The 70,083-nt window shown below is 51.6% G+C and overlaps 2 protein-coding genes across 2 annotated transcripts; one reads left to right on the top strand and one right to left on the bottom strand.

The window, feature by feature from the left end:
• The first annotated feature begins 19,350 nt into the window (after positions 1-19,350).
• TMPRSS4 (transmembrane serine protease 4) lies at positions 19,351-38,020 on the top strand. The gene is made up of 12 exons (XM_069468882.1): positions 19,351-19,426; positions 22,440-22,553; positions 25,355-25,507; positions 26,568-26,697; positions 29,447-29,548; positions 30,504-30,544; positions 32,342-32,501; positions 33,544-33,710; positions 35,106-35,204; positions 35,431-35,573; positions 36,985-37,134; positions 37,552-38,020. Exons 1-12 carry the CDS (start codon positions 19,411-19,413, stop codon positions 37,561-37,563), a joined length of 1,287 nt encoding a protein of 428 aa, XP_069324983.1. The 5' UTR covers positions 19,351-19,410; the 3' UTR covers positions 37,564-38,020.
• A 12,954-nt stretch (positions 38,021-50,974) lies between these two features.
• On the bottom strand, positions 50,975-67,624 carry SCN4B (sodium voltage-gated channel beta subunit 4). Its single transcript, XM_069470462.1, has 5 exons — positions 67,536-67,624; positions 59,473-59,636; positions 58,215-58,443; positions 55,611-55,740; positions 50,975-51,635 (listed from the first exon to the last, which is right to left on the bottom strand). The coding sequence occupies exons 1-5, from the start codon at positions 67,594-67,596 to the stop codon at positions 51,542-51,544; spliced, it is 678 nt and encodes a 225-aa protein (XP_069326563.1). The 5' UTR covers positions 67,597-67,624; the 3' UTR covers positions 50,975-51,541.
• Between the last annotated feature and the right edge of the window lie 2,459 nt (positions 67,625-70,083).

Below are 70,083 nucleotides of genomic sequence, written 5' to 3'. Positions count from 1 at the left end.
GAGAGAAGGAGAGAAGGAGAGAGGGAGGTAGGGAGGAAGGAAGGAAGAGAAGAGGACAGTGAAGGATGGAAAAGGTTTTCCAAACCCGCAAAGTGTTTTCTTTCTGTCTTGACCATGGTTTTCAGCTTGGTACGATTTGCGGATGCATCCCATCTCCTTCAGTGGACTGTGCGGTGTGCGCGTTCAAGGCCGGTGCTTCTCTCCTAATCCCCAGTTCTCTAGCACCAGGTCAATAAACACACATCTTATGCAATGAGCGGGGAGTAACAGCTCCATTCACCACGACTCTCTCTTAAGTACAGGAACTTCACATGGATTATCTCACTTAATCCTCATAACAACCTTATGAAGTCAGAACTACTATTACCCCCACTTTACAGATGAGGACAAGGCACTCAGGAGGATTAGGTAAAATGCCCGCAGTCACACTAATAATTAGCGGTTGAGATTAGGACGCAGGACTCCAGCTACTAGAGCTCATGCTCCTGACCAAGGAAGCTCCAGGTTTTATGAGGCCTGAGCTTACACATTTTGAGGTGCCTTGTTTAAGGAGTATAACAAAGAAATCTCCAGAAAAATTTACAGACATGTGGCTGCGTGAACACGTTGCTGGGACTTTTCCCAGGGCCCAGAGGAGCCACGTAAGTGAGGGGCAGTGTGGCTTCCTTGGCTTCATGGTAACCACCTCTGATCCTGACACATGCCGGAAACAGAAGAGGAAGGGGAAGAAGGAAGAGGAAAAATTGTTAGAAAAAGAGATGAAAAGATAAAAGGGGAGTGAAAAGAAAAAGAGGAGCAAAAACAAAGGGAGAGTCTAAAGAGATAGGTGGGAAAGGGACAGGGCAGAGGGACCTGAGGCTTCCTCTGGAAGGACGGATGTCTGGCCTTGACATGGCCCCTGGCGCCTGGCGGTAGTGGGGCTCTACTCTCTCCGAGCCACTGTGCCCCCACCTGTAAACCTTGCAGCCCCCTACCCTGGGCATCACAGCAGCCCTGCCCAGTCCTGCCCACCCGCCTTCTCCCCAGGCCTCTCCGCAAGCTCCCAGACCCAGCTGAGAGCTGGAGCCAGGAGAGTTGAGTCATTGTCCCTCCAACCAGCCACACCCACCAGCCTTCTTGCCCAGGCAGCTACCTCTTTCCTGGTTCATCACTTGAGCGCCAGGAAATGCAAACCAGTGAGCCAGACATTTCACCTGGCACATGCAGGAGTCACGAAGCCTCGGCTCAGGGTGGCCCACTGACCTCTCACTGCCCCACTGCCAGGGCCCTGCTTAAAAGGGATCTGCCTGCCTGCATCTTCACAGCCCTGTCCCCTGAGGTCACTTGTTCTGGGATCACAGGCTCTTGCCTCTGCCCCAAACTTCCAATTCCAAAGGCCACCACCCAGAGTGGGGAAAGACTAGGGCCCTGTTGGCTCCAGGGGCCCACCAGGACAGCCTCAGATCTCTGCTACTCAGACACAAGCCCAAGGCCACACCCCACTGATCAGCCAAGATTTGGCCAACAATCAGTCAAACCTACCTGGTATTCCTCCCCCTGTGCAGGAGGGTCCTCCATGGGGTCCTCCATGGACCATGGACCCAGGGCTTTCAGACATTTGTGTTCCATTCAGTCTGTGCACATGGCTGGCAGAGATAGGGGAACCAGGTTCCAGCCCCAATTCTGCCAAAAACTACTTCATCTCCATGAGCTATAGTTTCCTCAACTGTCAAAGGGGAACAAAATATTCCTCATGGGGTGGCTGTGAGACTGAAGGAGATGCCACACAGACGTGTCTAACCTGGGCTGGTCTCCTGGGAAGGCCAGGACCGAGAAATGGAAGAAGATATGGATTGGTCTGGAATCAGACGCTAATATACTATGTGAGCTTGGGTAATTGACTTTGCCTTTCTGGAATTTAGTTTCTGGAATGGACCGAACAGTTACCCAAGTCGCTCCCGGGTCTACAGTCTGTGGTTCCAAGGTTACACCTTGCACACCCCCTAGCCAGGGGGCAGCTCCAGCCGTCAGGATGTGGTGGGACGTAATTCAGAAATGACCCTGTGGAAGAGGAGACTCAGGCCCCAGCCATGGCACCAACAGTGATTTTCAAATATTTAACGAGGCAGGGGGCAGGGTCAAGAGCGGTTGGAAGGGACACTGGCTGGTATGCGGCATGTTAATTAGCCCTGTGCAGGGCAGCTTCCCTTCTGATACCCAGGGAAAGCAGGTGTATCTCACCTCCCCTTCTCCACGGACTTCCCAATCCTGTTACTCCACGCGTGGCAGCGACCCGTTCTACTGAGCAGCAAATCCTGTCATCCAACCCCCAGCCTCCTACAACTTCCCACAACCCCAAGGAAAAGCATCCACACAATGAGAAGTCACGCAGCTGGGGTAGGGGGGTGGAGGGGGACTTCTGACATCACCCTCAACCACCACCCGGTTGGGTGGAAGTCACTCAGGCGGGAAGGCGTTTATGACATCTTAGGTGTGTCACCTGTTCTAAGGCCAAAGGGCCCATGAATGACTCCAGGTGTCCCAGCCCCTAAGGCGGGTGTCAGGTTACAAGACACATAATCATTCCAGTTTGGCAACTTTACCTGTAGGGTTGTTTTAATCGACCCACCCCACAGTTCCCAAATCACTCCTGGAATACAGCGGTGGGAGGCAGCCGGCTTGCTAAGGGGACAGGGATGCTGGACATGAGGGACCAAGGCCTGCCCTGCACTTAGGCCTCTTCCAGCCAGTGCTGAGCAGGGATTTCTGACCTGCTGGCCAGGTGTGGGGAGGCCTCCGCCTGACTTGGGTCGCCAGTCTCAGCTCCAGGCTGCAGGGAAACATGGAAGATCTCAGAGCCAGCATGGTGAGTGTGGGGGCCCTCTGCTCCCGAGACCGGAGGGAGGGTGGGTTTCCCTATAAAGGGCCCTTGAAGCAGCCTGAGAAGTCATCAGCCGAGAATTTTGCGACTCCTTCCAGAGGTCATAGCTGAATCACCCCCCCACCCCTCCCCTTACATGTCTTATACACACCTGCCCTCTTCTCACCCCCACTGCCAGCGGTCCACGGCCCAGCCCACCCAGGAAACTGGGGCGCAGAGGCCAGGGCTGTCCTTTCTGATGGTTCCCCCCCCACCCCAAATGCTGCATGCTCTTCTGCCCAGGGTCTCCAGGCCTGTTGGCTAGAGGTCGGCACTATTTTTCCAAGGGCAAGTGGCTGTTTTGATGCCACTATGTCCCTCTGCCACTCCCCGTGGAAACTGACTCCTTTTCTTTTTAAAGAAAATGCTGCGGAGATGCCCCAGAACGATCTAGGGTGTTTGTAGAAATCTTATGCTTGGTCTCTCTTCATGCTCTCACCCTCTGTCCTCCTCCTCTGAACACCTAGAGTGTCTTCACTCTCTTGGGGCAAAGAGAATTGACTCTGTCTTTCAAGGAGGGTGACTGAGGACCAGGGAGGGGAACAGACAATAGCTGGGTCTGAGGTGGAACCCAGGGTGTCTTCATTCTCCAGCCCTTGGCCAAGACGCAGCAATTTCCCAGCAACCAAAGGGAAAGAGGGGGAAAGAAGGGAAGGAGGAGGACGTGACCTGTGGGGGCCCCTCAGATGGCTGTCTGCTGACTCCCAGCTGCAGCCTCTCCCACGACACTCTTCCAAAAAGTCTGGCAAGAGCTAGCTCAGGGCCGGGCGCGGTGGCTCACGCCTGTAATCCTAGCACTCTGGGAGGCCGAGGCGGGTGGATTGCTCGAGGTCAGGAGTTCGAGACCAGCCTGAGCAAGAGTGAGACCCCGTCTCTACTAAAAATAGGAAGAAATTATATGGACAACTAAAATATATATACAAAAAATTAGCCGGGCATGGTGGCGCATGCCTGTAGTCCCAGCTACTCGGGAGGCTGAGGCAGTAGGATCGCTTGAGCCCAGGAGTTTGAGGTTGCTGTGAGCTAGACTGACGCCACGGCACTCACTCTAGCCCGGGCAACAGAGTGAGACTCTGTCTCAAAAAAAAAAAAAAAAAAAAAAAAAAAAAGAGCTAGCTCAGTGCCAGGGTAGTTGAGGGTCTGAAAGGGTTTGCCTGCTTTCTGCTGGAATTGAGCCAGGATCAAAGCGCCAGCTTCCTGCTTTCCCGTCCAAGGAGGTGCCCTAGAAGCTCAGCCTGTGTGTAGAGAAGCCCCATCCCCTGGGGCTGCGGGAGAGGGGAGGAGAGCAGCGGTGCAGCCTGCCCAGCTGAGCTGCTTCTGGGTGGCACTGAGGAGCCCTGGACTGCCTCCTGGGGGAGCAACAGAAAAGGGAGTAGTTTCTAGGGCAGATTACTGCAGCATGAACTGTAGAATCAAAAAGCTAAAAAGGGCCAGGTGCGGTGGCATGCACCTGTAGTACCAGCTACTTGGGAGGCCAAGGCAGAAGGATCGCTTGAGCCCAAGAGTTCAAGGCTACAGTGAGCTATAGCTATGATGACGGCACTGCACTCCAGCCTGGGCAACAGAGCAAGACCCTGTCTCAAAACAAACAAACAAACAAAAAAAGAGACTAAGAGGCTGGCTCCCTTATTAGCTGTGCTGTCTTGAGACTTCAATCTTTCTAAGACTCATTTTTCTCCAGAAATGGGAATGCACACACAGGGTAAGTGCAGAGACTGAATGGGCTAATATAGTAAATAGATGCTGGAAACCATGACACCCTGTACAAACATAAAAAATCATGACTAAAGATGGATCCACTTTCCTCATGGATGGCACACCCGACACTGACCCTTTGCCACCCAGGGAAGGAGCTGGCCATTGCCATATGAGTGAGAGAGGGCAGGTGGGCCTCAAAGGCAAGGCAGCAGCATGGCCAGTCTCCAGGGTAGGATCCAGGGAGCCTCTGGCCCCCAAGCTAGCCATGAAACCACCTGTACCTAATTACCCTGTCATTGCCCTCTAATGAGGCCAGGACAACCATAGCTCCCAGCCCTAGGGAGAGAATGGGACATTCTCTGCCCCTCCCTGCTTCCTTCCATATCCACAGGCCCCTCCCTGTGACAAGGTCAGAGTCCCTCATGGTGCTGCTTCTGCACAATGGTTCTCCCTGGAACCCCTTAGACTGGGTATGCCCAGGGACAGCTGAAGCCAGGGACAGCCCGAGCAGAGATCGGAGCCCAAACTCTGTCTCCAAGGGAAATGTGTCCCTTGATATCTACTCTGTATCAGAGGCCTGGAGGAAAATCAGGGACCCTGTGGCTGGCCATCCTGGCCTTGACTCATTACTGCCCTGGAGGCCCCAAACACACCAGGAGCCACAAGGAAGGCATTGACACCTGAGGTTAGCCTGCCCCTTCTAGCCCCTTCTAGCCACTCTAGGGGCAGCAGTCCTCCCTACCGAGTCCTCTGTTCCTTGCCAGCCTGGTACAGACTCAGGGGCTTGCCTGGGCTTGTCTGGGACTCAGGAATGTGGCAGTCACCCTGAGGGCAGCGGGGGTCTGGGAGCGCTGCAGGGTCCACCCCAGACTGGGGCATGGAGCCCAGCTGCCCACTCAGCCCCAGTGGTGGCCTCCAGGGCTCAAATAGAGAGCTGGGCAGTGGAAAGCCCCTATGGGGCAAGATGAGCAAAGGGGGGGGTGCTTGCCCAGCTGTTCTCCTGCACCTGTCACCACCTGAGTGAGGGGACGTGGTGTCGCTGTAACCCCCAAAGAAGCTCCAGCCAGCCAACTACCATTTGATCAGCTCCTGCCACTGGCCAGCCTCTAAATGGGGCTGGGGGGATGCATTGCCTAGGTTCCACCATGGAGATGCTCAGAAAGTACAGTGTGACAAGTATAATACCAGCGGTGATGACAAGGTACCTCTGGAGCCAAGAAGGCAGTAGATCTCTCTACGGGGGTCAGGGAGATGTCCCAGAAGAGACAATATTGGCACTGGGCTTTGAAGGATGAGCAGGCTCTCTCCAGGCAGAGAAGGTGGGGAGGGTGCTCCAGACAGAGGGAACTGCATGGGAACAGCAAGAGAGTGGGAGTGTGGGGACAAGGGGGTCACGTGCCGTGGCTGGAGCGAGGGGCACAGGTAGCAGAGAGAGGACAGTCTGAGGTCTGGTCCCCGTGGGTGGTCTGGCAGGCCCCTCCCCTGAACTCGGGTTCAGGGTCCCCACCGTGCCCTGGAGCTCAGCGGGGCTGGGCTGAGCCACCTCCTGGGCACAGGCCACCCTCCCCCAGCAGGCAGGGCAGCAGGAGTCCAGCTCTGTGTATTCATCCCACAGAAAGGCGGCATGCCTCACCCGTGCCGGGCACTAGGGACTCGCTGGCTGGGGAGAGAAAGCAATCTGAATCCTGCTCTCGTGGAGCTCGGACTCTAGAAGGGGTGGAGGGTGGGGAGGGAGGGATATTATCCAGTGATCACACAAACTCACGTTTAACAACTGAGATATGTGCTGTGACGCAACACAGGAAGCTGAGAGGCCTATACAGGGCACAGGGCCTTGCTGGAGGGGGTCAGAGGAGCTGAGGCTAAATCAAAGCAGAAGTAGCGTCTCCCAGGGCTCTTCCCTCCAGATCTTGGGGGTCGAACTCTGTGCCTGGGTGCTGACCTGGAGAAGGGGTTTGGAAGTCAGGCTTCCCATGTGCCCCCCAGGCCTCTCTCCTCCTCTCTGCCTTCCTTCAGTGCAGCTGAGAGTCCGGCTGTCACTGCAACAAACACCCTTCCCTCCCCAGCCAAGCTCCGTGACAAAGCCTGAGAGATCTGAGGAGCTGAATGTGAGAAATGAGGAGAGAGGAAGTGTGAAAAGGGAGAGATGAAAAAAACAGACCAAAAACGGGGCTCAGGAACTCTCAGAAAGCCCCAGAACCAACCCAAGACAGCAGGAGACAAATGCTCTCGGGCTTAAAAACTGTCATGGCCTCAGATTTCCCAGACCCCTCTTCTGCCCTCAGTCTGCTTAGCGAAAACATCGGCCTCAGAAAAACACTTCCAGTCCCCAAGCAATGAGTCCCCAAGATGTGAACTCCCCCAAACCTAAAATGCATTCCTCTGCCATATTTTTTATAAACCTTTTGCCACCAGACTGGAAGCTTCATGAGGACAGTGTCTACGTCTTTTCTGTCTTTCGGTCCCAAACCGAGAACAAGGCCTGGCATGAGACAGGCACTTGGTAAATGCTTGTGAACGAATGAATGACAGATAAGCGTTTGAAGACAGAATCCCCTAGAAGCAGTTTCTGATTTATCTGACCCTGAAAACAAGGTTCACGCCAAGTTCCATTGGAAAACATGACTGATTCTGCCCGAGGTGTCACCAAGGTGTTTTCGTCCCAGACGGGGCCAGGTGTGAGGGGGGCATGAGCCTGAGCCTGCCTGGAACCCCCAGTGACAGGGAACGGGGAGAGTCAGAGCACAGCCGACGTGGCAATCCCCCTGCGACACGTCTAACTCCACCTCCCGGCCCGTGTTCTGACCAACCATCGTGACAGTAAACAGCCCTCCTGCCCCCCGGCGTGCAGAGCAGCTCCCAGCTTCCTGGCATAATCCACACGCAGCCAGAAACTCCCACGGGGCAGCAGATGCAAAGAACACTTGAGGAAGAGCATGAGCGACTGAGATGGCCCCTGCCCGGAGGTGGCAGTGGTGTCTTCCGTCACAAAGTATCCTGCACACCAGTCTGGCTGAGCTTTGCCGGCTGGGGTGGTTGAGCGATAGATGTGTTAGGCTTTTCCTGCGATCTCAGTCTCCTCTCTGCAATCTGCAGGCACTCACTCACCCATTCATTCACTCACTCAGCACGTGTTCCCTGAACATCCTCTACACGCTAGGTCCCGGCCAGATACTGCAGAAGATTCAGGGAAGAACGTGTGACATCCAGGCCCTCAGTTCCGCGTGCCGCGCAGACGGACAGGGGCAGGTGAACCGCTTTTCCCTCACCCCAGGCAGAGCAGGACACTGGCTCACCCGCTGGGGTCTACAAGAAGGGGGCGATGACAGCTGAGGTCAGCCACACCGCTCCGCCTTGAGTCACATTCCGACTCTCTGAGACCTTGTAATCCTCATTCTACAGACCAGGAAATCAAGGCTCAAAGAGGGTAGTGATCTGAAAAGGGTCACTCAGCCAAGAACAAAGGGACAACCAGTGTCTGTAACTATCTTAGACTTTCAAGAAGACTAAGATAAAGATTCATACCTAATGCTGCTCAAAAAAAAAAAAAAAAAAAAAAAAAGTTACCAGGAGAACATTAAGGACAGAAAATTGACCTAAAGAGAGACTATTGTGAGCAAATCAGGCCAGGACTGGTCTCATCCGTGGCGGGAGACAAGAGAAGTTTCAGGCTAAATGCAAACTCTTCAGAAAGAACCTTAAGGTCTTCTAGGCAAGTGGTTTCCCCACGTACACTGTGGCCACAGAGCCCTTTGCCCCACTGAAGTCTAATGCAGACCCCTCCCCCCAGCACAGAGAAAGAAACAGAGCGCAGTGTTTGAAAGGACCCAGCCCTCACCCCCTCACCCAGGCCTCCCCCTCCCTCCCCTGGCTGCACTGCAAAGGGGGCGCAGCCGAATCCCCCAGGAGTGCACACGGCCCTTATCCGGCCCTCCTCTTGGCTGCTGCAGAAACCTCCTTCACAATCCAATCCAGCTTCTATTCACACACCTTCTGTTTCTAGAAGCTCTGGTTGCTTAAAACAAGCCTCCCTTTGCCAAGAGAAAGGGCTCTCTGTGACTTCCAACATTCCTCCTTTGTGTGGTCCTTTGCCTTGTCCTCGAGATGTCATACACATTTTAAAGGACCATGTTCATGACCCTTTGATCCTCGATTCTCTGCCCTGCAGAGTTCACACAGTTTACATGACATCCCTTCGGGTCCCCTAACTGTCCTGGTCACACTGCCCGGATGCACTTAGTCCATAGAGTCCCCTCCTCAAGTCAGGCCCCTTGGCCTATGAAATCACAGATTAGCCACCATTTGTTCAGCTCCCTTTACATGTATGCCAGGCCCTCTACGAAGCTCTTTCCCATTAATAATGAATAATTGTTGAGTATCTACTACATCATGCACTTGCCAGGTTCTATTTTAATATTGTTATTAATAATTAACAAAAAATAATAGAATATATGCTCCATAGCACACGAACTTTGCCTCTTGCTCACTGCTGTATCTCCAGCCCCTAGAAAGGTACCTCACTGAATGGATACAGTGTTACTGCTGTTATCATTATTATTATTACAGCTAACAATCATCTCACTCTTGCTACGCACCAGGCAGTGTGCTAATGCTAAGCATATTTTGGGCTCATTAGGAAGAAGACTTATTGAATCTCACTCCCTCTCTCTCTTTCACACACACAAAATTGAGGATTTCAGTGGTTAAATAACTTGCCTAAGGCCTCAGGCCTGTGAGCAGCAGATGTAGGATGAAGACTCCGGCTTCAGGATTCCAAGGCCTGTGCTCCTTCCACTGTAAACACAGCCTGTTCTAGGAAATGGCATCCCAGCAAGGAAGAACTTGACAAAGCACTCACAGAGTTATGTGAGTGGGCAGAGAAGTGGGAAAGGAACTCCAGGTTACGCAACCACAAAGTAATAGATGCAGAGAAGTCACTGAGGTGTGATTAAAGCACTATTTATAGGATTGTGAGTTCAGAGTACACAGGAAAGAGATCTAGGAGATCTTTGCCAGGAGTGCGAGGCTGGTTATCACCGGAGCATCCAGAACAGATGCGAACGCTCAGTGCTGCCCTTGTACGGAACCTCGGTGCAGATCCCCCTGGAACACCGTGTGGAGTTCTCCTCCCCAGGCCTCTAGGGTAACTGGACCTGAGGGCACTGATTTCTACCCACTGAACTCCTCTATATGTCAAGCACCAAGGCAGGCACATCACATGCATCATCTCATTTAATCCTCACCAACAACCCTATGAAGTAGATCATCTTCTCCCCATTTTGCAGATGAGGAAACTGAGTCTCAGAACAATTCATTAACTTGCCCAGGACCACACGGCTGAGAGGCAGAGCTGGATTCAGGACGGTGCACCTGACTCAGGGCTCAGGAAGTGCAGGAGCAGGGGACACCCTCCTGACCAAGGCCGCTGAGACCCTCAAACCGCAAGGACCAGCCGAGGGGAACCACGAGCAAGTCTGTAAAATCGGGAGTGCGCTTGCGAAGGCGCGTTGTACCTAGCGGGGGGCACCTTACAGAACCTTCCTCACTATCACCTTGTGCAGTCAGTTTGATCATAACCTGCATTCCAAAGGAATAAACTAGGCCCAGCAGATGTTAGGTGATTGCCCAAAGCTGCACCACACGTATAGAGGAGTCAGACCTCCTAACACCAAAGTTCCTTTCCCCTCCCCACCGTTTGCCTCCCCCTTAAAGTTTAAAGGACAATCCAGGATAAGCAAAAGGGCATACCATTTCCCAAAGACAGTCTAAACTCTGTGGAATTCTTATAAACATCAGGCTGCATCTTGGGTGGCAGCTCCTCAGTTCAGGTCAATTGCAACATTAGAGAAACCGTCTAAGCTTTAACTCCATCAGCCCTTCCCCACGGCAACCCCCTGAGGGTCTCTGTTAGGCTGGAAGTCTGAACTGCGTGCCCTGGCCCCTGCTGGCTCTCTGGAGTCCCCTTCAGCCATTGCCCAGGCATTGCCCTCAGGGGTGCAAAGATGATGGCACCGTCCTTTTAATCAGACCCTCCTGGGGAGGGACGGTGGGCCCAGATGGACCCACCACCCTGAGGCAGAAGGAAAGCTAAACCAAGTAGAATTGCTAAGAACTCAGAAAGGCTGGGGAGAAGGGATTGCTTCCCCTGCAACCACGAGAAGGTTCTCACAGGGCTTTGTAAGAGCTGCAGTTGGCAGCAGGATCACCTGGAAGCAAGGCCCTCCCGTGGGTGCAGGGCTTCTGACGAATTCCATGCAACGGGCATGTGCTAATACCTCACTCCTACCCTTCCCGTTGCCTCTGGGGAGAGAGAGCATGACTGCTGCACCTCAGTTTCTCCATTTGTGACACAGGGATAGTTACACCTTCACCCTCTCCCCGGGGCCTACCTGGAGTTACGAGCTGTGTGGTAACCCAAAGGCTGATTCTTAAATGGCAGGAGCTGAACGGCAGGCTGGTGGCAGGATGATGGCAGGTCACCTGACACCTCTCGTCTGCCCCAGGCCCTGCCCTGGAGCCATTATGTGCTGGGATGGGGGTAAGGTGCTCTGCTCAAATTGCCAACAGGTCAGCACCTATGTGGCTTAGAACAAGGCAAAATGGTTTCTAATGTAGCAGCTGAGGCTGAAGTTAGCCCTAAAGGAAAATGTGCCGCTGCAAGGTCACCTGAACACAAGGCAGCGAGTGTGAGAATGTTCCGGAATCTCCTTCGTGGGAGAGCTTGGATACCCCCCTGCGCGTGGCAGGGGACGGGGGCGGGCCTGCCTGGAGACGGGGTGACAGGTCAGAGGAGGCTTGGAAGCAGGCGTGATGAGTCATCTCTGCGGACCTCCCATGCACTCTGGGCTGCATTTCACAGCCAGGCTCATGGCTAGAAACTCACCCTCCTGCCCTGCCGGTGATTGTCCAGCCCTCCGCGTCCCCTCTCCTCACCTTACCTGTCATGGCTGAGGCATCCAACAGAGACAGTCCTGACTCCAGCCCCGCAAAGGCATCAGACTGCCTGTCCCCACTGCAGGTGGAGAGGACACAGCTGCTTACAGTTGGGCTGGGGGAGGAGTGCAGGGTCAGGGGTCAGAGCACCCTCCTCAGAGGAGCCCCCAAGCCCTTGAGCCAGCTGTGGCCGAGCCCTGCTCTATAAGCTGACTGTGAGCTGCCTCTGGAAACCCAGAGAACTTTCCCCACCCCCTCCCTTGGGTTTTCCCCCACCGCTTGTCACTGGCCTCGGCAACCTAGCTGCTACCTGCCAGAGCCTCAGAGGACCTGTTTATCCCATCACCTAGCAACAGCAGCACCGCTGGCTCTAGGCTTTCCCTGCGCGACCTCAGGAAGCCAGGGCCTTGGCCCCACGGGAGCCTGAAGCTGCCACAGATGGGAGCAGGGCCAGAAATCCCCCTTTTAGGTGCCCCTACTTTCCTCCCTCCATCCACACCCCGGTCAGTCTGGCTCTGCCCCTACTGACTTCTTTCCAGGGCCAGGAAATGCAGAATCAGAATTGCAGAGAGGAGGAGAGGAACGAGGTCCCAGGGGTAGGCCGCTGGGCAGGGAAAGCAGAGGGAGGAGCTGGCCTGTCTCCTCTTCTTCCCTCGTTATTAGCCTGGTGAGCACTTGTCCGTTTCATTGTGAGGTTATTAACCCTTTTATCCCATCTCTGAAAGACAGTTCCCAATTACCCAAAGGGACCTTAAGGTTCACAGACGTTGAAGGGCGTGCCCAAGGCCACTCAGCAAGTCAGAAGACAAGGCAAGGCGAGAACTCACACTCCCCGGGCCGGTTCCTTGTGGCTTCTCTGAAGCACACTTAATCTTCACTCCATTTCAAATGAAAGCTGCCTTGGGTCTGGGCTCCTCATCTCTCAGCTGGAAGGGCAACAGGACCCTAAGTGTCCATTTGCCATTTGGGGCTGAGCTAAGCTCAACCAGGAGTTTCTGCAAGATCTAAAACAGTGTGTGGGATCAGAGGGGCTAAGGGAAGGAGAAGGAGGTGAGAAAGGCAGAAACCTAATGGAAGAGAGGGAAGGAGAAATGCTACTGTCAGTAAAACCCCTCCCAGGTACAAAGCCCTGCAGCTGGCCGTTTTCCCAGTATGTTCTCTGAGGGAGGTCTCTTACGCCCATTCATGGGCGACTTGCAGAGCCAGGGACTGCACAGAGGTTGCTCTGCCTTCAGACCGAGGCAGGACTGGGGAGACGCTGGAGCAGTCTCTGCATGCTGACTGCGTGCTAATCACATGTGACAGGACCACATTGCAGGAGAGTAGACATTCAAAAGGACGCGGCACAGCTAATGACGCTTACCCAGATGGGTTCCTGAAACTGTGGGGAAGTGAAAACGGCGGTCCACTGAGCCCAGAAACCTGGCCCCCAGAGTTGGATGTGTTACTTACTTGCTCTGAAGCCACAGAAGTATATGAGCCATGGTTTCCTCTTCTGTGAAATGGGGATCATTTCTCAGGGTTGTTCCAAGAATTAAATGGGATAGCATTTATGAAAGAAGGATATTGTAAGCTGTATAACAATACTCAACTGCAATAGTCAGTGATTCTGTCTTCACATTTTGGTCTTAGATTAATGTCTCTCCTGCCAGTGACCAACTGACCAGCAGGAAAAGAAGGTTTTCTGAGCTAATCAGGCAATGGCAGGTGTTTTTCAGCTATGGAACATCCGCCCACTTCTACCACCCCACCTCACCCCCTATGCCCTCTGGCTTGGATCCTCCTGGGCCCTGGGGCCCTGAGCATTTCAGCCCTTCCACTGTACTCCAGATGGCAGGAGCTTCCTTCCCAGATGAGCCCCGGGTCGGACACCAGCTGGGCCGGACCCATGCGTCAGGGCTCTGTGGCAGACTGAGTCAGCAGAGCAGCCACACCTGCCCCAGCCAACGGCCCAAACAAAAAGGCAATGGCCAATGCCTGCGCTTGGGCTGGGCTGGGCCTGGGCTGCGGCAGTTGTGGCCAGGGGCTGAGTTCAAGTTGGGGTTAAACAAAGACATCTCCAGCAAAGCAGAAGGAAGCACAGTTAGTCTATGGTGGCCTCACAACTTCCCTCTTCCCTCTACTAACTCCAGGGCAAGGCACTTCTGTCTGGCCTCAGCTTTCTCATCTGAAGATGAGGAAGTTGCCTGGCATGGTCTCTAGAGACCCTTCTAGCTTTTGCATCCTGTGATCATGGCAGGGACCCCACCACAGTGATGGGGGCCAATTGGATCTCTGAATTCTAGCTGGCACCCCATTTGCTCCTTTCCTCAGCTCAGGATTGCTTCTAGGCTGAGAGAGGATGCAGCTGGCCATAAGTCCCTGTTTCTCTCCTGCTCAGGAATGTCATTGACATTGATGGTCCCCAATAGCCACTCACAGGCCTAAAATGTGCCAGCCTCCCTGCCTGTGAGCCCGGATAACCATGGCCTTCAGCAGCTCCCCTTCCCAGAAGTTTAACAACCCATCATGTCCGAACTGTCTGTGTCAGAGATGTTTGCCAAAGAGCATCAAGGAAAGCCAGAGAATGAGCCACTGAATGGAAGAACCCAGGCAGCATGACAGTAAGGGTAGATCCTGGTGGGGACAAGAGTTTGACTTCCTCAAAGCACTCAGCATAGCCAGGTGACAGCTTTTATAATTTTCTCTTTGAACCTTGGGTGCACAGCATTGAATGAATCATAATCTTTATTCATGACACTTTTCCCTAGTGGTCCCTGCAGGGCCCATTTGTAACTTACTAGCAAATTAGTTGGTTTTAACCATGTAGTAAAACATAGCTTCCATAAACCCACCACCCCAGCGAAAGCTAGGACCTAACCATAACCTGCATCAAACCATGAGATCCCCCAGCCGCCTCATCACACACACCCCCACGTTCCTGCTGAGGTAGGTGGGCACATCCCTTTTGTTTATTAATTCAACAAATATTGACTGCACGTCTCTGACAGGCTGGAACTGTGCTAGAAGCCCCCTGCCACAGTCAGCGTCACCCTGAACCCCATGTCCATCATTCCCTTTCTGCTTTATGAAAAAGATTCTGTACTGTACGTAATCTTTTGGGACTTACTTTTTCCCTTAATATTAATTTAATTGCCAAAGTCATCCATATTATTTTGTGTCACTGTAGTTCGTTCGTTTTGACTGCAGCATAATATTCCATTGTGTGACTATACCACAGTCAGCTTCTTAAAAGCTGGCCCGAGATTGCGTCCTAAAACTGAGCCATGTTCATTACTTCTTTCATTCAACAAGTCTTTATGCACTGTCATGCATTGTAGGAGACATCGGGGGTGTGGTGATTAACACGACAGTCACAGTCCCTGTCATTCTAGCTTACAGTTTTGATTCGGTATATTGTTTTCTTTCTCTCTTTTGTTTTCAAACAGGTGTGGAATTTGTTCCACAATCACTCCTCAGTGGATCGCAAGTGAAAACATATTGGCCACTGTTGGGTGCTGGGGTCTCTTCAGCTCAGGGGTGAGGAATCCAAGGCCCCAGAGAGTGCAGACTCCAAGCCTCCTTTGTTCCCTCTCTGCCTCAGCTTCTAGCACAATTCTGGGCCCATCAGAGGTGTGCAGTCAATATTTGTCGATTTAATAACAAACAAAAGAAACTTGCCCTACCTACCAAAACAAACGCAGGCGTGCACGCACAAGTAGACTCAGTGGGAAAGAGTGAATGGACAGGAAAGGGCTGGCTGGATGCTCTTAGTGTCCCTCCAGCCAGGCCCTCCCCCAGCCTCCCACAGCTCAACAAACACCCTCTCACCTGCTCAACTAAAACCCAAGTGCACCCAGTTCGTGGGCGAGGCCCATTGCATGTGTCTTCCAAGGATACAGGTGGCGTCTCTCTACCACCAGCCTCCTTCTGTCTGCTCATGTCCTCCCATTGCTCCTGCCATGCCAGTCTCTATTCTGTTCCTCCACCCCCCAAGCTTGTTCTTGCCTGCTTGGCTCCTTCTTGTCATTCAAGTCCCAGTTCAGGTGTCACCTCCCCAGAGAGGCTCTCTCTAAACACCCAGATCCCTTCCCTCCACCTCCCACTCTTGGTCTCCATCCAGGCACTGTCTCCTCTCGCCCATTACTCTCCGCATAGCACCCACCACTCTCTTTTCTCTTCTGGTTTACCTGTTTATGGCCCATCCTCCCCCTCCGCAGGCCCTCCCCTCTCCCCTGAAGTGCGAACTTCTAGCGGGCAGGCCTTCAGCTGTCTTGTTTGGGCACCACTCCCATTCTTATGGGATTATTTCTTAATTGTCCTTGGCTCCTCCTGGAGTAGTGCCTGGTCCGATGTAGACACTCCATAAACATTTGTTTAGTTTAATAATTAACCATTTAATGCTACCCATCCTGGTTTTCAGACAACTGGCATCAATCCTTCCCATGCTTGCCTTGACTGAGTTAGATGAAAGGACTTTGTAAACTGTTTCATGCCCATCGTGTGTGAACCACTGCTGGTATTATGATCACCTGACTCCAGGCACCACGGTGCAGAGCCACCTGATTCGTTCTCATCTTTGGCCTGGAAACAGTCCCTTCCCTCCAGCCCTGGTGACGGGGGAGGAGAGACAGCCAAGAACCAGACACAGTGCAGAGCCCAGAGTTCAGCCCAGTTCACTGTCATTCACTGAGTCTTTATTTGGTCCAAGCACCATGCTAAACACCAAGGGGACAAAGCCAATGAGAGAGAGTGGCTAATACTATTATTGCTTGTCAACTAAAAATAAAATTTTAAATTAAAAAAAAAAAAGAAGAAATCAACCAAAAAATAAAGAGAGAAGGAAAACAGTGGCTGCCCATGGAGAGAAGTGTTGTGATAAAGACCCTCACCAAGTGCTGCGGAAGGTCAGGGGATGGGAGGGCGGAGGGAAGGGCACGCCGTTGTGAGCCTGGCACCTCCCACCAGGTAGCTCATGCAACCTCACAGGAGCTCTTGGAAGGAGGTGATATTTTTCCTTCTTTACAGAGGATAAACCTGAAGCTCAGAGAGGTTAAGGACCTTGCCTGACAGCACGCAGTTGATAGGAGGCAGGGCCTATATTTCAACTGAGCCCCTGCAGACTCCAGAGCCTCCACCGGGACACCCATTCCCCAGTGTCATCGAAGGACAAGGCTGGGCACATCCCTCCAGCGGATGCAGGCTTGTGTTTGGGAGGAAAGGGAGGAGTTCACCCTCCCGATTGCTGTGTCCACAGTGCTTAGCCGTGGGAGCAGGCAGCACCCCAGGACCCCTCATATCTAATCTAGGACACCCACCCAGGGGTTAGAAGAGGTCCTCTCACTCCCAAGGGGGACTGGAAAAATTCCCGGCTGGAAATGCTCCTCCCCCAGCCACCACCACGGCCCGTGATGACCTCAGAACAACAGGGCAGGCACGTCCCTGGGTGGAGACCGAGGCCATGGGCAGAGCTGCTACTCACCCAGCCCAGGGACTCCAGATCCCCTGTTAGACTGGGAAAGGGAAGAAGGAGAAGGAAGGTTTCTGGGAGGCCCGACAGAGTGAGGGAGGGGTTCAGAGAGCATGAACCTGTACAGCGTGCTCCCTTTAACCTTTCCCAGGCAGGAAGCCTTTGTGTCAGTGGCTCCCGCGTGTGCCTCTATGTGGCTGTGTGTGCACTGAGTGCACTCGTGAAGTGGTGTCAGCAAGCAGAAGTGCCTTTGTGTATATTTGTGTGCGTGTGTCCATGGTGACCTAAGACGACACTCAGAAGTACCATAGTGTTCTGCTAGGTTTTTGTTGTTTGTTTTATTAGGTATAGCATACATGCAGTAAAGCAATCAAATCTAAAGTCTACCACCCAGTGAATCTTCACACATATAAACACCCATGTAACCAACACCTAGAACAGATCTAGAAGTTTTCCAGCATTCCAGAAGGCTCTGCTGTGCCCCTTTCAATAACTGCCCCACCTCCCTAGTGGTAACCACTGTTCTGGCTCCTATCACTATAGACTAATTTTACCTTTCAAACGGTATATAAATGGAATCATATAGAGGTGTGCATTCTGGTATCTGGTTTGTTTCCTTCATCATATCTTCAAAATTCATCCCTGTCATTGTATCTAGCACTAGTTTACTCTTGTCTATTGCTGAGTTATATTCCATTATATGAATATACCACAATTTATTTATATACTCCACTAGTGATTGACATTTGGGTTTTTCCAGTGCTTAGTTATAATGAATGAAGTGACTATGACCATTCATGTATAGGGTTTTTGCTAGGCATATGCACTTCTTTCACTTAGCTATATCCTGGGGAAGAACTGCTAGGCCATAGAACAATAGAATAGTCATATGTTTAACATTAGTAGATTTAGCCAAACCATTTTCCAAAATATTTGTACCAATTTGCACTCCCACCAACAATGTGTGAGAGTTCTAGTTGCTCTACATCCTTATCAACACTTAGTATCGTCAGTCTTTTTAATTTTAGCCATTCTGGTGTTTATGTAGAGATATTTCACTGTGGTTTGAATTTGGATTTGCCAGGTAAGATATAATATTAGGCATCTTTTGGCACTCATTTAGCCCCTTGGGTATCCTCTTTTGTGAAGTGTCCAAATTTTTACAGAAATATAATATCTATAAGAATAGACAAATTTTTGTCAAAAACAGACAGTAAAGCAGAATCATCTTGAGGAATTCGGAGATACACACAACCACCCAGCAACCAGTTGTTTCTACAATTGCTAACTAGTTGTTATAATTAATAAACTAGTTGAACCAGGTCAAATAGGTGCCAAAACCTAAATTTTTCATTTTGAACCAATTGTGTGGATATCACAGAGCCTCCCAACTGAGATTCAGCAGGGAAAAGGGAATACAGACAAGAACCAAGAAGCTCCCCTAGGCTGCCAGCCCCAGCCCGAGAGGTCCCCTTGATCAGCTCACTGACTGTTTCTCCTTCAATTCCAGGATCCCGGCAGTGATCAACCCTTGAACGGCCGTGGTAAGCACAGGTCCTGCTTTCCTTTGTCCACCTCAGCCTCTGAGTTCCAGTTACCAAGTAGGTCCTAAGCCACTCTTGCATGGCCCTCGCCAACACCACCAAGTGCTAAGTGCTGCGGGTGACACCCACCCACACTCATCCACCCATCATTCAACAAACATATTAGGGAACTGCAAGTCCTAGGCTTCATTCTAGAAGTAGGAGGCCTGGTCTCTGGGGAAACAGAACCAACAATCCTAAAACTCCAAGAGCAATGATTCTCCAGTTCACTCATTCAGTTACTCATTCTTGTATTCATTCAATCAGACTGTAAGTGTCTGCCATGTGCCTGCCATGTGCCAGGCCCTGGGCTGGATGCTGGGCTATCACGGTAAGTAAGACACCCAAAGTCCCTGCCCTCATGAAGTTCATGGTCTGACCATGCTGCCAAGGAACAAGCCAGACAAAGGCATTTTCACTGGTAGAAAAGAAAATAGCAATGTTTGCTTAATATACAAGAGAAAAATAAGTTAATAAATAGAATGATCCCAAATTTCAGGGTTTTTTCCTTCTATTATGTTTTCTTAAACCATTGATGTCCACTCCTGATAGTCAGCTGGATCATCAAAACAAATGAGCAAGAAAAAATTAATATGAACACATCAATAAGAAAACGGCCAAACCCGCTTACTTTGACAGCTTATTTATTTCTGAGTTCAGGGTCACTAGTTAGTAATGATCACACGTGAGGTAATCTTCAACAAGTAAAATGGTGCAGACTTTGCACTTTAGAATTTAATATACCAATAGGCCATGGTGTCCCCAGAGAACACCAGGGTTCCAAGTGCTCCACCACCTGAGTAAGCCTGAGAACCACCGAACCAGAAAACAAGCTGAATTTGGCACCGATGCCTGGCGTAAAAGGTGCTCGGGAGGGAAACATCAGTGCTGCTCGTGTGGGTAGGGTTAGTGCCATGGGTCAGGCCCTGTAGGATGAGAAAGCTGTCACAAAACAGGGGCGGGGGGCAATGAAGGTGTCCGTGGTGGAGGGAAGAGCCGGAGCTCTTCAGACTCAGAGGTAAGAACTAATACGGGTTGTTGGAGGACCAGGGAGGGAACCTACTACGCAGAGCTGGGGCTTGGGGAGGACTCACGATGGAAGTCCATATGGCTAAGAGCATGGCCAGATTACACTGGCTTTGAAAGCCTAGAGGAGAGTGTAGTCCAGAGGTAGGAATCATGGGAAGCCCTTGTAGGCTCTTGAGCACGAAGCGACAGGAAGAAGGCAACTTCAGGAAGCTCTGTCTAGCAGCAGGGGGAGGACAGGCTGGAGGCAGAAACAACGCAGCCAGGGAGGCTGTGCAGAGCTCAGTGGGTTCCTTAACTTAAACTAGGTGTGAAAACCCTTCCCCTCCTGATGGGGGAAGCAGATCCTCCCTGAGAACTTCCCGGAGGCAGAGCCATGGGGCCCTGGACACAGGGACTCCGGGCTCCCAATAGGTCATTCACTCCCCAAGAAAACAAATCAATCTCATGTCCTCCGAGGTAGGTGCTCAATAAATAAATCATGCATGAATGAACAAAATGTCACCACAGCCATGGCCCCAGGGAAGAGTACAATTCTGAACACTAGCTGCTGAAACTTTAAAGGCAATAGAAGCTAACATTATTGATAAACCATTTTGTGCCAGGTCCTAATAGTTTACAGGCAATACCACTTCCAGTCCACGTTCTCAGTGCCTGGCCTCTGCGTCTGAGGTTAAAACTCTCTTTTGGGGAAATGCTAAGTCTCCTAAGCTTTCCCTTATCAACAGATTCATTAATATCAGCATTTATTGAGCACCAGTCTATGGCAGGATGCCATTCTCTGCTTTTGAAGAGCTGAGGAAAGGAATAGAGACAGACACGTGACTAGCCATCATTCGAGGTACAATAAAATGAGACCCACAAGAAAGATGGAAGGGATGTGCTTAAGAGGACAGAGGCAAGAGCAATTCATTTGTTCCGTCTGCAAATAGTGATTGGGTGCCTGCTAGGGGCCAGGCACTGTCCTAGGCACCAGGGACTCAGCTGTGAACAAAACAGACAAAAAGTCCTATCTTCTTGGAGCCTTCTTCATTCAGGGAGGGGTGGGAGAAGAAAGAAAATACACAAAATACATAAAATATAGAGGTTGTTAGAGATCATGAGCGCTTTGGAAAAAAAGAAAGCAAGGAAAGAGGATGGCAAGCGTTGGAAGATTGCATTTTAAATAGGAAGGTCAAGGAAGGGCTTGCTCAGGTGACAGTGAGGACAGACTGGGAGGAGGGGAGGGAGAAAGCCAAGTGCAGATGAGGGACAGAAGAGCCGGCCTGTTTCTCCCCAGGGTTTCCAAGTGTCACCACAATTCCTGCCCAGCTCTTCCTGCGGAGAAGTCCCCATGGCACCGCCTCAGCTTATTGCCCACATGGAGTGGGGACTGCGGAGAACCTACTTCTGATACTTACCGAGAATTTAACCTTTCAAAGCCTGTCCCATGTCCCATCCCCGGATGACCACGTGCGATGGACAGCGTGGTCATTATTACCTCTGTTTTAGGCGGCAAGAGGCTCCTCCCTGGTCTCCCTACCCCCAGACTCTTTGTTCCAATCCGTGTCCTCGCTGATGAAAGATATTACCTTTCTAAAATTAATTTAGGCCGGGCGTGGTGGCTCACGCCTGTAATCCTAGCACTCTGGGAGGCCGAGGCGGGTGGATCGCTGGAGGTCAGGAGTCCGAGACCAGCCTGAGCAACAGCGAGATCCTGCCTCTACTAAAAAAAAAAAAAAAAAATAGAAAGAAATTTGCTGGACAACTAAAATATATATAGAAAAAATGAGCCGGGCATGGTGGCACGTGCCTGTAGTCTCAGCTACTCGGGAGGCTGAGACAGGAGGATCACTTGAGCTCAGGAGTTTGAGGTTGCTGTGAGCTAGGCTGACACCACGGCACTCACTCTAGCCAGGGCAACAGAGCGAGACTTTGTCTCAGGAAAAAAAAAAAAAAAAGATAAAATTAATTTGATCCTGTCTCTCCGCTGCATGAAAACGTCCGAAGGCCCCTCACTGCCTTCAGGATAAAATCCAGGCTCCGTAGCGAGGTGTTCAGGAGTCTCCACAGACGGACTCCACCAGCCCGGCCTCCCAGCATGCTTTGCTCCCTGGCATTCCGGGCCCCTCTGCCTGCATTTAAGTGTTACATCCTTTTGTGTGTGTGTGTGCCTATCTGATCACAAGCTTCCATAGTGCTACATCCTGAGGAAGCTCTTGCCAGTTCACTTCTGACGGTGTCTCCATCATAGCTCGTATCCTCTTCCACCTGGAGGAACCGCCGTCTGTATTCCTGTTGCCTCCTCCCTCCGACTGTGATCTCCTTAAAGACAAGAACTTGGCTGGGAACTCGCTGTTCTTGGGATTGAAGTGGGGATGAGGCTGTTGGGCTGCATTCACTCCTTCACAAGTATTTAAGCTTCTACAAAGCACTGGAGGCCCCGGTCCTCCTGGAGCTTATAGTTTAATCAAAAGAGAAGTCAGGAGGTCAGGAAAAGGAGAAGTGACGAACAGTGAATGGGTGCACGCTGAAGTGTGTGCCCGAGGGGCTCAGACCTCTCCCAGGGCAGGACAGGGGGCAACACCCTAGAACAGGCTCAGGCAGGACACAGGGGAGGTGGCCTGGGCTGGCAGCTCCTTTCAAGGGTGCTTGTGAGAGACGGGTGAGCGGGGTAAGTGAGAGAAGGTGGGGAGAACATGTGCTGATGGAGCTGAGCCTCGTCTGCAGGAATAACCCCCCCCAGCATGAACTAAATCTGTCCCCAAGGCATTCCTGCCGCAGGCCAGAGGGTGGGAGGCTGTGGGCCATGGCCAGGGAGTCCCCAAGTGCTGACTGAGTGCTCTTCCCCTTGCCTCATGTCTGCTTGCAGATGCCGCCTGCCTGGGCAAACCCCGTACCCGTCTGGAGACCTTCAAGAAGGTGGGGATCCCCATCATCGCGACACTGGTGGGCCTCATGGCCATCGTCATTGTGGCTGTCCTCAGTAAGTGACAGCCCCTGTCCAACTTTCATCTCCTAAGTAAATGCAATGTCCCCCCGCCCTTGCCCCCTCAGTAAGTGGCAGCCCCCCCCCGACCTTTACCCCCTCAGCAAGTGGCAGCCCCCATCCACACCCTCCACCCTCCCACCCCACAGTCATGGGCATAAAGCTTTGCAGGAAAAAAACACACATATCCACACGGATCCACCCCCTGCTTTGAAGGGAGCTTTCTTCTAAGAGAGAAAGAGGGAGATGAACTCAGCCCCCACCTGTCCCAGATGGCTTCTAGCCCAGATGCGCACAGTGGCATATGTTACAAACCCACGCAGCAGTTTGCAGGGGCGGCCACGCCCCCTGCCTCCTTCCCGTCTTCTGCTGATTGACAGCTGAGAGGATCTGAGCGGCCCCACTGACTGGAGGAACAGGGGACGTTTCTGCTATGGGCAGGGAGGGAGGGGAGGCACCAGACCACCCAGGCAGACGCACACCTCCCCACCTTCAGCCAGTCTTCATCATGGCCAGTGCCCCAGACCCGGTGTGATTGTGAGCAGGTCACTCTGCCTCAGGCCCTCATCTGCAGTAAAGATTAAACTGAATGAGCAGTGCTGTGGGTCCCCTTGGCTCCTACGTCCTGTGGCTGAGTCATTGCCTTTATTAGCACCACAGTCACAGTGGGCTACTGACCACAGCTTTCACAGCAGGGAGTGGGGCACAGGGCGCCAGAGTAAGAATCAGGCCACCTGGGACAGATCCTGGCTCTGCTGCTTGCTGCTGGGGTGACCTTGAGTAAGTCCTTCAACCTCTCTTAACCTCAGTCTTCTCACCTGTAAAATGTCCTGCCTCCTTCAGAGCACTTTCACCAGTGAGATAGTGTACATAAAGGATCTGGACAAAAACCAGGTTTTGCAAAAGAGTGTGTCATCAGGCAGCATGCAGAGATGTGACCCAGCACACACATTTGCTAACTGGGACAGGGCTGTCAGGAGCTTGCTCTTGCAACTGTGGTGGCATTTCCACCGGCAGGAGCCATTGCCTCATTGGAGGACACTCAGAGAGCCTCTGATCCAACCCCTCACTCTATACAAGCACTGAGGCTCAGGGAGGAGGCATGGCAGTCAGGGACAGGGCTGAGACAGGACCCCTGTCCCCTGATTGAGCAAGTCCGTTTCCATCTCATGGCAGTGGAAATGCAGATCCACAACATAAACGCCACTCAAATCCCTGAGAGCCCTGGACGGTGTGAGCCGCAGGTAACCCCAAATCATTTCTTCTTGACCTTGGCTTGCCCAGCGTGCCGGTGGTTTTGCAGCAGCAGCAGACTTGCCATCCTGTGTTATTCAGACTCAGATTAAAGTGAGCTTGCTTTCTCCGAGCATATGCCCTGCCACAGTGGAGAGAGACGGGGCCAAATGCATCCAGGGTAAGCCAGGCAGGCACTAAAGCATAATTTAGAGTTGGGTGCTCCCTGTCCCAGACAGCCCTGCATGACCCCCGTGCCCTGAGGCCCCCAGATTCTGTAATCAGAGGTGGTAACCCAATCCTTCCTCCTGGGCTAGGCCCCTCAATCTTTGTCTTTGGGGTCTCAACTGGTGACACTGTCTCCCAGCTTTGTCCCAAGTGGATGGGGCGACTCTGCCTTACCCTGGCTCCTGATCGCAAACAAAACTCCAAATATCTAGGTAACATTTGACCTGCTCCTTCTTCCTTGCTTCACTCAAACCAGGAGCATGGGAGCTGGCAGATCACATCTTGAGCTCCTTTGGGGAGATAGGCAGACCCTGGCTGTACCATATAAACATCGTGTGCCCTTGAGAAATGAACCCTGACTCTAATTCTCAGTTTCCCCATTTGTGAAGTGAGTTAACAACAACATCTGTCTCCTAAGGCTGCTGTCAGGATTGCATGAGGAAATGTAGGGCAAGCTCCCAACACAGTGACAGGTGAGGACCATCATTACATTTGTGGCCACCACTCTTAGGACCAGCCAGGGGTGATATGGGATTAGAGAGGGGAACGTCAGGGCAACAGGCGTTCAATTAGGAAGGAGGAGTTCCTTCCTGCCAGGGGTGCTCAGCTGTGAGTCTTCACCAAGGAGAAGTTCCGAAGTATCTGTTCTCGGAGGGTTTAAAAACACTCACTGAGTCCCCACCAGCCCGAGATGGCAAAGCTGCAACAGAATTTGAAGGCAGCTGGCAGAATCTAAAGATAGCAGGCAGGAAAACAAAACAAAGCACCAAGTCCGAATGGGGCTTTCATCCAGATAAAAGCACCACACTCTAGAACTATGCTTGATAATTATGACTGTCACAACTATCAGCTCGCTACATGTTGTCAACAGCCCTGTGAGGTAGGTATTATCATCCCATTGTACAGATGAGCAAACTGAGGACTGGGAAGGGGAAGTGATTGCACAGTAGGTGCCAGAGCCAGGACTCAGGTTTGGGTCTTTGGACTCCAGGTCCCCTGTTCTGTCTCCGCCTCTGTTCCTAGAGGGCACTGACCACCAGTTGGGGGTAAGAGGCCGGTGGGGCCTGTTTCTAAATTTCTCCCCCACACATTATCTCTCTCGACTCCTCTGCCGTCTCGCAGGCATGGGACCGGCGTTATTACCCCCACTTTACAGAAAGGACGCGGAGGCTCAGGACTGAGTCTAGCTACTGCCAAGTGGCAGAACAGAGCCTGGATCCCACACCTGCCCGTCTCCAAGCCCAGCACTATCTTCAGGAAAGCACAGCCTCTCCCTGCCCTGGGCTGCCTGCTTCACTCTCAGCCCTCTCTGCCCCCTCCCTGCACTTGCCTTCCAGTCAAGGAGATTCTGGAGAAATATTACTTCTTCTGCGGGCAGCCCCTCAGCTTCATCCCAAGGGTGCAGATGTGTAACGGGGAGCCAGACTGTGCCTCAGGGGAGGACGAGAAGCACTGTGTCGAGAACATCCCTGAAGGGCCGAAAGTGTCTGGTGAGTCCGGGGGCTGAGGGACAAGAGAAGGGGACACAGCAGGAAGCCCACGCAGGCCCCGTGGTGCGCTGTAGAGCACGTGTCAACTTGCTTGTCAGTTTCCAACCCTGTTGTACAAGGTTCTTGCTGTCAGGAAGGACCATGCCTGGTCACCTTTAGATCCCAGTCCCTAACACATAGCAAGCAGTAACTATCTGATGATCAAATGTGGCCAGAGGGGACAGGAAGGTGTAACTGAGCTGCCCCAATCCCTGCTGTGCCTGGGTGGATTTGAGGCAGAGGGCTAGATTGGATGATCTTTGGCAGTTCCTCCTTTCTATGAGATCTGCTATTTCAAGGAGCGTAGAAAAGAGACCAAACAGCCATTTAACCAGCTGTTCATTCGTGCTTATTGTAACATGCTATGTAACAGGACCGAGCCAGGTCCTGCAGAGAATACAAGGTGTTTTGAGCATAAACACCATGTTCTTTCTTGGACTGGACTAGCCCAGCCTGATCCACCTGGTACTTGGGCTCTAAAGAGAAAAAGCCCAGGAGATGGGTGACGGGGCTTTCGAGGGGCAGGGCTGAATGACTTCCTGTGTATTTTGCTCTTTCATTATCGGAAGTCAAATGCCTGTGAACACCTGCCATCTACTGACTGCGGCACTTCTCATGCCCCCTCCCCTCTGACTTTACACGGAGAAGGACCTAGGTTCCCTCTCTGAGAAGTTTCCCCAGGTGGGGCAAGTCGTGTGGACCGTGGTTAGGTGACCATGTCCTTCATCATCAAGACTGATAGCTGTAAGACAAAGGGGAGCGCTATTATTCAATGTGCCAGGGCAACAGGTCAAAATGGAGACTGACCCCAGAACATTTGGTCACCCTAGATACCGTCAAAACAAGGCTCAAAACAGACAAAGCCAAAGGAAGGAACTTCCCTTGATGTTGAAAGGGTTGGTGCTCCGTGGTGCCCCCAGTTCTGGGTTGGGGAAGCTGGGGCTGGGGTCATGATGAGTTCTGAGAGGGATGAGCCAAATGTGCCCCACCCTCCAGTTGACCCAGGTTCATGTCCTCCCAGTTCGCCTCTCCAAGGACAGATCCACCCTGCAAGTGCTGGATCGGGCCACAGGGAACTGGTCCTCTGCTTGTTTCGACAGCTTCACAGAAGCTCTGGCCAAGACAGCCTGTAGGCAGATGGGCTATAGCAGGTACCCAGCCCAAGCCTCTGGAGGCTATCACCTTACCCCTGTGACCTCTTCTGTCCTTTCTTCCTCCCTCTTTCCTCCTCTTCCTCCCTTCCTCCTTCTTTCCTAAAACTACAGTCATTGGAGCCAGACGGAACTTTTGGATCCCAGTGCTTTCATTACAAGCAACATGAAGTTAAATTTCCGAAGCCTCAGTTTTCTCAACAGTTACTTAGGGAGCCAGGCATGGTGGCGCACACCTGTAGTCCCAGCTGCTCTCGAGGCTGAGGTGGGAGGATCGCTTGAGCCCAGGAGTTCGAGGCTGCAGTGATATATGATCACGTCACTGTACTCCAGCCTGAACAATAGAGCAAGTCCCTGTCTCTAAAAAGAAAATAAGTTAATTAGGGAAAGTAATTTCATAGGATGATTATGGGGTGCCAGTGAGAGAATGTATGAGGTCCCCTCCAATACACACACGCACACATACACACATACACAGAGTTCTAGCTTCTATGCAGTCTTTTCCTTGCCTTTATCCTCAATCCTCACGCCTTCATCCTGACTCTGCAGTTGTTCCTTTCCAGTAAAACAAAGCCTAATTTTCTTATCGAAAGTCCTGTGGGTTACAGTTTAGTTTAAGGGAGGCTGATTTCGTTGGGGCCCCATCATCAGCAAGCCCAGCTCTCTCAGCAAATTTCAAACGCAGTTCCAAATCTGGAGTGGATGAAAAGGTATATAATTATAATAAGAGTAATTAGCATTATGGATATTTATATTCATTTGATCTTGGCAGACAACCAAAAAGGTAGTTATTAATATTATACCTACTTTATAAATAGACTCAGAGAAGGCAAGTAACTTGCTTGGGTAGGTGCTGGGAGGTAGAGGACTAGAATTTCTGCCTAAGATCCCTAATTCCTGGGCATCAGAAGTTCTAGTGCCTCTTTCTCCAGGTGGGGTAATGCCCTCTTCTCATGGATCTTCGTCTATAAAGGAAAGGGAGATAAGACAGTTAGGCCCTCAGAGAGCCTAACCGGAGAGGATGGAAAAGAACCCATGTATTCAGTTGCAGAGTGGGATGACCTATCCCTGGCAGGCCCCAAACTATTTCAAGATTCTAAGAAACTGGACCCAGAGACGAGGCAGAAACTATAACTACTAGGCAGGCATCACCAATCGATCAAAGACCTGTCTCCCAGTGATCCCTAATGCAGCCTCAAGGTCCTTCTTCAATAAATGCTCCAGGCAGCCATTACAAATCGATCAGACCTATTTGCCCTCTGCTCTGCTTATCAAGCTTCTGCTGCTCTCGACCCTCCATGGGATGCAACTCCTAGTACTCTCTAGGAAGGACACCCTGCCACCTTCATTTTAAAAAGAGCGGGAGAAGGCACACCCCGCACCTGCTGTTCTTCTCTCCTGCGGCCAGCCCCTCCTCCCCACAGTAGTCCAGTCAACTGCTGCGTCAGCTGTACCTAGTGCTGCAGGATGAGGCTTGATTATGAAACCTGGGTGTCTCCAGGAGTTCTTAAGGTGGTAGGCTCCTGGAATTTCTGTCCTTGCGGAGCTCACTAAGGCACCTAACCACCTGGCTCCAGTGCTCTACAAAATCAAAGTTCATCAGAATCCTTCATCAGGATGTAATTGGTAAAGAAAGGTTAACTTTCCTGGTAATGACTGTTTCCACCATATCCCTCTTCTAGGTCTCACATTTCTCTACTTTCTTTACTCCCCCTGGACTGGATGTCCTTCTTATTCTAGGACCACAAAACCAAGGTGGGTGGATCCTAGGGATCATCTGGTCCACCCATCATTTTACAGAGGAGGAAACTGAGGCTTGAAGAGACCCAGAGAAGGAATGTGACCTGCTCAGTGTCACACATCAAACTAATGTCGGAGCTAGGACAAGAATCTAGGTCTTGAGGGCTCCTAAAACAGACTCTGATCCTCCCAGGTCCAGGAGCTGGGTCCACCCCGGTAATGCCAGCATTCCTGCCTGAGAATGTGCCATTCAGCCAGTGCCATGGATTGACCCAACCCTCCATGCAGAGCTTGTACTAGCACGTACTAGCATGGTTGGGGAAGAAGAAAAAGATTTGGAAGAGGCAGATTTAGTAAAGGAATAATCAGAGAGATGGGCTTAATCAGGGAAGGCTTCATGGAAGAGGGAAGACTTAAACTCAAAGTTTGAAAGAAGGCAAGCATAGGTTAGCAGAGAAAAAGAGGGAGGGTGATCCAAGTGAGAGAAATGTTTGTCTGGATTCATATGAGGACTGATCTAGTCTTGTCCTATCTGCAAGGAGGCCATAAGTGTAACCCCACTATCAAAGTCGGACCAGATGCCTTGTTTGGAGAACTGAATATCCACATCTCCTCCAAGGTGAAAAGGGAGCTACCCTAGGTCCCTGTGCCTCTTTGTTCTCCCTGCTATGAACCAGAAGAGACTACTGGGACATTCAAAATAGGGATAGAGCTGGGAGTTTGAAAGGGGGATCCCTAACATTTCTCCAGAGCTCTGGGTTCAGGACGAGGAGTCCCTGCCCGAGAAAGCAAGGCCATGTCAGCACTGAGTCTAGGGTTGAGTCCTGGGGTGCCAAGGGAATGCTCCTTATTGTATAGCAAAGCAGGCCCCACCCTCTCTGATCAAAACCACCTCTACTGCCCTGCCGTTCTCCACCATCCTCTCTCCTGGGAGTAGGAACTACTCCTACCATCTTGTTTTAACCTCCTGCCCCAGCTCACAACTCTCTCTCCCTCCTGATACGAGCAGCAAACCTGCTTTCAATGCTGTGGAGATTGGCCCAGACCAGGAGCTGAATGTTGTTGATGTCACAGAAAACAGCCAGGAGCTTCAGGTGCAGAACTCAAGTAGGTAAGTAAGAGGACATCGTCCGGCCTGCAGAAGGCTAGCACATGGAGTCTGCTCTTAGGGCTGCAGCCAGCTCACCCTGAACAGACTAGCAGCAAGGGGAATGTAAGTCAGACAACTGGAAGAACTCCTAGCCAGGCAGATCATTAAATGCCAAGAGCTATAGAATCACGTCTCTGACAGGTTTTCTGTGTTGATTTTTTAAATACAATGGACAGCTGGACAAAGTGTGCTGTCCTACCCTAAGGCAGCGGGATGGATAAAGTGACCTTTCCATCAATCTGAATAGTAAAACCAAATGTTTTTTGCTAGTGCCTTAGGTTTCCTAATAAATTTCCCAATAAGCAAGATTACAAAGGTCACTTGTCCTTCCCTACCACTTACCCAAGCCAGCGTAAGACCTCTCTACCTGCCCAACACTCCAAGGAAGGGACTCCATGGCCCATTGATGGCCTGCTCATATGCCTCACCACCTGCTAGAGCACAGCATCTTGATGAAATCTGTCACACTGCAGTAAAATGGCTCAGAGAAGATTCTGGCTTCTTAGCATTCAGGGTTATTGCTGAGGGCTGCTGAATAAATCTAGAAAAGGACAGAGTTGGTAGCAGAATGATCGTTAGCCTAGAATCCCAGAGAAATACATTCTTCTTGCATTCGGAAAGTCAGCAGTACAGCAAATTCTATTCCAGGCTCTTCTCCCTTCCCTTTCAGGCTGCCAGAAGCCCGGGGCAGGCTTGGAGGCAGGCAAGGCCCAGCACGTAGTAGGTGCTCAACAGTGAGGATGTTGAATCAAATCTAACTGAAGTACATGTGCTGTTTCTAGACAGTCCCCATTATGCAGGCTCCAGATTTCCCAGGTATTGGGAGGGGGATTGAATTACCAGCACTAGAAGGCCTGGGTCACTCACTCAGCCAAGAGAGGAGCTGAAACCACAGGTCCCTTTGTGTCTCTTCCAGACCCTGTCTCTCAGGCTCCCTGGTTTCCCTGCACTGCCTGGGTGAGTGTGCCCCAGCTCAGAGTGTTGGGGGCCTGGGCCAGCAATGTGTGGGGAGGAAGGCCTTCATCCTTTTCCCCAAATCTCAGACTCCGAGTTTTGCTCTGTTTTGGTCCAGCCTTACTACTGCGGTCCTTGGGCTTGTGGGTCAATGCTCCTTCTCATGGTTGATGTTAAGAACTCCCTTCTCCCATCTGCACACAGCCCACGACCTAAGCGGGAACCTGAGAGAGAGGGGGAAGTCGGGAAAGGGCAGCACTGGGCCTCCAACCCTTCCCACCCCTGGTCAGGGCACATGTAACCAACCTCCTTTGTCACATCAGCTCTGGTATCCAAGATCAGATTATCCACATTCACTTGAGCAAATGTTCATCGAACAGCTAGAATGTGTCTAACTCTGTCAGATGCCGGTTAGGAGTAGAAAATACCTGACATGTAAAAGAGTTGGCCACTGTCCTCCACGGAGTAAGAGAGAGATGCAAGACAACATGTGGGAAGTGCCACACCGAGTGGCAATCACCGTTGACGTGCTGCAGAGAGAGCTGGACAGGGGTCAGAAGACCTGGGCACCCGTCCCATTCACTTCTAGTGTGACCTTGAGTAATTCACATGACCTCTCTGAGGTCCATTTTCCTAAGAAGCCCTTTAGTCCATCTGCCCAGTGAGGATCTCAGGGGACCCTTCTAACTCTAGTAGAGCAGGTAAGAAGGGAAAACTAGCACTGTGGCCGGGCTCATCCTCCCAGCTGCATGGAGAAGCACTAAGCCGGGCCTGGAAGGGTGGCCAGAAATTGCAAAGCCCAGAAGAGGAAGAAGGTCGCATCACTGCCCGCGCAGTGTGGCAGGGTATGTGCTTCCCTGTTGGATGTTCAGACTTTTAGTCATTATCATGTGACCCCCTCCCCACAACACCTAGTGTGTGGGATCTGACACGTCAACGGATGAATAAATGACGAACGAACAGCCACATCATCTGAGGTGCTGCACGGAGTAGCCCTGAAGGCACAAAGCAGCTCGAGTGACAGGTCCTCCCTTGAGGAGCCTCTGTCTCACCGAGAAGACAAGGCCTGAGCGTAAGCTTATCGGAAAGCTGGCCAACACCCTGGCGGGCTATGAAAATTCCAGAGAGGAAAACCCCCAGGGATTTGGTGGCCTGGAGGCGGTGCCCAGACTAAACACTGAAAACTGAGTCTGTAGGCGCCAGCGGGGAGGGACCACGTCTGTCTTTCTGTCTTGCCCACCACTCTCTCCCTGCACCCAGTGCTGCCCTGAGGCACGGTAGGCACTCGGCACAAATTTGTTGAATTAATTAATGATTTAGATAAACAGGAAAAGAGACAGCATTTCAGAAAGGGGCAGCTTCCTTGATCAAAAACAGAATGACTTTTAGGGAGCTGCAAGGAGCTTGTGGGTGTCTCTTTACTGTTACTCAGCGGGAGTGGCTGGGGACACTCCACCTGGGCAGGGCTTTTGTAATTTTGCGTCACTGTTTGGTTAGAAGGTCATGAATTCCCAGCACAATAGACATGCCCATGTTCACAGTCTAAACTCCTAAACATATCCAAAGCCAAAAAAAAAAAAAGAAGAAGAAAGGAGTAAGGAGAGGGAAATTTGGGAAAAGCCAGTGGTCTAGGACACTCAATATCTCCCCATGAATAATTCAAAAATGGCCTGGTCCTCCTCCACCCTCCCGCCCCAGTCATAGGGGCTGTGCTCAGGGTGGATGTTGGACCCCAAGGAGAAGCAGCTCCATCCCGCAGAGCCTGACTTGCTGCTTTCTCCCTCCTTCCACTGAGTCCAGCCTGTGGGAAGAACCTGAAGACTCCCCGGGTGGTAGGCGGGGTGGAGGCCTCTGTGGATTCTTGGCCCTGGCAGGTCAGCATCCAATACAACAAACAGCACACCTGCGGGGGGAGCATCCTGGACGCCCACTGGATCCTCACGGCAGCCCACTGCTTCAGGTAAGGCCCATGGGGGCGGGAGGGGGGCCGGGAAGGGGCAGAGTGGGGCCCTGTCTCCTGACGCCTACCCCCTCCTCACTCTCCCCTAGAGACCACTGCCAGAGTGTGGCCACCCCAGTGAGACACTGGCCGTGATGCCCTTGGTTAGGCACTGGGGGTCTGAGCAGAGGGTGCTGGACATCAAGCCAAGCATGACCTCTTCCCAGTGGGAGCCCGTCACCTATCAGGTGTCCTCACCCCACTCCCACGCTGTGCACTCCACAAAAGCTCTTCCACTCTGTCTGGAGTCCTGAGAACTCACTCTCTTTTAGCCAGTCTTCCAGGAAGTGGTTCCAGGATCTAGAGTCATGGCCACTTGTACATTATGTCCAGAAACTTAAAAAAATTGAAAAGTATAGATTCCCTATCAGTCCAGCAGAGAAAGGCCTGGCCAAACCCCTAGGAAGGGCCACTCCCAGGCGCTCTTCATTTTATTCATTCATTCATTCATTTACCATCTAATGAGCATCTACCCAGGTACCAAGCACCAGATACGTGCCCAAGTGCATTAGACCCCATCACTGCCTTCAGAGAGATCACGGTCTAGGCCAGTGGTTCTTAACCTTGTTTTAAGCGTCTGGCAAGAGCTGTAAATCCCTTGCCAGAAAAACACCCCTGCACACTGAGCTGTGTCTGGCATTGGGAGAAAGAAAGACAAGCCCAAAATGTAACTGACCACAACATAAGTACCAAGTGAGTAATACAGACAACGCAAAGGGTTGGAGGAGAGAGTGCTGGGACCCCAGAGCCCAGGCGTTGGAAAGAGCCCCTTCCCCAGCCCTCCTGGAAGTTTCCTTGGGCAGGTTTCACTGAGGAGAGAGAATCAGATCTCCCTGGAGAATTTGGCTTCTGGTAGGTGAGTCCTCAGACTGCTCCTTTTCCACCATATACCTCCTAGGGCAGCGACATCCAGCACCCCAATCCCAGGGCCCTGGGGAGCCTGCCTTTGGCAAAGCCTCCTCATGCTTGGCTCAGGACTGAACCCAGCTGTCTCTGCCCGCAGGAAGTATCTCGATGTGCCCAACTGGAAGGTGAGGGCTGGCTCAGACAGACTGAGCAACTCCCGCTCCCTGTCTGTGGCCAAGATCGTCGTCATTGAGTCCAACCCCATGTACCCCAAAGAGAAGGACATCGCCCTTGTAAAGCTGCAGTCCCCGCTCACGTTCTCAGGTGAGAGGTGGTACCTGGGAGGACAGCCTGAGGGTCACCTGAGCCCCTTACGTCAGGTTTCACTCCCACTCCAGCACTAGCTCACTGAGTGGCCTTGGCACATCATTTCTCCCCTTAAGACCTCAGCCCGCCCATTTGTTTCCAACTATTATGTCAGCCTAACGTCACCGATGCCACGAGGCCCCGTCGAGCTGTCAGCTGACACCCCACACCATCCCCTGTTGGAGATCCTTCCAAGGTCTGTTTTCTCTATTTGGAGCCCCCCAAGTGAGAATCGTAGATTCATCCAAACTTGGAGTTGTAGGAGACCTTTTTAAAAGATCCTCACCCCTGACCCATGCCCAAGAGCCCGCGCGATATCCCTGCCAAGGGGTCATTGTGCGCCTGGCTGCTCTCCTCCGGCGGCAGAGAACTCCTTACTCCTAAGGCAGCCCATGGAATCTTTGAACAGCTCTGTTAGATGCCCAGTGCGTGCATAGATTGAATACTATTTCAATCAGCATTTCCCACTGTGGTTTCCACAGGACACTGGTCCCTTAGGGAAGAGAACGTTCCTTTGTCAAATAAATCTGGGAAACATTTTCATATGAGAGCTCCCTTCTTGGAGCACATTTGTTTATTAAAGGTATAAGACGTTTTTAAAAAGAATCTGTTTTATGGTGTTTAACCCACATTTTCTAAATTATTTAGCCACAGAATCCTTTTTTTATGCCACTTCTCCCAGCATCCTACAAAACAAGTGTTCTTAGATACTCTGGTGTGAACCCTTTCAGGGGCCTTAGCTGCCGGGTTCTTCTGAACCCCAGGTCTGTTTCGAGATTTGTGCCTGGGATTTGTTTTAATCGGGTATGGTAAGGCGACAGAACTATCTTTGAGAGAAGAGTTTATTATTTACAGTTCCTGAGGGAAAGGGACATACCTCTCCAGGCCACGCAGTGCCACATGGGGAGTCACCCGGGGCAGGTGGGAGCCAGAACACATGAGGGGAAAGTGTGGCTCAGAGTCACCGCTGTGGTTTCCATGGGAAGGTCTGGACAAGGTAAGGCAGGCAAGTTTGAGCAAGTGTGGGATTGGATAGCGTGAGCAATTCTCTAAGCTATGGAGGTTGGTCTCTAGTGGTCTGGTACCTGGTCCTGGAGTGATTTAGAGCAGGGAAAATATTGACATGGTGTGTGAGAGTTAGGTAAAGGAGGTGGTTGGGGGTGTGAGCTTTGGATTGGTTGGTTTGCATATTAAAGGCATGCTCACAGGCAAGTTGTTTACACCCTGCAGGAATTAGCTAATCCAGTCTCTCCCAGACCAGCAAGATCCCTACGATCACAAAGCATCATAAAATACAGAAAATAAAAAGCATGATTAATACAGGGTCTCCCTCTTCCTCTCTGCTCCCAGCAGGCACAGTCAGGCCCATCTGCCTGCCCTTCTTTGATGAGGAGCTCGCTCCAGCCACCCCACTCTGGATCATCGGATGGGGCAATACGGAAGAGTATGGAGGTAAGTTCTGGGCTCAGGACCACAGGGCAGGAGATGTCCTTATTTGAGGGAGCAGCTCTCCCAGAGGTGATGGGAAGGAGGACCATCCTTCAGAAAAACCCATCCTGGAGGACCAAGCACCAAGGTGCCAGGCAAAAAGCGAAGTGGTTTGGTGATGCAGAGAAGTAACCTAAACTGGGGAGTTCAAGGCAAGAATGGGAATGTAAGTATGTTTTCAACCTCCCAGGGAAGATGTCTGACGTACTGATGCAGGCATCAGTCCAGGTCATTGACAACACAACGTGCAATGCAGAGGATGCGTACCAGGGGGAAGTCACTGAGAAGATGCTGTGTGCGGGCACCCCGGAAGGGGGCGTGGACACCTGCCAGGTGGGACCTCCAAGGATCATGAAGAATTCTGTGAATAAGGATGTAGGTCCTAGAGAGACGAGAAGACCCAGAGGCTGAATGCCCCATGTGAAGTCTTGCATATGGCGGGCACTCAATGTGTGATGACTGGAGGAAGAAAGAGAGGGAGGGAAGGAAAGAATACAGTCACATAAAGATATAAGAATGGATTGGGGCTGGGTGTGGTGGCACACACCTGCAGTCCCAGCTATTCAGGAGTCTGAGGCAGGAGGATTGCTTGAGGCCAGGAGTTCGAGGTTACAGTGAGCTATGATCGCACCACTGCATTCCAGCTTGGGTGATAGCCCCATCTCTTTAAAAAAAAAAAAAAAAAATGGATGGATGGATGGATGTAAGCAAGCAGAAAGATTTCAAATGTCTACTGCACACACAAAGATGACATCACTTACCCTCCTCACCCACCTTTACTTCTCATGATCTGCAGGATTATAAGCCCTTTGAGGGCTGGACCCCCAGGTCTGTTTTCTCTGTGACTGTCCCCAAACTGCTGCACTGCACTAGGAAAAAGCTCCCTCATGCTGGATGGATCATGGTTTATGTCCCCCCACCCCACCCTCACTGGCCTTCAGGACAGCTTAGCAATCCCTGTACCTGCTCACTCCCCCGACAGTCAGAGGATCTGCTCAGCCATTTTCATTAGAAGCCCCAACCCTGCTCTCACCCCCATTTTCAGTCACTAAGTTAGTCCGTGCAAGGGGTATGTCTGAGTCATCTCTGTGTGCCCCTCCCAAACATGGCGGGCTTTGGGGACAGTGTCAGCCCTCAGAGAGCTCACGGTGGAGGTGGTGGGATGCATAAACAGGCAGGTAGGCTATCATGTTATTGGGTTTAGAGGGAGGAAGCCCCAGGACCTATAAGAGCCAATAAGGACCCCAAATAAGTGTACTTTTCACTATCTTTTTCTTGTTTTGTTACTTGCTTGTTTACTGTCTCTCTCTCACCCCATTTGATTCTAAGCTTCCTGACGGTAGGGATCTTTGGGGTTTTTTTGTTTTTGTTTTTGTTTCCATTAATTGAATCCCAATTGCTTAGGACAGCACCTCGCAAAAAACAGGTATTCCACATGTGGTTAAATAAATTTGGGAACTACTAGGTTAAACAAGGACAACCAGGCTTCTTTACTGCACCCCTCAGAGCCCTCAATCTGCTAGTGTGAGTTGTGAGTCTCTGGGAGACGGCGAACAGCACACCCACAACTTCCTTCACCCCAAACAGACCATTTTCCCCAGAAGGAAGAGCATTCCGGGGTGCAGGAGCAGCAGGGAGCCCAGGGGAGCACTGGGACACGGGTGGGCCAGTTCAGGGAGGGGAGGAAGGAGAAGCCCAGCCCCTGGCCTGCCCTCCCAGCAGCCCCTATTCTGGCCTCTCACAGGGTGACAGTGGAGGGCCCCTGATGTACCAGTCTGACCAGTGGCAGGTGGTGGGCATTGTTAGCTGGGGCTACGGCTGCGGGAGCCCGAACACCCCAGGAGTGTACACCAAGGTCACAGCCTATCTCAACTGGATCTACAGTGTCCGGAAGGTAAGCACGAGTTGGCCCTCCCTCCCTGTACCCTGGGGGTACCAAATCATCCTTAGGTTTGATCTAAATGGCTCTGACAACCCTTTGCATCCCAAATAATTTTCACGCCCAGCAAGCAACAGCCTGAGATTGCACCATTACAGCTGAAATTCCTCAGGTCAGAGATTCCGGTTAAATGCAAATACCTTAGGGTATGGAACACACCAAGCTTTATTTTCTGACAGAATGAGACTGTGAGATCCCTTCCAGAGGGAAGATTCAGATAAGGAAAAGGGAGAGAGGCTTATGAGACTTCCTGGCCCCTAGAGCGTAGGAGAGAAGCAAAGAGCTTCAGGAAAGGAAGACTAATTCTGCACGTCACTACTTTGCCGGTTTCAAATCATCTGACTTTCTCTTCATGGGTCTCTTTTATTCCAGGCTGAGCTGTGATGCTGCTGCCCCTCTGCAGTGTTGGGGGCTGCGTCCCCTGTGCCCTGCCCGCCTAGGGACCCCCTGAAGTCAGACACAGAGCAACGGCCTCCTTGGGCACACGTCTCCGCCCACACCTCAACATTTCTTGGAGCAGTAAAGGGCCTCCCTTCCTGTAAGAGGTCCCCACAGCCCAGAGGCACCCAGAAGGAAGTCGGCAGCCCCAGACCAGCCACCCCCTGGTGCTCCCAGCATTCCAGGGAGAGAGGCAGCCCACTGAACCAGCCAGCCTGTGGGCTGAGACCTCGGAGGCATCACTAAGCCAAGAAGGAACTTTCCCACTCTACTGAGTGGAAGTAGTCTCTCTCGTGAGAGCTCAGATCACCAAGGACTGGAGTGGAGGAGGAAAGGGTCTGAGCCAGCCCTCTCCGTCTCCACCCATCCCCAAACCCACCGGAGCAAGAAACCAGTTGTAAGGTAAAACGCTCAATCCCACTGTAGGCCACTACTGTTACCTCCTGTTATTTTTATTACCTCTTTGGCTGCTGTCATTAAATAGGTATGTGAAATCTTTGGCATAGGCTGGCTGGGTTACTTGATGAGAACTGAGCTAGGACCATTGAACCTTCCTTTATTCTTTGGCCTGGGGAGAAAAAAGTCCAAGGGAGGCAATTGTGTCTGAAAATAGAGGCAGGAGGAAGAGGAGACATGGAAACCAGATCTACTGAGTGGGGGCCACAGTGAGCTGCAGACTGGGGGAGCCAGGGTGAGCAGGTCTCATTCCCATACAGGGCCTCTCTCTGCGCCCTCGGTCCCTCCCTGTCTGTGATATCAACTATGAGCCAGGAATAACCTGTGATTCCAGAGGGAGATCATTGAGTCAGTTGAGGGTGACATTCAATCAGGGCTCCCCAAGTGGCTGGAAGGAGGTATTATGCCTCTAAATCCTAACTTCTTGGAGAGCCCTGGGTGTGGTTTCTTTCATTCATTAAAAACAAGGCGGGGGTAGAGGGGCCAGGTGCAGTGGCTCAAGCCTGTAATCCCAGCATTTTGGGAGGTTTGCTTGAGGCCAGGAGTTCAAGACCAGCCTGGGCAGCATAGCAAGACAACTCCCCATCTCTAGGAAAAATTAAAAAATTAGCTAGGCGTGGTGGTGCGCACCTGTAGTCCCAGCTACTGGGGAAGCTAAAGTGGGAGGCTCGCTTGAGCCCAGGAGTTCGAGGCTGCAGTGAGCTGCTATCGTGCCACTGCACTCCAGCCTGGGCGACAGAGAGACTCCCACCTCTTAAAATAAAAAAAAAGTGTCACCTGCCAGGCATAAGGCAGTCCCCAAGCTGGGTTCTGAGGACATAAGCATGAATAAATCCCTGCATTCAAAATAGTTGAAGAATTAAGCCCCATGGACTTCTCTGGTAGCCACATGGAAGCTCAGGTTTTCTGAGGACCTGCGTTATAGTTGAGTCAGATCCTAGATAAAATATACTTGTTCATGCCTTACTAGGTTCTTAGGAAATAATGAAAATTCTCAAAGGCCAAAAAATAATAATGAAAAAAATAAAATAAAATAAAACAAAACCATCAGAACTGTGAGCTGAAACTAAGGTGGTGATGGGAGCAGTAACCTAAAATCTTGGGTCAAGACCCACATGAAGGCTGCGATCAGAACTAGACGTGGACCCACTGCAGGTAGGGAGGGGAGCTGAACCTGGGACTCCCACACGAGGCAGAGACAACTGAAGGGGCCAAATGCGGTCTTGGGAGGCAGGTCCTCTGGAGGAAAATATCCCAAATTTAGAGCCTCTAGATTCCCATCCAAAGATCCTCCAAAAATAAGTTCGCAATCAAAGATCAGAGAATGTTTAAAAAACAAAAACACCGTAAGTGGAATCATCAAAAACAGCTAATTTAGAACCCCAATGACTTCAAATGTCAGAATGATCAGATAATTATAATAATAACTAATATTTTACAGATAGAGTATTTGTATGCACCAGACACTGTTGTGTTTCATGTACTGAGTCATTGAACACTCACAGAAACCTATGAGATAGTATTATTCTTGTCTGCGATGAGCTTAAGTACCTTGCCTGAGGTTACAGACTGGTAGGTTGAACACGAGCATTCTGAATACGGAGTTCATATTATAAACTACCACACTGTAGGGCCTCCAATGTCATAATTTATGAAACATTTAAAGAAATAAAAATGGATACTATTTCCACATTTTAACATTATTTTTAATTGTAGTGACATACACACAACACAAAATTTACCATCTTAACCACTTTTAAATGTACAATTCAGTGGTATTATGTACATTTACGTTATTGTGTAACCACCACCACTATCTATCTCCAGAACTGTTTTCACCTTGTAAAACTGAAACTCTGTACCCATTAAACAATGACCCCCTATTTCTCCCTTCCCCCAGTCTCTGGAAACCACCATTCTACTTTCTGTCTCTATAAATTAGATTACTCTAGATACCTCCTGTAAGCGGAATTGTACAGTAGTTGTCTTTTTGTGTATAGTGTCTTCAAGGTTCATGCATGTTGTAGCATGGGTCAGAATTTCCTTCCTTTGTAAGGCTGAATAATACTCCCTTGTTTATACCACGTTTTGTTCATTCATCCGTTGAAGGACATTTGGGTTACCACTATCTTTTGGCTATTGTGAATAAGGCTGCTATGAACACAGGTGTACAAGTATCTCTTTGAGACGCTGCTTTCAATTCTTTGGGGTATATGCCCAGAGTGGAATTGCTGGATCATATGGTAATTCTACTTTTAATTTTTTGAGGAACTGCCATTTGTTTTCCGTCGAGGCTGCATCCGTTTCACATTCCCATCAATAGGACACAAGAGTTCCAATTTCTCTACCTCCTCACCAGCACTTGTTATTTTCTGTTAAAAATAGATATTTTGATAATCAAGCAAAAATGATAGGCGTTTTTAGAAGAGTCAAATAGGACTCTTAGAAATAAAAACCGGCTGGGAACAGTGGCAGACACCTGTAATCCCAGCACTCTGGGAGGCCAAGGTGGGAGGAATGCTTGAGCCCAGGAGTTGAAGACCAGCCTGGGCAACATAGCAAGACCCCATCTCTACAAAAAATTTAAAAATTAACCATACGTGGTGGTGCTCACCTGTAGTTCCAGCTACTCAGGAGGCTGAGGCAGGAGGATCACTTGAGCCTAGGAGTTCAAGGCTGCAGTGAGCTGTGATTGTGCCACCACACTCCAGCCTGGGTGACAGAGCAAGGCCCTGTCAAGAAGGAAGGAAGGAAGGAAGGAACAAAGGAAGGAAGGAAGGAAGGAAGGAAAGAGAGAAAGACTAGTTTTTAAAATGGAAAACTGAGTAGATGGGGTAAATAGCATTTAAGACACAAATTAAGAAAGAATGAATGAATTTGAAGATAGATTGAAGAAGTTACTAAATTTACGACAGACATAAATAAGGAGATAAAAAATACGAAAACAAAACCATGAACAATGGAGGCTAGAAAGGTAAGGTCTAACATATCCAGTGTTCCAGAGAGAATGGAGACAATGAAAGAGAGACAATATCCAAAGAGAGAATAGCTGAGAATGTTCCGGAACTGATGAAAGGTGTGAATCCCAGATACAGTAAATACCACCATAGTGTACACCCATACAACCAAGGTGGAAAAATTAGAATAAATCCACACCTAGGCATATTATAGTGAAATTGCAGAACACTAAAGATAAAAAGAAACTCTTGAAAGCATCCAGGGAGAAAGCCCACATCACCCACAGTACTGCGAAGGTACCACAATCAGACTGACGACAGACTCTCCCACAGCAATAAAGGAGCTAGACCAGGGCAGTGCACCTTCAGAGTGCCAAGAGATTATAACGGTCAATCAAGAATTGTGAACCCTACGAAACTATCTTTCAAGAATAAAGGCATTCTCAAAAACAAAAAACAAAAACAGAGTTTGCCACCACCAAACTTTCTCTAAAGAAACACCTAAAGCACATATCCCTTTTTCATTTCTTTCAATGTTTCATTTGGAAAATGAAAGGAAGAACCAAGATATAAGAAAGAATAGTGAGGCAAATGGTACAAATGTAGATAAATCTAAAACTTGGTGTATATAGCATAATAATAATCTATTTTACGGGTTAATTTTTAAAAGCCTAACTAAAATATGGAGTAACAATAACATGTAGAGTAGAAGGGGATAGATGGAGTTAAAACATTCTCAAGTTCTTAAATTGTTCAAGAGGAAGGTCAAATATTGATTAAAGTTATGTTAAAGTGTTTGTACTATATTCTAGGCGGTCAAAGGGTAACCGCCGACAGAATGGAAATAAAGTGTGTCACTTCCAAAACAATAAAAAGAAGACATAAATTAAGAAAAATCAAACAAAATCAAGCAATCTCAAAAGAAGGAGGAGGAGAACTAAGAGGAGGGAAAAGCATAAAAATGGAACAAATATAACATAAGAAGATGGTAAAAAAGAGTATAATAATCACAATAAATGTTAAACTCACCAATTAGTATGCAAAGATAGTCAAATTGGATAAAATGTGAAATCAAGCTATGTGTTATTTATAAGAGACATACACAAAACACCACAGTACAGAACCATTAAAACTAAAAAAGGTGGAAAAAGATACAAAAACCAAATTTAACCTGGGGTAGCTACATAATTATTTTTTAAATAGAGATTTGGGACAACAAGACAAAACTGACTTTAGGATAGAGTTACTACATAATCACAAAAGGCTCAGTTCCTCAGGAAGATATATTAAGTGAAAACTTGTTACAATGCCAATTATTCTGCATTTCTAACAAGCCCCAGGGGAGACTCTTGCTGCGGCTCTGCAGACCCTACTTTAGCCAAAGGTCCTTGTGCCTGCCGTGGCCCCCCTGAAAGCCATCTGTTAGCGGGTGAAGGCCATACGCTGGGGGGGGTGGGGATTCTCAGACAGTGAATAGGATATATAGAAGTAAAAGTTTATTTATTTTCCTGAAAAAGAAAGAAAGAGAGAGAGAGAAAGAGAGAGAGTGGCCACAACACACAGAGGGAGGAAAGAAATGTCCGGCCTCGAGGGAAGATGTTTGGTGTTTTTAAAGGGTAGAAATGGCCTTTTTTTCTCTCTCTCTCCTTCAAGGGACTGATAGCAAAAGTAGCTATGAAGCTGCTGTGTTGGTTTTTCCTATTTCTCACGTAGCAGATTGATAGCAGAAAATAGTTTCTTCTTACTTCTTGATAGGGGGAGGCATCTGGTACTGTCTCTTCTTGAGGAAGCAGGGGAAGTTCGCAGTGCTCCTGTCCACCAGGGAACTTTCTCAGGGCTGAGAAAGAACTCAGAGATAACAAGTTAGGCCACACGTGTTTTCACTAAACAAAGGGTGGTCGTGTTGTGAGTTTATTTCTCTTACTTTCTGTTTGACAGTTTATTTCCCACTGTTAGATAGGTTCTTAGTAAGACCACCCTTCACCATCTAAAGATGCTCTTCCTTGCAAGGCTAAGGACCCAGACACCTGCCCTCACAATCTATTCTGGCCGCAGGGGGCTGCTGTCCCTTTGGTCCGACCTCTGAGGGTCCCACCCCTTCAGGGAAAGTGGGAACGTCTGGATTCCCCCAGAGAATGGACCCAGCCCCTGCTCCCATGGAGTTTACATCCCAATTAGAGGAGATACGCAATGAACTAGTAAACAAATAGATGTTGGGTGGAGATAAATGCTTTGAAAAAAATAAAGCAGGATAAGGAGAAAGTGACCACACTGGGTAGATGCTATTGCAGATATGATGACCAAGGAAATCTGAAGAGATGACATTTGAGCAGAGACCTGACTTAAACAGGAGAATGAATCCTGTTGTTACAAGTGTCACAGCAAGTGGCCTCGAGGACAAACCGAGCGGCACATGGAGAGTTGGAGAATCAAGGTTTATTCGCTGGCGGGCTCAGAGGGGTGTCACCACCAAATTTTGAGCCCCGTCTACACAATTTTTCCCACTTTTATTAAGTTGGGGTGATCCGAGTGGTGGGGTCTCAGGTCTAATGCCTGCCAGGTGATAGGTTAGTTGATGGGCCAGGTGATAGGTTAGTGTTATGCTGATGTGCCAGGTAATAGGTTAGTTGATGTGTCAGGTGATAGGTTAGTATTATGTTGATGCCCCAGGTAATAGGTTTAGTGTTATGCTGATGCGCCAGGTAATAGGTTAGTTGATGGGCCAGCTGATAGGTTAGTGTTATGCTGATGCAGGTCTTCGGTGAGGGGTGGGGGTCTCAGGTGGCTGCTATGCCAAGTAATAGATGGAGATTTTCCTTATCACTGTGGCTATCTAGGGGAAGAGCAGTTCCTCTAGTAGAGAAACAGCATGTGCAAAGGTCCCTAGACAAGAGGATGCGGATGGTTAGAGGAGCCACAGGAGAACCATGAGGCTAGAGTGGAATGAGTCGGCGAGACTGTTAGAGAAAGACAAGATCAGAGTCCCCAGGGGCCAGAACAGCAAAATCCGCCCTCCAGTAAAGGCTGCCCTTAATCCTTTCTGGTGCTTCATTCCCTGGCCTCAGGCAGTTTCTTCACACATCTGCACTCAGCTGGAGACTTAGGGAGACCCCCTGCAGGTCTCTGGCCCTGCAAATTCTAACTGCCTGGATCTCCCTCAGATTCCCAGCACCTCTCTTCAACTCAGGGAGAGTGCTGGGCTTAGCCTGCCGCCCCTGCCACCCCCTACATTGCAGCCCGGAAATCCTCTCCAGACAGTAGGCTGGGCAATTGGAAAGCTCACCTCATTTGCCCGCACCGCCCCCGCCCCCCAATCTCGGGAATCACAGTCCTTCACTGCCTGTTGTCCAATGTCTGAAAACCATTGCATCATATGTTTTTTCCAATTTTTCAGTTGTTTAGGATGCAAAGGAAAAGGGTCCCAATGACTCCATGTTGGCCAGAGGCAGAGATGACATCATCTAATTCTGTCTTAAAAGGATCACTCTGGAAACTAGACTGTAAGGATGGCCAAGGGCAAAAGCAGGAAGACCAGAGAGGAAGCTATCGTAGGAATCCAGGCGAGCCAGTGGTGGCCTGGACCAGTGTTGTAGGGGCGGTGGTGATAGTGAGAGGGAGTTAAGTTCCCAACATGTTTTCGACATAGAACCAATGGGGGTTGCTGACAAAAAGGTTTCAGGTGTGAGAGAAAATAAGGAGTCATGGCAGATGCTAATATTTTTGGCTCGATGACTGGATGAAGGGGGAAGCCTGGGGAGAATCGGATTTGGGGACAGAAGGAGGTGAGATCATGAGTTTGGTTTTGGACAGTTGACATAGAATCATGTCTGCCAGGAAGCCATTTCTCAACACACACCACTCCTCCCATCCTCTCTCTCTGCAGCCGAGAGCCCTGCCCCACCACAGCAGGAGGGGCCGTGCTTGGTGAAGGCCACACCTGGGCTCATCTGCCACCCGCTGGCTGGGCCCCAGAGAGTCTTGCCTTAGGCAGGTCTTTTCCAACTCCAGCTACTGAACCGCTTGTCCAGACTTCTTGCTGTGGACTGTTCCCTGGCTTACAAACTACTTCAATTCATAAGGCCCACACTTTGTAGTGTTTTTTAAAGTATTTCACATCTATTGCCTCATTTAATCCTCATGAGCACATGCAGGTGTACCCATCCCCGTTTTTCAGCTTAGGGCTCTGAAGCTCAGAATGATGAGGTGGTTGCCGAAGGCCATTTTATTGGTAAATGACAGAGTGAGAAGCGGAACAAGATCCCTGGATTCTAAGTCCAGGATTGTCCTTTTCCATATCTGCTGGCAGGCAGTGGAAGGGGACTTACATCTTACCTGTTAGCACTGTCTGGGGCCTTGTTTAAGCAACGAGCTGTGAGAGGATGCCCTCTGCCCACTGTGTGCAGTTTACTGCCACGGCGTGTGCAGGTACGTTAGAGCGCCAGGGAAGGGACTGGCCACTTACCTGGGGAAGTGGGAGCATCAGGGGCCCTGAATGGGGAGGGGCTTCAGCTTTCTCTGGCTTCAACCTTAAGTCTCCTCTACAAACGACCATATGGCAAAGCCTCTCAATCTCTTGGCCTGCCCCCTCTGTGAGTTTACCTGCACTCATTTCCCGTGGCTTCCTTTCTTCTGTCTCTCTTCAGCTATCGAAGGCCAGTCATTCGACCTGGCCACTGGACCCCATCCCCTTGAGTCCACCCGAATGACACTTTCTTTCCTCTCTCTCGGCTACTGCAGACTTTTCCTCTCCACTGTCTCTTCCCCATCTGCATTTACCTTTGCTTTTATTTTTCCCATCTTTAAAAGAAAACCATCCAGCCTCCTTCCTACCTGGGCCAATGCCATTCACAGCTAGGTTACTTGAAATTGTAGCCTTGTGCACCAGTGCCAATTCCCTTCTCCCGCTGACTCTTCCACACGCTGGAATCAAGTTTCTGCCACCTCACCCACTTGGCTGATCCATCCCACTTGGGCTCGCTGAGGTCACCAGTAACCTTGGTAAGGATTGATCCTGAACTTAGGCCATCCTGCTCATAACACTCCTTGGCCTCAAAGACATCACTCTGCCTTGCCCTTGAGCCCTTCCTCATCAGTCCCCCTTTTGGCCTCCTCTTCCTCTAATTAGCCCCTGAGTGCCAGAGCCCAGAGTTCCCTCTTCCCGTGACCCAGGTCGTCCTTCCTTCCCACGGTCTGAACAGATCACTTACTCCCAAGCTGCAGACTTCTTATTGGTGACTGTCTACTCGTTTGGAGCAGAGGTACCTGTGGCATGGCCCCTTCTGTTTGGGATCTGCATTTGCACTGATGCCCCCAGCCTCCTGGAAAGCTGCACGTGGGGAATTAAAGAGTTACCAACTGGGACTCAGTCTGACCCAGGCTGGGGGTTATTGAATGCAAGGGAGGAAGGAGAGTTGAACAAAGGCAGGATTTGGAGAAAAGGAGGAAAATGAGGCCCAAAGTGTCTATCAAAAGAAATCCTTTCAGTTCCTTTAGATGCAAAGGCTTAGGCCCTTGGGGTCAGCAAAGCCCACATCTCTCTATGAAAGCAACAGAGAGAAGAGAACAAGCTTAGGGAAGGCGGGGAGTGAGGTGCAACAAGCTCCTTTTCTGACACCAGTGCAGGAGAGTGAGGGATGATTTATCCGGGTTTTGCACAAGGGCCCTTTTGACAGGCTTCCGAAGCACATATGTACACTTTTACCTTCATTTTCAGGTTTAGAGACCCCTTAAATTCCACCTGATCTGGATGCCTGCCACCAGTTCAAATTAAGGACCCTAAATTTATGTGTATTTTAGTCTTCCTTGAGTCAGCATAGGGCTGCCATGGATTCAACATAGGGTGACCCTATGTCCAGGTCTGCCCAGGACAGCCCCAGTTCCTACTCTGGTTTTGAGACACTGAGTCGCCTATCAGCCATAATGGGCGAGAAAGTAGGGCTGAAACAGAGCAAGGATGAGGACCTACCCAGGCCTGGGGACTGATCCTTACAGGGGTAGCTGCAGATTCAATGCATGGCATTCCTGGAGTGTTAACAACTCAGGCTTGGCCAGGAAACCTCAATGTCCAAAAGGTATAAAGCAGATAGAAAGGTGGCAGGAGGTCCCAGGCAACAGGAAGTACCTGAAGACAGGAGAGGGGCAGCATGGAGAATCCATGCAGGGAGGGAGCACACAGCTCGATTACTACAGTTGAGGGCTGGAGAGAGCGGGCTGGCAGGGACGTGCCGACACTGAGGACCTCCCGGCCCTCTGCCTCTCTGGGGTCCTTGATTGAGGAGGAAGAGTCTTTCCACAAGTTCTGCTGAGTAGTGTCTGGAACTCTTTGAAACGCAGTCTGAGGCGAACCCATCAAAGAGAGGAATATAGTGTGGTAAGACAGTGTGGCATGATACGTTCCAAGACATAAGCAGACACGCACACATGGGTACACATCCCCAGTTCCTTCCAGCCTGGCCTTAGGCCTAGAGCCTGGGGGAAGGGGATGTTATTGCATTTAATGGTACCAGAATCATGGCCAAGGGCATCAGTGCAGGGAGGGCCCTGGCAGTGACTCCAGTATTAAAGGGCCACCTTTCCAACTTCTCCAGAGAACGTATTGGAATGAAAACAACCTGAATGCCTATGAACATGCCAGACATTCTTAGGCATTTTACATGTGTTATCCTACCTAAGTAGGGAATGTTTTAGACACAGACTGAGGCTCAGAGAAGTAAAGAAACTTGTCCTAAGTACAGCTATCAAGAAATAAAACTGGAACCCAACTCCCAGTTAGCCAAAAAATGGAAATCCCAAACCCCAAATTATTAAACATAATTTTTATTTCATCCAAGGCAAAGCTAAATACAATTCCACAATGCAAAACACGTTGTAGAGGCAAAATAGTCTGATCATATCCATTCTGTGCTTGAACACAAGTCAGTGCTGGGGGTGTGTACGTCTGTGCCTCCCAGAGGTACCTGCACACCTGAGGCCTCTCAAGGCCCATTGCTGCATCACCTGATCTATTGTTATATAGGAAAATTGACTATGGGTATTGTTGTCATCCAAGCCAGAGGAATAAACCATGCATAAGATAGTCAAAAGCACTGCATGTCAGGTGGGAGGTGGAAGGGCAGGACTCCAACCTGGGACAAAGCAAAGTGAAGCAAGCTACAGGAGTTTCCCGAGAAGTCCCCCCTCCTGGCTCTCCTTCCCCCCGGCCTTCCGATGGCAGCTGTCTGGAACAATGAGATGGAGTCATGGAGTGATGGAATCCAACAGCACAGCTGGTCTTCCCCTCTGTGTCTTGTCCTTCCTCAGTCTCCAGGTGCCCCAACAGGTATAGCTCAGGCCAGGAAAGATGGCTCCTGAAACGTCCAGAGTCCCCCCAGTCATGCATCACCCATTGCATGCACGGCCCACCCACTCCACAGTCACGCCACCACGTGCCCGCACTGTATGCACACACGTGCGTTTCCACACACACACTCCACGTCCACGCCACACAAGCGCCACACAAGCACACCTTGCCTCCTGCATCTCAGGAGCATGCTCCTGTCCTCCTCACTCCACAAAAGCTGTTAGCCAGACGTACGTAGTCTGAGCCCCATCACTGCCTGCCCAGGCCTCTCTAGCATGGCAAGTTGACTCTGGCTGCCTTCTGCTCAGTTCCTACACGGGGAGAAACCCCAAACCTGGAATGTTGGCAGCGCAAGTTGTAATCAAGGATAGAGAGATCAGAACTTGGTCTTTGGTCTCACTGGCATGACCGTCAGTGTAACTACATGCACCCAGGTATCCCAAGATCTGCTTTGTAAATGGCTCTCTCTAGCCCACAAGCCCAGGAAACACCCTCACCTGCCCTGGAGGCCACCATCGGAGACTTGCACGCACCGAGGGTCTGCTTGGGAAAGATGGCTTTGCCCATATACATCCTAGTACAATCCACGCTAGTGTTTTTCCATGGGTGTCATGCTGGCACTGGGACAGGACCATCCTGTGTTGTGGGGACTAGGTTTAGCATTCTCAGTCCCCACCCACTAAATGCCAGTAGTGCCTCCAGGCACTGGGGCAACCAAAAATGTTCCCTTGCAGTCTCAGTCACCTCTGCAGAAAACCACCAGACAAGAGCCACGGACAAGAGGCTTTAAGCATCGGAAACAAGGTTTCTAATATTATAAAGACTAAATAATTCCAAGAGGGTGGGACGGAAAGAGAGAGAGTGTGTGTGTGTTGTAGGGATGCAACAGAGATGAGGACAGGACAGACCTGGAACAATTCCTCCGGTTATAACACCCGGCTTCCCAGATCTCTTGCCGAGCCAAAAAATATTTAGACAAAACTCGCCGAGCCTCACAACAGCCCTGTGAGGTAGGTAAGTATTATAACACCCATTTGCTAGCTGGAAAGAGCTGAGCCCAGAGAAGCGAGGTGACCCGCCGAGAAGTCAGCGGCAGACCCAGGAGAGGCAAGAGCACGGTGTCCCTCCTCTCCCCAGTCCGTAGCCTTGGCTTCCTCTCAAGACAGTAAGGTGAGTCCCAAGGTGCTCTGCCTCTTCAAATGCTGACGTTGGAGAGGGAGAAGAAAGCAGTTTTGCATGAAGGCAGCTAGAAGTTTTCTGAGCGGCTACGGCTCTGGTCTGTCTGCCCCAAAGCCGGGAAAGTCTGAAGCCCAGCCCAGGGCGGGGAGGTTGGGTGGAGAAGGACAGGAGGAGCAGAGGCAGGTCAGAGGGGGACCTTGTGAGCCCATCAGGTTGGCTAAGGGACACTGGGCACCGCCTTGGGCCCCCTGCCGGTGCTGCTGTTCCTCAGTCTCCCCCACCTCTACCTCGGGGAAGCTTGCTTGGCAGGGAGAGCCCTGAGGCGGTCTCAATACCCTCTGGAAAAGAGAGCTGCTCCCCTCCCATCCTTCCTCGGGGCCCAGAGACTAGAGTGCCAGAAATTTGATAAGGGAGCAAGGGAGCAAGGGAGCAGGAGCAGATGGTGCAGAGCCCTGTACGACGCCCCCTGCCATCCCCGGCCTCACCACCTCCGCCCCCCAGGCAACCTCGCCAGGGCCCACCAGGAGATCCCATTCCAGCATCACACCCCCTGCCTGGGACCCCCGTAGGAGCACTGGCAGATGTCTCCAAGACTCAGTCACTGGCCGAGGGGCCGTCGGCAACACGACTCCAGCCTCACGGCCCCTCCATGACCTTGGGGAGGGGAGGGCCGGGCACCCTGGCCAGTGCCACACCAGACTGCTGTTGTGCCAGCACAGAGGGCCTGGGGGAGGAGGCAGGGTAAGAGCTGGGAGTCAGGAGCTAAGGCACAGTCTAGCCCCGCACACAGGGGTGTGCAAACCAGTTCCTGGGAAAGCAGAGGTACACAAAGGTACACCGTGGGCGCCCTCTCCCTGCTCCCCCCAAGCCCAGGGCGGAAGGGGGTGGCTCAGCTGAGCAGGAAGCAGCTGGGAAACCCGAGGGCCCTTTCATCCAAAGGAAGAGGGTCCCTGAGGGGAAGGCAGGCCCGGGGCAGGGGAGAGGGAGGGCGAGGGAATGGCCAGCCAACGGCAGGTTTGACAGTGCAACCTCTCAAGCAAGAAGAGGCCACCTGCTGTTACAGAGGACCGGAAGCGCGCAGGGGAGAGCTGGGCTCGGGAGTGCCCAGGAGTGGCAATGGTCCTGCCATGCCCAGGAGAGGGCTGCCAGCATTGGTGGGGCAGGGGTGGGCATCCCGGGCAGAGAGGCCCAAGACACTGGCTCGCTACCTCTGCAGCCCGATTCCCCAAGGAGCAACAACAGGAAAGGCGTAGGTAGTGCTCCAGCGCTCCAGGAAGGCTCAGGGTCCCCTGCGTGAGCCCCCCAGTAACGCAGAAAGCAGATGAGCAGGCTAGGTGGGCCAGGACCCCTCAAGACTGAGGCGGCCAGCCCAGTTGGGAGGGCTTAAAACTCTGAGCAGGGAGCAGGCTGAGGAGCCTGGGACAAGGCTGATGGGTCCCCTGGGGCAGAGGAAAAGGGAAGTTCCCCAATTGGGGAACTGTGGGGGGTCTTCCTGCCAGCAGCCCCCTGCCCCAGGTCTCCTCCAGAGTCCTCCAGCCCACTGTCCCCTCCAAAGGGAGCCACACACAGCTCCTCCTTTACCCCAAGAGGGCCCAGCTCCTGGGGCAGCCCTCACGGGTCCCCCACTTCCCTCTTGACCAAGGTCCTGCTTGTACAAGGTACAGGGTGGGGAGACTGAAGGGGACCGCATCTATCCAGGTGTTGGGGACCAGCCCCTCCACACTGCCTCAGCACCTCCTTACTTTTTCCTGAACCTTCCACAGGCCCCCTCTCCGCCATCCCTTGTCCCTGGGGAGCCCTGGCTGGGGATGGGGTGGGCAAGCTGGACAGGAGCGGGTGGGCTGGGCAGGACCCCAGCTTCTCCTGCGCAGAAAGACTACAGTTTGAGCCAAGCAGCAGGTGTCTCAGGCACGTGAGTTCTACGGTCGGGGCTCAAGCATCAGCTTCATCAGAAAGGGAGGCTCCCCGCAGCTGCTTGGCCCGAAGCAGGGGCTCACACTTTGGTGGGTGGTTTCTCTTCTGCCTTGGAGCCGGGCAGCCCATTCTCCGTGTTGTCGTTCCCTGAGGAACTCACGAGACACTCCTTCCTGGAGAGGGAGACAGAGGGGACCCTGGTGAGCAGAGCAGCAAGAGTAGGGGCTGGGCTGTGGCGGGACCTGTGCCCTCCCGGCCTTCCCTGGAGCTAAGGCCGCAAGAGGCCATGTCACCTAACTCCTCTGTACCTCAGTTTCGTCATCTGTAACACAGATGCAGTGATGGCTTTGTCACAGGGTTGCCAGGAGGAGAAATGAGCCCTTGAGCAGTGCCTAGCACGTGGAAAGTTCTCCATCCAGCTTAGCCATAGCCTAGTTGCCTCAACATGGCAGAAGGCAAGGGGTACCAGGCACTGTCCCCGGGGCCAGTTCCCAGGCCGTGCCACCCCGGGGGAAAGGGTTCAGCCAGCAAAGAGCATGCTGAGGATACACCGCTCCTCCCCCAGGGCCCTGCAGGCCTCCCTCCCTGAGCTCTGTGACCAGAGGTAAAAGAACCAAGGCCACACAAGGGTCAGAGCAGGCAGTGGGTTTGGCGTCACAGATGGCAGGTCTGGGAGGGAGAGATGGTTAGATGGCAAGACACCTCCTGGCAGCAATACACCCCGACTGTCCTGAGATGGACGGACCCAATTTAAGTGTGTCCCTCCTCCACGGCAGTGCCCAGGCTGGGCAGACAGAGCTCCCCAGGGGGCTCCAACCTCACTCTGAGCTTTCTGTTTATGAAAACTGCCAGGTCTTTTTCACAGCTGCCATTGCTAAACTACATCCTACACTCACCCTGGGCTTGCGTAGCTGGATTTGAGGCCTTTGGGAAGGACTGAATATTTTGTCCTCATCAATTTCATCTTGCAGAATGTAGTCCACAACTCTAGCCTGTCAGAATCTTCCTGAATCCCAAATTTTGTTCTCCAACATAGTCACTAGGCTTCTGGAAATCTGATAAGTATGGCATCCCTAGTGTAGTTCAAATGTTAATAATAACATGAACAGGCCGAGCCTCGTGATATGCCATTAAAGATCTCTATTCAGATGGATCTCTCTCTCTCTCTCTCTCTCTCTACCCGCCCCCACCAGCACCTCCCCCACCTAAGGTATAGTCGACCCAGCCAATTCCTATCCACCCAGCTGTACTCTCATGTGGTCCACAGTTCTCTACTGCTAAGCTCCTGGCTACCAGACACTGTCAGAACCCTTGCGTTCTCCTAGGGAATGTGACGTTAAACAAGTGTCTGCAGCCCAGTGTGGTAAATGACAGGATGGGGCTGTACCAAGGACGGACCCAACCCAGGAAGGCTCTTTCTAGGGGTTAAGGAAGGCTTTTTAGAAGAGCTCGGTGGCTCACGCCTGTAATCCTAGCACTCTGGGAGGCCGAGGCGGGTGGATCACTCAAGGTCAGGAGTTCGAGACCAGCCTGAGCAAGAGCGAGACCCCGTCTCTACTAAAAATAGAAAGAAATTATCTGGCCAACTAAAAATATATATAGAAAAAATTAGCCGGGCATGGTGGCGCATGCCTGTAGTCCCAGCTACTCGGGAGGCTGAGGGGGTAGGATCGCTTAAGCCCAGGAGTTTGAGGTTGCTGTGAGCTAGGCTGACGCCACGGCACTCACTCTAGCCTGGGCAACAGAGTGAGACTCTGTCTCAAAAAAAAAAAAAAGAAGTGCCATTTAAGCTGAGACCAAGAAAGGTGAGCAGGAAAAGAGGGAGGAGAAATTGGACATGTGACAGAATCGATGGTGAGATGGTGTCAGCACCTCCCTTCTCCTTGAGAAGCCACTCATCTCTGCTGTGACGCAAGCTTTCCCTGCCACTCAAGGGGACCCCCTCAGCTTCCCCAGGACCTGTCCCCTGCCCTCGGGCTCTCCCCACCCAGTGCCTCTGCCCACAAGGCCAAGCTCTCTGATCATGCCAGGGCCCTGCAGCCAGAAGGGAAGTCACAGTCTGGACTCCCAGGTCCCCAAGGGTCTGTCCCCAACCCCCTTTGCAGGCTTTTTCTCTTCTCCCTCCCCCCTACACCCTTCCTATCCTCTCAACACACAAAAGACCCTGCTCTCCAGACAGTGCCCACTTCCCCGATTCTCTGCCTTTGCTCTTGGTGGTTCCTCCGTCTAGAACACCTTTCCCTTCACTCTCCCCAGGGCTTAAATTATCTCCATCTTGCAAGGCCTACCACAAACACCCATTTGGCCAGAAATACTTCCCCAGTATTTCACCCTGTCACAAATCCATGCAGTAGCATTTTATCAAACCTCTTTGCTGGCACCAATCCCCTCTACCTCGTAGTACATTTATTTGTATACATGTCTTCTTTACTTAAGGGCAAAACCTCATTCCTTCCAGAATTTTCTACAGCATCTGGCACAGTGCCTTGCACACAGTACCTCAAAAATAGCCACTAAATGAAAGGAGAAGTGAATGAATGCTAGATATCCCCAATGAGTCAGAATATGATGACTATGGTTTAAGTTTTGAAGCCAAATTGGTCAGAGTTCAAATCCCAGCTCTATCACTTACTAGCTGTGTGGCCTTGGGTAAGTCACTTAACCACTCTGAGCCTCACTTTGCTCAACCGTAAAATAAAAATTATGAGTATTGTATAAAAACACCCGGCGGAGTACCTAACATATGTAGGCATTCAATGAATGACAGGAAGTGTTATTATCTGGAGCAATCTCTTATTCTGCCAGTGCTCTGTCAATAAGATATTTAGCATATTTATTTTACTTTATTTGTTTAAGAAACAAAGTCTCACTATGTTGCCCAGGCTGGACTCCAACTCCTGGGCTCAACTTCCTCCTGCCTCAGCTTCCTGAGTAGCTGGGACGACAGGTGCGCACCACCACGTGCAGCTCAGCATGTCTTGTTTCTGATGAACTGATGGTGGCTCTGAAGGATCACTGCTGTCTTTTCTAAGTGCTTTTAAACCATGTATTGAGAAATTTGTTCTCCAATTTTGCTCTCCATCCACTGATGGGAAGACTGACTATTAAAACCAGAGCCTGGCGAAGCTCCGGGCTTCTAGTCCCTCTTGAGATCACCAAAACCCTCACAGCCTCCGGACGCAACCCCGGAGTGCTTCATCTCAGCCAGTGCTGGGACAGTCCCTCGCTCCCCAGCCCCAACACAGCTCCCTTAACGTCCCCTCCCTGCAGTCAGCTTCCTTCCCTCTTACCTGTATAATTTCTGCCCTTTCCAGCCCAATTCCCTCTTCTCAACAGAGCAAAATGTTTCAGCGAACAGGAGCAGAGCAGAGCTCCCTCCTCTTTTGCATCTCGTTGTTACTGTCACCCTCTCTGTTCCCACAGCAGGCCACCTCGTCTCACCTGTCTTGCTCAGAACACAACTTTCAAATCCTTTTCCCTGCTCTAGCTCTGTCAGATTTGCCACCTGCTGCTCGGAGCCTGCCTGACACTGCTCTGCAACTTGTGGGCCTGGGGGTTGCACCCTTCGTACCGCCTTCATCCTCCCTCCCCTTCCACTAATAGGTGTCTATTTTATACCCAAATCTATCCCAGGGCTTCCTGGGAGGCCACATCAGCCTTTTTAGACTTTTTTTAACTTCCCCATCTGAATTTTTAGAATTTCACAGTAAGAGAATTTCACTCCCATCTCCCTAGAAGGGTCTTCCCATTTTAGAATCTCTGTACATGGAATCTTATATTTTCTCCTATTTTTGTTAAAGAAAAGCCTTTCTAAATCCTTTGGTAGGGCCTTAGGTTGGATGGAAAGAGAGATACCAATAGGATGAGAAAGACAGTGGGATGAGGAAGAGCAAGTGGCTTGGGTTTACATACTCGATGAATTGCATGTATTCAATCAATTCACAGCGGGAGGGTGGAGAAGAGGGAAAGAGGTGAGGACAGGGGCTGAGCGATGGGGAGGAGGCTGCAGGGATAGAGCAGAGAGGGGCAGGATTAGGAAGAGAGGGTGGCACGAGGAGAAGATGGATGGCAGAGGCTGGTGGGGAGGTCAAGGGTAGAGGAGGGGGGTGAGCTGGCGGGAGGACAGGCACGGCCACAGGTCAACTCACTTCTTCTCCTGAGTCTTCTTGAGGATGAAGGTGATAAGCTTCTTGAGCAGCATGATGAGGATGAGGAGCCCGATGACCCCGCCCACGACAGCCAGGATGATGAGTGTCACGGTGTTGTCCACTTCTTCCACTGCATGGCCAGGGTAGGAACGGAAGGGCAGGGACAAGGGAGCAGGAGTCACCTGGAGCCGAGGACCATGGCAGTGCCCGGGTTGTGCAGCCTCCACTCACTGGCATCTGGGATGTGTCCACCCCCAGCCCCCCAGCCCTCCCCAGGCCTCCAGCGAGTAGCAGAAGCAGAATATGGCATCCATCAGGCCGAGTCACAACAAATATTCCCCTCTCTCTCCACCCCCCAACATAAGTTCTGGAATAAATCAGAATTAGAGCCTATAGCACCCAGGTTATGTTATGACTTGGCCCCCAAATTGCCACATGAGAATTACATTGCCTATTTCTAGGCCTCCTTTACCCATGTAGAAAAAAATTCAGAACCTCCCTATGATATCTCTTAGACAGTAGGAAGACTTTGGAGTCACATAGTCTGGATTTTAACTAAAAGATTTAACTGTCACTAACTAACTGGCAACGTTGGGCAGGTCATTGAAACCTTCTAAACTCAGTTTCCTCATCTGAAAACTGAATTCTCTGACTTCTTCCCAAACCTCCTCCACTCACAATCTTCCTCATTTGTGTTGGCAACAACTTTATCCTTCCAATTGCTGTAACCAAAATCCTTGGAGTCATCCTTGACTCCTCTTTTGTTCTCAAACCCCATATCTGATCTACCCGAGAATCCTAACAGCTCTAACTTCCAAAAATTCCAAAATCTGACCACTCACCACCACCCTGGCCCAAGCCACCTCTTGACTGGTTGTTTGCAAAAGCGTCCTAACTGGTCTCCTCATTCCATCCTCTGTTCTTGGCACAGCAGCTGGAGGGAGCCTGTTCAGGCCTTAATGCCTCTGCTCAGAGTCCCTCGGGGCCTCCCTCTCACTCACGCTCACAGGGCCCCACACTGGCTCAGCCTGACTCAGCTCATCCTGCTCCAGCCACACTGGCTCCTTGTCGTTCTTCAAGCATCTGCCTCAGGGCCTTTGCACTTGCTGTTCCCTCTGGACTACCTTCCCATAGCCATCCTCACAGCTTCCTCTCTTGCCTCCTTCTAACACCCCCACTCTGTCACCTTTTCCAGGAATGCATTCCCCAGCCACCCCCCTGGCATCCCATCTTTCTTCCCTGCTTTATTTTCTCCCCACAACACTGACCATGTTACACAACTTGGTAACAACTTGTGATGTTACCACTTACACAACATCATTTTCTTCTTTATTTTCTTATTCTGTATCTCCCTCAACTAGAAGGGGAGGAATGTAATCTCCATAAGGACAAGAATTTGTCTAACTTGTTCACATTGTGTCCTTGGCACCTAGAACAATGTTTGCCACATAGTAGGCGCTCAGTAAATATCTGCTGAATAATGAATGAATGAATAAACCTGTAAAAATGGAAAGAAGAGCCACCTTGAAGGGGCTTTGGGAGACACAAAGGAACTAAGGTCAGCAAGGGCACCTAACTGGGTGCCTGCCACCCAGAAATGTGTCATAAATGTTGGTTTCCTGCCCTTCCCTTCCCCCTGAAAAGGCTGAGAACAAAGTGGGGTGCTAGGAGCTCAGATGGAGAGGAAGAGGTAACACCATAGGCAGACCTGACTCAGATGACTCCAGGCTCAGAAAAGCTGCCTGGCTGGCCTCTGGCTCTGCCCCTGGCACACCCAAAACTGAACTCATGGCATTTCCGTCTCCAGGAATACACCCCACGTTGCCTGGGAGGGCAGTTTGCCTTCCCGTTTTTTCTGCTTCTGTGCTTCCCTAGTCTTGCAGGCCCTTCCCTCACTGTTCCAGCCCTGGCTGTCACCTCCTGCTTCTCCAACCACTCACAGTGTGGGGATCATGGGGCCAACTGGCTCCTTATCAAATGGACCCTCATCGTCTGATTGGTCCACCTGTGTCAGACCTGAATACCCAACTGAGATCCAAGCCCCAGAGGGGGAGGGGCCGAGTCCTACTCCACCTCTGTCTGTGCCTCTCCTGGCATATGGATCATGCTCTGTCTCTATCTCGGTTAGTTATCTGTCTTCTGTCTGCCGCGAACTGTAAATTCCTCAAGGAAGGACACGATGTATCTTTCACAGCACTTTTTCGTCCAATACCCAACATTCAGTCAACTTTTGCTAGCAGGATACACACTAGTAGTAATAACCAGCATGTACAGGGAGAACTTTACCAGCCACAGAGCACTCCCAGGTAGCTTCTCCAACCCTCACAACCACCCTAGGAGAATGCATCTGTGTCCCCATTTCACAGATGAGCAAAATAAGGCTTAGAGAGGCTAAGTGTATTTCACAAGCTATTAAGTAGCAGAGTAAGTGTTCAAGCCAAATTCTCTAGCTTTTAGCTATAACTCCAGTGACCCTTGAAAGTGTAAAGCAAAAGAAAACACCAATGCGGCCCCGTTTGTCACTTCACTGTAACACAGAGTTGGGTGCTCCCCCCCCCAAGTTCTTCACATTCCACCGCCCTTGTCCCAGCCCCTACTGCATACATTCATCCACAACTTGGAGGATGATGGTGGCGTTGTGCTCGAGATTATTCTCCTTGGGGTTCTTCACGTGGCAGGTGTATTTGCCGCCATCGCTGAACTGCAGGTCCCTCAGCAGAATGGAAATGTTGTTCTTCTTCTCCTTGGTGGTGCCCTCCAGAGTGATGCGGTCATTCTCTTTCAACGTCACCTTGGGGTCAGACTTCTCATTCTTCACAGTCCCTTCTATGATCTGGGAGGCAGGGGAGAAGGGAGGCCAAGAAAGAAGCAGGGACATCAAGGGTCATGACATCACACCAGCCCACTCCTTGGGTGCCTCCCCCGTCCAGGTCCAGGAAGAGCCTGCAGTCAGAGCCTGCTTCCTCCCCCTTGGTTTCCTCTCCCAGTGGCAATAGCTCTGCCTGTCTAGCCTGAACTTTGCTTGTTTCGGGCTAAACCCATTTCCTTTTTTAAGGTCTCTCTGGAATGTAGCACAGCTTTTACTGCTCTTTTCATAAAAGCATTTTATGTAATGACTCCTACAAATACCACACTCATTTCCCTCTGTCACTTCCCACCCAGCCTTTGCTGACACCATGTCCCCTGCCCATCTGAATCCTGGCCCTCCATCAAGTCCTGGATCAATCTCACAGTTCTGTTCATCATCACCCTCTGAGGTCAGCATTTAATTATACCCAGAGTTGGTCTCTGGTGGCTTCCCTATGACAGTCTCAGGCCAGGTCCCCTACTAGACTGCAGGTGAGTACTCAGCAAGTACCTGTTGGTTGATCTCTCCCCGCCCTCCCACCCCACAGCTCTGCAGATGCTCCTGCAAATCTCCTGCCTTCTCCCCCTTCCTCTCGCCTTTCCTCCCTAGGCCAGGCTCTCAGCCCTTCCCTCATTTGGACTCTTCTCATTCCCCCTCTCCAAGCCTTCCAAAGGACTTTCTCTCTCCTGTTTGTTAAATTAAGTTATTCGTTTTTTACACAAGCCATCCAAATTCCAGGTATTTCTTAAGACCAGACAGAGGACTCTAGCTAAGAATTCCAACAGGTCCCAAATTCTGGCAAGATGATCTAAACATCCCTCCCACTTAGATCCTTCCAGACAGGCTCTGAAAAGAATACTGGGAGAAACGGTGACAAAAAGTGGGTGGGTCGTGGGGACCATCACAGTGGGTCTCAGTCCAGGCAGGACCAGAGCCTAGGATGGGAGGCATGGGTGAGGGGAAAGAGAAGGCAGGGAGGATCTGGGCCGGCCCGTCCCTGCCCCCACCACTTACAGGACTGTCACTGTTGTTGTAGGTCCACCAGAATCGGAGGTCCTCAAAGCCAATGCAGCTGGAGAAAGTGCAGGGCAGCAGGATCTCTGTGCCGTTGACGGCGTAGATGACAGCGGCCTTTCCCACAGACACCTCCAGCGACAGGGACATCGGGATCAGGAGACCTGTTCAAGGAGCACAACCTCCCTAAATAAAACCCCACTGAACCCCCTCGTCTGGAGCTCTGGAAAGGGACACTGGGCAGGGTGGGAGTGGCTTGGGCAGGCAGGGAGGTCTCTGTCATCCTCAGTGTCAACTTGAGGCGGATAGTTCTCTTTACTGTAACTCTCCATTTCTCCCCTTCGCCTGGGCAGGACTGAATTCTGGGCCGGTTACTAGCCCTGTGGCACTCTGGATGACCACCAGGGGTCACCCCAACCCCAGAAAACGAGGCCCTGGCCACTCTGCTTGGCACCTGCGCCCCCGTCCACCCCCTCACCTGGGGACGCAGCCCTTGAAGTGCTCCCTCTGCGTCGCCCGGAAGTGCAGGGCGGGCTCCCTTCTCTGCAAGGGAATGTCCCCGAGGACTGTGCGCGCCTCCTCGTGATGTTTTCGGGTTTTGCGGGGGAGGTGAGGAAGAGCTGGGTCCCGTAAGGTGAAGAGAAAGAAAAGCGACAGCCGCAGTCCCGGGCCACTGTCCAGCGGCCTCGCGTCACCGGGCCCCGGAGGCTCCTAGGAGACCCCGAGGGGCGGAGGGGCAGAGGGACACGTTTGGGCTGGACCTTGCTTGGCCACCTGAGTCCGGCGCCCTCTGGCCACCGAACGGGACCCTGAGAACGGAAGGAACACGGGGCGGCCGGGAGGCGACACGGTGGGGGTGGGCAGCAGCGGGGGCGCGGCGAGCAAAGCCAGGGCGGGAGAGAAGGAAGACGGCTGAGACACAGCGCGGAGGCCGGTTCCGGGCGGACCCCAGTGCACGCATGCGGGGGTGGGTGGGGAGGGCGCTGGACCTGCTGTCCCCTCCTGAACCCAAGTAGGGAACCCTCCCCACCACACTACGCAGCAGCCGCAGCCGCACTCCGCCCCCTCATCCCCCAGTCGTCCCGGAGCACCCCTGAGGCTTCTTTCCCACGTGTTCGCACCTTCTCCCCAGTAAATTTATACAGTGGATTTTCCACTCACCGCCTTGGACAGCCTTGGACCCAACCTCCTGAGTCCTTGTAAGAGGGCCTGGTCCTTCCCCCTTCCTGCAGATTCCTCAAGGAAACCCCACTGGCCCCAAGGTTGTTGGAGGGAAGTCCACAATCGGTTGCTTACCTCTCCTTGCCCCTAGGGAAAAGGCACCACCTTCTCCCATCCTCACTCTCAGGAAGACCCTCTGTTGTCTAACTTAATTCCCTCATGCTGCATCACAGACTTTTCTTGTTTTGCCCACACAAGCTAATAATGGTGCGTGCTGCATCTGAGCAGTGCTTTTTAAATGACAGAAAAGGAACTCCAAGGAGACCTGGCCGCCCTGCTCCCTCAGCTTCTTCACGTCCCCTTATCTTCTGACAGCAAAGTAGAGTGCTAACGCCCCCAGCCCAAAACTCACACCACGTGGTCCCGTAACCCGATCATGATCCCACCGCTGTTGATAATGGCAGTAATGGCTAATATTTATTGAGCATTTACTATGTGCCAGGCACATTTCACCCTCACATCTATCCTGTGAGTGACGTACTCTTATAGCTCCATATTAGAGATGCCTAGAGAGGTTAGACAACTTGTCTAAGGTCAACAGGAGAGCCAGGTTTCCTCACCAGGACTCTAATTAATACTGAGAAGTTATTTCAATTAGCCCTCATTTTTTGGCCAACTCCTATGTAGGAACTGTTCTGGCCTATGGTTTTCAAACTTGAGAGAGCATCAGAACCCCTGGAGGGCCACTCCAGCGAGCCCCACCCAGCCCCACCCAGCCCCTGGAGTTTCTGATTCAGTAGGTCTAGAGTGGAGCCTGAGAACCGACATCGCTAAAAAGTTCCCAGGGAATACTATGGGCTATGGGTGAGGATCACACTTTGAGAACCACTGTGCTAGGGGACTTATTAACATATTAACTCTAACTTTTATTAGAATGTCGAAAGGTAGGTATGATATTTGCCATTTTACCAATGATGAAACTGGGGCTCAGAGAGGTTAAGTTGATCTGCCCAGGGCCACACAGTAAATGGAATCTAGGACTGAGTACTTACTATAAGATAGGACAGGCATTTTGTATACAGTCTCATTTAACCCTCAGAATAATATTATAAGGTAGTTACTATTTCTATTCCCACTAAACAAACGAAGAAACAGGCTCAAAGAGATTACCTGACTCAAGGTCACACACCCAGTGGTGGAATTAGCAGCTTTCAGACATTTGTCTGCTTTTTCCCACTCTGTGACTTGCCTCCCCAAGAGAACAATGCTGTCAGGGTTTCACCCTCCTTAGAGCTCCTCATTTTCCTTTTACCTCTGCCCTCTTCCATGCCCACCTACCCCAGAGGCCTAGGGACAGGGGCCAGACACAACATCCCACCCTCCAGCCTGGGGCCAGCACTAGAGCCCTGCTTCCCACCCACCGTAGTCCCCACAAACTAAGGATCAGGGTGCAGAGCGGCAGACAGGGAAGGTCCCAGATAAGGCAGCTTCCTGACAGCCACTGCCCTCCCTCAGGGCTCCAAGGAGCGTGGCAGCTCCCACTCCAGTGTTCATCAGCGCTCAGGTCCAGGAACCGGGGTCCTGGAGGAGACAGGGGAACTCAAGTCGGTGGCCAATTTCCCCTCTCCAACCCCAGCCAGAATGAGATATTCAAGAGTACAAAAGATGCGCATCAAAAGGGAAATCTTTTTGATTGCTTTAAATAGACAGAAGCAAAAGGCAAAAGAAGGGTCCAGCAGAGAAGAGAACCCTATTTCTTTAAGGTCTGGCTCATGACACAGTACACATTTCTGCCTGATTTGTGTGCGCCTATAGGGATACACTCAGGACTCTCCCAGTGAAGCATTGCCATTTCCCGAGTAGCCTGGAGGGAACAGAAACGGCACAAATGGTTTCCACTCAGTCCAGCGCCCTGCTCAAGGTTAAGTTATCAGAGCAGGTGCCAAGCCAGGGCTTCTCCAGGGCACAGCCCTCCCAGCAGGGTGTCGTGCAGTCCTGCCAGCTATGCGTGGGAGGCTCCTGAACAAGAAAGCCCAAGGGGCCTGCCTGCCTCGCCCAGCCTCACCTTAGAGGTCGTGCTAGGGGAGAGCAGGAGGAGGGTGTTGATCCACTAGAGTCCTCCCAAGAGCTGCTTCAGCAGGATGGCCAAGCCAGGAGAGGACTGGTCAGGAGGTGCAAGGCAGGACCCCACTCTGCCAGCTGACCTTGAGAAAGTGAGAGGTGCCACAGCCAGGGCGTACATCCCCAAGCCATGGCAGAGGTGGCTGTCTCTCCTCCCTCCCAAGCTTGGTGTGAAACCAAAACATGAGACAGTAAAACACAAGAGGGCCCTCAGTGAGTGGGCAGAGGAGGATGGTGTTTGAAAGAGGGGTGGGGGACAAGACTATCCCTCATCCCAGGAAACCAAGGCAGCCCTAGCTTCCCTTAATGACCAGTGTCAGCCAAGAATGTCTCCAGGCCATTCACATATTGATTTATCTTTCACCCTGTACCACATCTTGGATTATTTCCATGTGGCTATTTATTTCCCTGGAGTAAAGAGAGGCTTTTTTTTTTTTTTTTTTTTTTGAGACAGGGTCTCCCTCTGTCACCCAGGCTGGAGTGCAGTGGCATGACCACAGCTCACTGCAACCTCCAACTCCTGGGCTCAGATGACCCTCCTACCTCAGCTTCCCAAGTAGCTAGGACTACAGGCCTGTGTCCAGCTAATTTTTTTATTTTTTGTAGAAGCAGTGTCTTCTCACCATGTTGCCCAGGCTGGTCGCGAACTCCTGGCCTCAAACGATCCTCCCACCTCAGCCTCCCAAAGTGCTGGGATTACAGGCATGAGCCACTGAGTTAAGTTTGCTTTGTCCTAAACTTAACTCTTTAGAATTTCAGGGTGTGCATGTGTGTGTTTGGGAGTGGGGGTCCTCTTCCTGGTGTTGTGAAATGGATGAGCAAGTCCCCCTAGTGATGATCCTGTGGAATTCAATCCTAAACCCAAAGACTTGCCCTTCCTCACTGAAAGGCCCTAGCCATTTAGCTACTCTCAGAGCAGCCATTTTCTTTGCCATTCTCTGAAGTGCTCACCACCCCCCATCCTCATCTGGGGTTTTGTCTGAGGATGGACTCAGGATCCCAAGTTTTGTAGAAGTGAAAAAGTATTCAACACATGCAAATGATATTATTAAATATTCACACCAGCAGGACTCCAGTGGCAGCCACCACATATTCCAAGGCAAATGCCAAAGCAGGAAACATTCTGCCACCTTTTCCCATGTCCTGGGATCAGTCACAGCCACTCCAGGGATGGAGGTGGAGAGGGGCAGGCTGGCACCCACTCTAAGTTTAGCTCTGAGGTCTCACCTGGCAGAGCAAGTGGAAACATGGCTGACTTTATTAGAGAGGCCAGGCTGGGTGCAGTGGCTCACGCCTGTAATCCTAGCACTCTGGGAGGCTGAGGCAGGAGGATCGATTGCTTGAGGTCAGGAGTTCTAGACCAACCTGAGCAAGAGTGAGATCCCATCTCTACTAAAAACAGAAAAAATTAGCTGGGCATGGTGGCACTCACCTGTAGCCCCAGCTACTCAGGAGGCTGAGGCAAGAGGCTTGCTTGGGCCCAGGAGTTTGAGGTTGCTGTGAGCTAGGCTGACGCCACAGCATGCTAGCCTGGGCAACAGAGTGAGACTCTGTCTCAAAAAAAAAAAAGAAAAAAAGGGAGACTGATACACTCTGGCCTGGGAGATTCAAAGACGCTCAAAGTTAGAGCTGGGAGGCAGAAAGTGGGCCAAGGCCAGTGGGACAGGACTCCTCCCAGGGTGGAGGCCCTGGAGGCCGTGGGAGGCAGGGCTGGGCCAGGCAAGGCCCCTAAGCCCAGAGACAAAGGAAAGATTTCAGCTTTCTCTCCCTAGGCAACCTGCCTGCTTCCTGCCCACCCCCAGGAGCTTTGCAGGGATAGAAGCATGCCCCTGAGACAGCACTGGATGCTCAATGAAACCAGCTTTGCAAATAAGTCCAAACAGTGTGCCTGTGCTTCCTCTTACAGGCCACAGTGGGTTGTGTTGGCACAGCCCACCCCTGGTTTATCCAGAGATCGATAGACCCCCTCGAGGACCAGCAACAGGGCAAGGTGGCCAGCTTTGCCCAGAGTCTCCCTATCATGATGATCCCACCAGGAGGTGGCCAGTCATAAGGACTCTGGGACAGCAGCCTTCTCTCCTGGTGCCCCTGAAGGTTCAGATAGAGAACTAACCATCACTTGCAGATTCAAACGCACGATCTCCCCCCACTTCTCCCTGTCTTCCCCTTTTCTCCATGAATTCCTTGCTTACCCTTCCTTTTGCCTTCCTCTGAGTAGGACTGAGCACCCTCTCCCTAATTGCATCCTCATTAAACAAGCCTTTAATAAATACACACCAAAGGAAAGAGGGTTGTGCAACAGAGCACTCGCACAAGTGATAATTAAACACAGATCACAGCAATTAAGCAAATGAGGGAACAAGAAAGGGGTGGGCAGGACAGCTATATTACATTACATGCTTAGGAAGAGACTGGAACCCACATGAACCTCATAAACCTCAACTGCAATGATACAGCCTTGGAAACTGCGTCTCAGTTTAAGGAAAGGGTATCTTGTTGGGTTATCATCAATCACTTTAGTCTCAGTCTGTAAGACTGAGTTTGCTATGGGGAGAGGGGAAGAGGGCTCCTGGGAGCTCACTGCTCTGTACTCAGTCTCCACAGCTGTGAGAACAGCAGCTCTGGCCCCCACGCCTTTATCCTTCCATGCCCATGCCCCAGAGGGTCACTCATCCTTGTGCCCTAAGCACAATCCCTACTGACCTTCTCCCTCACCAGACTTCAGTTAACTGGGAGGCAGTGTGGTGTGACAGAGCCCAAGAGACCTTGATTCTGTCCCACTTGACCATCCCACAAGGCCATGCACCCTTGGGCAAGTCGCCCTCCCTCTCAGGACCACAGCTTCCTCACCCTTAGAAGAGCTCTGCGCTCTGGTTTCCAAAGTCCCTGCCAGCTCTGATGTTCCCAGGGAACAACTCCAGCTGACTATCCAGTTGTCTCCATGTCTCCCCCACCGGACTGAGAGCAAGGATGTCATCTATATCCCAAGCTCAGACCAATGCCCCTGTGAGGGCTCGGTCAGTGGCTGCCTGGGCAAGGTCCAATGGAGGGCTGTGGCTGTAGTCCCTCTGCAGACCAGAGGGGCAGGGGGCAGAGCAGGTAGGACAGTTCTGGGGTCTGCAGATCTCCTGCCTACAAGGCACTCTGCTCTCCCCTGGGTTCCAAAAAGTGTAGCCCAGAGATTTATCCAAACCTGCTTCAATGGGCCCCTGACCCTACCTGGTCTACCCACTGAACAGTCCTTGGAAAAGGGGGGCCTCCACCTAAAAAAAACATACCAGGACTCTGCCCACAATCCCCCTCCCACACACACGCATACACACTGTTTCCAGGGCCCTCCTGGTTGCCCACAGAAGCCTGGTTCTATTAATATGAATATTCTAACAGACCAGGGACTGGCATCCCACCACCCACCAGGCAGCAGGACGAAGAGAACCCAGGGGTGTAAGGTGGGGTATGCATGAGGGTGAGTTCTTCAATGACCCCTTACCTTTGCCATGGTCACAGTGGGGACCTGCTTTGACCTGAGATGGGATGAGGGATAGTGTGGAGTGGCACTGTGCCCACTCAATGAAGAGCAGCCTCAGGCCTCATGAAGCCTACTTCATTAGGGTCACTGTGAAACCAGCATGACACCTGTGTGAAAGGTACAGGAGAAAACACCAGTGCCTTCCATCTGGCCACAGAGATGTAAACAAACCAGTGGCTCTTGAGTGAAAGAAATGCTCTATCCCCCTTCACCACCAGGCACCAGCATGACAGGTCTGCATACAGTTTACATCTGCAGAAACAGCAGCAACCTCCCTTGTAGGTTCCTGTCTCCCTGTTTTCAGCACAAATAACTACACTATGTGCCCGGCCCAATGGGGGGAGCTGCTAAAAGCCAAATCCAACAAATATAAACAGGAAGAGATGCAGTTGCCAGAGACAGAGTCTGCTTACACCAAAGTCCGGCTGTGATTTATGAGGAGATTACATGCTGGACGAATAAATACCATTCCCTAATCTCTTGGAGTTTGACACTCAAAACTATCATGTGCATATTAATAGATATTAATAATACTCCGTTCCCTCTGTGTCCTCTGGACATGTCTCCTCAGTCTCCATATTTACCCCAAAAAGGAAGAGCAGGGAGCAGGTCAAACAGGTCCTCCCTATGGAATCTTTTACAGGAAGAGAGAAAGGGCCCCTCTTAAAAGGTGGCTTTTGAATGATCCCCTAAGCCCCTCCAACCCCTTCCAGTCTTTAGCGTGGTACTTGGGGGAAGACAGTGGGCCCTGGAGGAGGCAGAGGGCAGAGGAGCAAAGCAGAAAACGGGCCCAGGAGGAAGGGGAGCCCCCCGACCCCCACTGGTACATGCCTGATGTATGGGAAACAAGCACACAGCTCTGGGCTGGGGTGGAGACCAGCATGCCAACGGTCACACGTGCAACCCAGCTGGCATCCCCTACGTCCAAGGCACGACCCCCTCCCCTAGAACACCTGAACCTCTGAACTCTGGAGACCCGCTCTTCAGCCCCAAGATCCAGCGCCAAGAGCCTAGAGCTGAAGCCAAAAACTAATCAGGAGGCTGGCGGGGTGATGGGGTGAGGGGACGCGCACAGTCCCCAAGGAGCACAGCCTCTGATCCAGGCGTCCGGCGGGAAGCCGGTGGCCACCGTGCTTATTTTGTGCCGCACTCCAAAGCCCACCCTGTCCAAGGCACCCCCCCCTTCTTGGGTGCCCCCCTCCTGGAGGGGTGGGGGTAGTCGAGAGAACAGACCAAGTTGGGGCTGCCTTACCCAAAAGCCCAGCGCCCAGCCATCTCGCCAGGGCTTTTTCTCGGTCCCCAGACCCGGGCATCGTCCCGTTCTCTCCGGAGCGCGCTGGGGGCGCGGGGATGGGATACTGGGCACAGCCGCACTCTCCACCCGCGGTCGGCAGTCGGCCCGGAAGCTGCCCGGGAGCTTTGCGCCGCCGGTCGGGGCTCGGGAAAGTTAGCGGGGAGAGAGCGAGAGGAGGGGGAGGGCTGGAGGGGGGAGGCGCGCTCGCCCGCCGCCCGGAGCTGGGAGCCGCGGCGGGGAGGGAGGAGGAGGAGGAGCCGGAGCAGGAGCGGGAGGACGCCTGAGCGAGCGCAGAGGCGAGCGAGGCTGCGCCTCTGCTCTGGAAGCGCTCCAGCCGCAGGAGGGGCGGTGGCCGCCGCGGAGCCGAGGGCGCCCCCGCCCGCTGCGCACCCTCCCCGGCGCGCCCTGCCTCGTGGTCCCGGAGCCCCGGGACCAGGCCGGACCCCTCACTCCCTCTCCCGCCGGGCTAGGCTGCTGCGGCATGGCACTGCAGGGCCGGCCCGCAGCCTCCCGCATCATCCCCTGCGCGGAGCTGCCAACTGGGATAGTTTAGGGGGAGTAGAGGTGGAGCTTTGCGGTTCTTGGAAGCCTGTTTCGTTCTGCTTGAGGAGCACGGGAAGGGTAGCGTCTCTCTCTCCAGGGACCGCCAAGGGACCGCTCGCACGTCCGCAGCGGACGCTGCCGCAACGGGTGGGCGTGTGCGGGTTTGCCCACTGCGGCCGCGCCTCACGGTGGCCGCGCGACCAGATCGCCTGCAGCCTCGGGACCCGGGCCCGCTGCCTTCGCCCCGCGGCTTATCCCCTCCGCGGGTTGCTTTAGGCCTTGGGGAACTGAGCCTCCAATTGCAAATTGCCCCTGTCCACAGCCCCCCAACTTCCCCCATGACGCTACCAATCCGCGTCTGGTGTGTGGCCTGCGCCCCACTTCACCCCTACTTCTCATTTTTCCCACCTAGGTCACCTGCCCTTGGACTTCCACCCTTTCACCCTTCTCTAAGTGTTTCCTGGTGCCCTGAGCCCGCGATGATTCCGCAGACTCCCTCGGCCTCCCTTTTGGGGTAGGGGTGGAGGAGCCCAGGGTCACACCAGGTCAGAGGGTGGGGGAGAGACTGTGAGCGAGCCCGAGCCCGAAAGCCTTTTCCCACATGAGCGGTACTACTTGGAGTAGTGATTCTGTAAATGACCTTGATCTCCTCAGCACCCCTTCCCACCCATCCAAGCCCCTCTCGCCACCACCGGTCTCTTTGCTGTCCTGGAGACTAGCTCCAACCAGGAGACTCAACCCCTGTCATGGCCTGGCCCGGGCTTCGGCCACACCAATGTACCCTCACCGCCCACCTTGTTCACCTGGGGTCCCCGGGTGGGCTTCAGAGCAACTGTAGGCCCCTTGAGGTTGTATGCAAAATGCTGAGTGTCTATTTGTTTTTTTCTGGAGAGAGGATGGCTACCTTCTCTCAGTATCGCGGTTATAGTGGTATAGCGGGCCATTTATAACTGTGACTTTGAGCAAGTTATGCAATTTTCTGGAAAAGCCTCTGCTCCTCATCTGCAAGATGGTGAGAAGAATAATGTTTACCTCATAGGATTTTTAAGAGCAATATTGCCCTTAGACCTGGGCAACAGGGGCCCCAGCCCTGGGCTCTCGATTTTAGAGGGCCTCACACTGGCCCTCCTACTGGCCATGCCCATCCTCACTGGAGAATGAGTGCATAAGACCAAGGAGGGGGCGTGCATCTCCCCCCTTCTAGACTGCACTCTGGGTAACCAGGACCCTGCGTTGGCCTCTCAAGAGCTGACCACAGAGAGGCCCAGGAAGTAGCCAGGGGTAGCTGTTTGCAGATGATGGGGAATGGCTGGGGTTCGACATGCACCCCAGGCATGCACAAGAGCCCCTGTCGCTGCAGGACCAGATAAGAGTATGGACCAGGGAATGGTCTGGAAATTCCATTTTGGACCTGGTCTTCCAGTTCATCATGAAGAAAAAGTCCTCAATGGCAGAGGATAAAAGATCAATCTTAACACTTTGTTATCCTGATTTATAGCTTCTATTTAGCCATATACTTAATTTCCATTCATGCCCTTGCCCCAGGCCTTGCAGCATCAGAAGTGGGCCTGGCTGTGTGAGGGAATAAGATATTATTGCATGTAAAAGTGCTCAGCAGAGTGCTAGGCACTGGGTAGACAGTACCTTTGAACTTAAGGAGGTCTGTGGCCCAAAAGGCTAAGCCTCTCCCCTCCCTCCAGGTTTGAAGGCTTACCCTGTCTTTTCCCAAGGAGGCCCCTGTACTAAGTTAACCGGGCCGGGCATCCATGCTGCCCACTTTATTTTTGCAGCAGGGGTCATGTTTCCCAGAGCAGTAGGCTGAGGTGAGCCAAAGGGAAAGAAAGTGACCCCTACCCAGAGAAGGGGGAGAGGCAGACTGAGCTCCATGGCTATCTTTAGATCCCAGTGACAAGAGAAGGTGGCCAGTTTCCTCGGTGCCCTCTCCCCACCTTCCCTGCTGCCT

The sequence above is a fragment of the Eulemur rufifrons genome, chromosome 6, assembly GCF_041146395.1.
Source record: "Eulemur rufifrons isolate Redbay chromosome 6, OSU_ERuf_1, whole genome shotgun sequence".
NCBI lineage: Eukaryota > Metazoa > Chordata > Mammalia > Primates > Lemuridae > Eulemur > Eulemur rufifrons.
Note: the sequence above shows the minus strand (reverse complement) of the source record. Positions and strands in the feature narration are given on the sequence as shown.

Excerpts from the sequence above, each read along its gene's own strand:
- TMPRSS4 (XM_069468882.1), top strand. Across the intron at positions 33,711-35,105 it reads GTCCCCGCTCACGTTCTCAG|GCACAGTCAGGCCCATCTGC; the intron begins GTGAGAGGTGGT and ends TGCTCCCAGCAG. Across the intron at positions 35,574-36,984 it reads GGGGCGTGGACACCTGCCAG|GGTGACAGTGGAGGGCCCCT; the intron begins GTGGGACCTCCA and ends GGCCTCTCACAG.
- SCN4B (XM_069470462.1), bottom strand. The coding sequence starts at position 67,596 with ATGCCCGGGTCTGGGGACCGAGAAAAAGCCCTGGCGAGATGGCTGGGC. Across the intron at positions 59,637-67,535 it reads GCTGGGCGCTGGGCTTTTGG|GTCTCCTGATCCCGATGTCC; the intron begins GTAAGGCAGCCC and ends CTCCTTGAACAG. Across the intron at positions 51,636-55,610 it reads AAGAAGACTCAGGAGAAGAA|GAAGGAGTGTCTCGTGAGTT; the intron begins GTGAGTTGACCT and ends CTCCCTCTCCAG.